The 57,662-nt window shown below is 48.3% G+C and overlaps 1 protein-coding gene across 9 annotated transcripts; it reads right to left on the bottom strand.

Annotated features, from left to right (window-relative positions):
* Positions 1-3,723: 3,723 nt before the first annotated feature.
* On the bottom strand, positions 3,724-40,319 carry DNMT3B (DNA methyltransferase 3 beta). Of its 9 annotated transcripts, XM_036827334.1 has the most exons (23): positions 40,153-40,319; positions 27,215-27,377; positions 26,226-26,287; positions 24,637-24,744; positions 23,598-23,723; positions 22,741-22,950; positions 21,231-21,389; positions 19,026-19,133; positions 17,970-18,114; positions 17,206-17,265; positions 16,020-16,145; positions 15,836-15,880; positions 14,562-14,641; positions 14,147-14,259; positions 13,601-13,784; positions 12,972-13,056; positions 11,907-12,052; positions 11,487-11,577; positions 11,018-11,166; positions 10,103-10,188; positions 7,495-7,564; positions 6,630-6,748; positions 3,724-5,274 (listed from the first exon to the last, which is right to left on the bottom strand). In XM_036827334.1, the coding sequence occupies exons 2-23, from the start codon at positions 27,369-27,371 to the stop codon at positions 5,133-5,135; spliced, it is 2,571 nt and encodes an 856-aa protein (XP_036683229.1). In that variant the 5' UTR covers positions 27,372-27,377; positions 40,153-40,319; the 3' UTR covers positions 3,724-5,132. The 9 variants fall into 9 exon arrangements, 8 of the variants coding, with proteins under 8 accessions (XP_036683229.1, XP_036683224.1, XP_036683223.1 ...); XM_036827329.1 differs by lacking the exon at positions 17,206-17,265; XM_036827328.1 differs by lacking the exon at positions 17,206-17,265 and having other exon boundaries at positions 27,206-27,377.
* Between the last annotated feature and the right edge of the window lie 17,343 nt (positions 40,320-57,662).

A 57,662-nucleotide genomic window follows, 5' to 3' on the forward strand; every position in this document is an offset into this window, starting at 1 on the left:
GCAATATAATGTGTTATCATCTTATACACAAGGACATTAAGTTTCCAACAGTTTCAGTGAATTTCATAAGTAGCAAAGCAAGCAGGCCTGGGTTCAAATCCTGACTCTGCTAGGAGTTAGAATCAAATGATGTGTGTAATGTTCTTCGACCACTCCTAGCACATAGTATGTGTTCAATAAATGTTAGTGATTTCGAAGTCCCTTTCGATTAATGTCAACATTCAATTACTGTCAACTGATTGTTGTCAGCAGTACCTAAAAGCCATTTTGGGTGGGGGAGGAATGGGTGTGGGGAATGAAAACCAAGTCAAGAAGAGCCTCAAGTGCCAGTCTAGAGTTTGAACATGGTTCTAGAGACACAGGACATCACAGGTTTCTGAGCAAGGGCCTCAGAAATAAAACTCATCTACCCTCCCAGGAGACAGCTCGCCAAAGAGGGAGGGCCACGATCGCCTCAGTCTCCACCCTCCTCCCTGAGGAGGTTAGCCAAGGTTGTCTGGGTCAAATTAAGCTTTGACTGAGAAAGGCCAGAGGGTAAACAGAAAAAAAGAACTTCCATCCAGCAGGTGAAAGTTGGGAGACTTTACTATGCGTCTCTAAGCTACCGTTTTAAAGTATGAGGTAATCTCATTTTCCCAGATAGAAATTGTGAGTCTCCTCTCCGAAAACAAAACAAACAAAAAGCTATGACTTCAAGACCCGAGTTTTCCAAATGTATGACAAGATTATTGAACTAAAAAATGGTGTCAGGTCTCATTTGCCTTGAGGACCTCACAAGCTCATGGAGGAGAGGACTGCAAAAGTAAGAAATGATAATACAGAGTGCTTTGTGCTGAGATGGATTCTTCTATCTGTCCACAGGGAAGGAGGGCTCAGATTAGGGGATGTCTCTTAATGCTGCCTAGAATGGAGGCAAAGGAGGCTTCCTGGAAGAGGTGAGAACTGGAGGACCAGTCTGGCAAAGCGGAGAAGGCTGTTCCAGGCAGAGAATAGCACATGCAAAGACAGAGTAAGCAGTCCCAACTCCAGTAATAAAGTTAAACAGAAAGAAGGAAGAAAGGAAAGAAGGCAGAAAGGAGGGAGGGAAGGTAAGCTGGAAAAAAGTAAGAAGGGAAGGAAGCAAGAAAGGTAAATTGTACCATAGGCTGCAAAGGGCAGCAGGTAATTTCAGGATCCAAACACACACACACACACACAGATGTCAGGTGAGACCAATGATTCACAGCACAGATTCTAACTTACACCTCCTTTGCCACTGGCTGTGTGGCCTTGGGTATGTTAGACCTTCTGGCCTCAGTTCTCTTACCTATGATCACAGTAATCACTGCCTCACTTCAGGGTTGCTGGGAGGATTCTCTAACAGTAAACATTAAAGCAGCTGCCGTTTACTCAGCACTCACTACCCGCAAGCACTCTGCATGTGCTTCACATACACTGAATCATTTGATCCACACATCAGCCTTATGAGGTTATTATCTCCGTTTTACACTGGATAAACTGAGGCACAGAGTGGCTATGGAGCACATCCAAGACCACAAATAAGGAGGGGGTGAAGCCAGGAGAGGCATCCAGTCTGGCTGCAGAGAGGAATCAAGGATGAAACACAGGCCTGGAACAGAGAATCACTCAAGAAGCAGTTGGCTGGAAAACCAGAGGGACGGAGGTAGAGTGGGGCACCCTCTCTGTCTAGTGCTGATCCCCCACCAAACAGCCATGGAACTGTCCCAGAGGTCAGTCCCTGCACCCCCAGGAGAGATCCTTCCACAGGTCTCTGGGGTGCCGGTTGCCAAAGCCACCCCATCAACTCTCCCTAACAAGGAGCACGGGGACCCCAACATGATGGGGGGGAGGGGGGTGATGGACACAGTTTCAGCGCCAGATGCTGCTGTTGCTATAGTTAGCATCTGAGCCCAGCTCCTTTGAAACACCTAGGTGATATTACCTGTCCTTCAAGACTTTAATACATTAATATTGGATGTTACCATCACTACCAGCACCGTCATTAACACTGCATTGATTAATGGGTTTCGTTATCACAATGCCATTCAATACATGTGAGGGCTTACTACATGCCAGGCACCAGGCAAAGCAATTTACCCAGATCACAGCCTTGAACATTCACAGCAGCCCTAGGAAGTAGGTAGGATTTATGATCCCCACTTTTATAGAGATGAAAAATTCCAAGGGTCACCTGCCCAAGTGACACAACATGCCAGACCCCAGATACAGCCCCAGGCAACTGGAAGACTTTTTCAGAAAAGGCCTACTTGTGGTACAAACCAACTACTTCCCCAAGATCAGAATTTTCATTACATTCTCCATTTGGCCCCAGACCTGGGATCACTGAAATCCAAACCTGGCCCCCATCTTGAGAAAACACAGAGGACTGCCCCGGCAGCCCCAACAAGGTCTCCCCGCTAGCCTGCCCACAGGTAGGCCAGGACACCCAGGGGCCCCTCACAGGGCGAGCTTGTTCATCTCCTCTCTTGGGGTTTTGAGTCCGAGGCTGTTTATTTTGCTTCATCCTGTCCTGGCATTTGGTGCAGCACTGTATACAAGATGGCTTAATAGGGCAGCCAAGGCCCCTGGGGCCTGAACACCTGAGCAGAGTGCCAGCCTGGCTTGGCTTGCCAATTGACAATCGTCTCACCATGGCAACTTGCACCTGGGCTGTCCTAGCCCAGCAGTGCCTAAAAAAATTGCTGGTTTCTCATTCTCCAACTCTGGGCCAGACCCTTTCTGAACTTGGCCTTATTAAGGCCCACAACTCTAATCATGGAGGTGGCCATGATTATAACCTATCTTATGTGAAGAAACTGAGGTTCAGAGGTGCCAAGTCCAACCGAGGCTCAATTGATACACTATGTGCATCCCATTTACACACCTTTCTCCCTCTGCACGCACCAGCTGACCGATATTAACCTCTGGAGAGCTATTGAAATCAGCTCCTTTGCCCTGACCCATGGTTAGAGATAGTGAGACATGAGGATTATGGCATGATGGGCTCTGGGCTTGGGACACCTGGCTGGGTGGCCCCAGGTGAACTTTAAGATGGAACTACTGAAGGGAGTTGCAATGTTAAGCTGAAGCAAGATACACATTCCACCCAAAGAGCTGGGGCCACTGGCAGCTATGTTAAAATCTCGGACCAAGGGCCACTCCCAACAAGTCCCCTCACTGACTGTGGCTGAACTGTGATATGACAACTTGGGAGCAGTGGAACAAGGTGCAGGGAAAGCCTACAGAGGGACAAGGAGCTGGAGGATCAGCCCTGGGATTCCTGAGTCATCTTCACCAGCTACCCAAGAGCTGTAATAATCTGGAAATGGCTGTTCCAGACATCAAGGCTTTAAATGAACTCAGGCACTCCAGTTGTTTGTTTGGGGAACCAAGGTTTAGAAACCCATTCACTAGCCGAGATTGGTTCTTGGACCAGCAGCATGGAATTCTCAGGCTCCACTCCAGACTTAATGAATCAGACTCTGGGGATGGGGCCGAGAAATCTCCACTGAACAAGTCTTCCAGGGAATGCTGATACATTGGAGTTTGGGGACCATGGCACTAGATTTGGGGGCCACCGTGGTACTTATGTACTGGGCTTGTTGAATGAATGACCTACTGCGACCACCCACCTTTCCACTTTAACCAGGCCCTCAACATACCCCACCCACCTGACCTGCAAAAGAACAAAAGGGACACCAGACTGTTAGAGAAATACTGATTTTAATTCAACATAAGGTAAACTCTAGGCATCTGTCATCTTTCAGCCTAAAAATTAGCAAAACTGTTGAAACAAGGCACAATTTTTCCCCATACTTTGTTACATGGCTCCAGTAACAAAAAAAAAAAAAATATATGAAAATGTTAAAACAAAAATAGATGTCTGAGATTTTTAAAAAAAAAGTGTATAAAAAAACCTCCCACAAAACCTGTCAACATTGTTCCTTAGTCTACAAAATAGCACCAGTAAGAAGAGTAAAAGGTGTTAAAAACCATTACGACAGCATTTCTGAAATGCAGCTTGTCCGACCTCCCATTCTCCCTAAAAACGATTTATCGATTTATCATGGAATAAAAAAGGACTTTAAAATCTCTGGAGGGAGGGTCGAGCTTTTATTGCAGTTTCCCCCTGCAGTCTCTTAGATGAGGGGAAAGTGCGAGGAATGTGCTTCTGCCCCTGGCTGTCACTGCTGAGTTTAGAGAAGCCTAAGGAATTGGGGTGTCTTACTTCTAATCTGGGGACCTGTGCCTGCGGAGTAGTCTGGAGGGTGGGGGGATGGGTGGGGTGGCGTCTTACCTAAGCCTCCTCCTTCTCCCCCCTCACACAGGGAAGGGGAGAAGACAGTGAGAATCCATACCTGTCTACACAATATATGGCAGCTTATAACCCAGCCCACCCCTTCCTGAGCTTCCAGAGGGTTCTATTGCAGTCACTGGGAGGGATTTAGCTAAGGGTAGCCCTGCCCTTGGGTTTATGGGGGAAAAAAATAGCCCTGAAAGTGATGATGATGTCATCCCGGCTGAAATCACCATCCTTGTGGAAAATACTCTAAATGGGCCCCGGATCCCAGCCCTTTATACTGAGGCCAGGGGAACGTGCCGGGGAAAATTCAAGACAGACATGGACATCATGTCCTCTTCTGCTAGCCCTAGAAGAAACCATCCTAGGCCCTTAAAAGGTCCCTTAGCTACATGTCTACTGCCACACACTCCTGGAAACAAGGAGCTGCAGACATTTAAAAAATTAAAGTCTTGCAGTACTGTCTTTGGGTGATTTTTCAGCATTAACCTGAGTATCGGAGAGCTGTCGGCACTGTGGTTTTGGTATCTTAGCCATCGTTTCTCTGAGCAGTAAACCCAGGAGGGAAAAAAAAGCCATCTTACTACCTATTTCAAGTTTTAAAATTTTAGAAGACAAAATAAGCACCGTGTTTGGCCGCTCCGAGCGCCAGGTCTGAAATTGTGCACAAGGAGATGGCACCTCGGGGTCCCCCTGCCAGGAGGGGACAAGGCAGCTCTGCTCCTGACGAGGGTACTCGGCCCGACCCCCACACAGCTGAGCTGGGAAGGGCAGAGCCTGGGTGCACCTCCTGGGTCGTGGCTCTGCCCACACGCCTCTGGTGCCTGGGGTACTATTCACATGCAAAGTAGTCCTTCAGGGGGCGAAGAGGGTGTCGGATGACAGGTACACTCCAGGACCTCCCGAGCAGCTTCTGGCGGGCAACACGGCCCATGTTGGACACATCTGTGTAGTGTACGGGAAAGCCGAAGATCCTGGGGGTGGGGGAGGGGGGCACCAGAGTGAAAACACTGGGAGTCAGATGTGCCCCTCCAGCGTGCTAACGCCTCTGGGAGATCCTCGCCTTGGCAGCCAACGTGGCGCTGCTCTTCCTGACCTTTGACCCATCCCTTCCACCAGGCCCACCAGGCCTTCACATGAGCCCTCTCTTGACCCCCAGAGGTCAGGCCCACCAGTTCTTCAGCACAAAGGACTGTCATGAGGGCATGGTCCCTCTCTGAGGGCACCTGTCTTGTGCATGCCCCTACACTGGCACAATGCTCCTGGCACATAGATGGTGCTCAGTGGACCTTTCTCAAATGAATGAATGCCAAGATGGCCAGCCAGCCAGCAGACAGAAACGTACCTCTCCTCAAACCACACAAGGACAGAAGTTAGGCAATTGCCTTAGTAAAGAATAAGGACACTCACAAAATGGACCTTATTTCCAATCATCAGATGCTCAGATAATTTACCATGAGTAAACTGAAGCATCCTGCATTTTCTTTCTTTCTTCAAAGCAAACTGCTGGATCAAGGGCCAAGCTGGACTTAATGGTAGATGGCAACCAAATATACCAACAGCCTCCTGAATGGAATTCTACCACAGGTCTGGGAAGAGGCTACAGATACACTGGACCTCATTCTTTCCCAGGTTTACAATCTAATACCACAAATTAAACCAAGAAATAAATCCAGTTGTAGAACTAAAATATCTGGAATGTAAATACTCTATCAAATAACCGCAAAACACAACCAAAAATGTAAAGAGGAATAGTCATAGCCCTTACTACATTCTAATCACAATAACAATATAAAACAAAAGGAGTGAGAGAAAAAAATTAAATACAGAACAGGAGAAATGAAATCTAAGAGCTGGTTCTCTGAATCAAAATAGACACACTACCAACTTCGTCAAATAAATGGATAAGGGAGAAGACAGACTGTGGCTAAGGAGGAATCAGCTTTAGAACAAGCAACTTGGCAGGAGGAATCCTGAGAAAGAGCAATGGCATGTCGGCGGGGTTTCCTTTAGCTGGATCCTCACACATCCTAGTGTCCCAGCATGGTGGGGCAGGCAAATGCCAGGGCAGCACAGCCAACATAGACAGATGTGCTGTCTCATGACCTCATGTGTTGGATTCCTCACCACCACAACCCTTTTGCCATTTCTGCTAGGAAATAAACACTAACTGAAAAGGTTACTCCCAGCCCTGCTAACACAGAAGGTCAGTGAGAACATGTGGAATTAAGGCAAGCACTTGCCCATTCGCACTGCTGGCCTTAACCATGTTTTCTTCCCCTTTCTCTCTATCTGCTTGATTCCCCTTTCCACATACAGCCTTGCTCACCTTTCTAGCTCAGTGCACCACAAAACATCTTCTTTGCCATTCATGACAACAGGGAAAAGTTGGTTTTTCCCCTGTCTGATCGAGTTCGACTTGGTGGTTATTGTCTGTACTTTCTTTAACTGGAGAACAAAACGACATCATGGAGTGAGCACAGAATGAAGGGTTCTGGGTCAAGGCTCAGAAGCAGGTAAGGGAAGGAGGAGGGAGGGTGGGTGGGAGAGAGAGAGTGGCAGGGCCGGGCTCCGACAGGGAATGAGAAAAGGAGAGTTGGAAGGACAAGAACACTCTGTGCTTCCCACAAACGCCAAGAAGTTAATGAACAGGAAGGACGAGCCTCAGAGAGAACAAGAGATAAACAACAAATGACCACAAATGAGATCACATGGGGACCAAGAAAACAGAGTTATTGATCAAGCAAGATTAAGCAAAATTAAAAGTCCACCCAGATTGTAGAGGATGGTCAACCAGGGTTTGAATGAATGGAGCTTAGCTTAATGGAAACATTGAAAAGTAAGTTTATGGAGATCTTAATAGAATTATCCATGACTTAACCATAGATTTTTTTTTTTTTTTTTTTTTTTGCAAAAGTGTACTCATTTCTCACTGGGAGGATGAGCTGAGTCTCCGTGGAGTGTGCCTTCACAATCGGAAAGTCTACTTGACTTTTCTCAGTAATTTTTGTTTATCAAGAACCTCTCCTACACTGTACTTGAAGACAGGATAGAACAATTATGTGGGGAAAGAAGCCCAGCACCAGGGAGTCACGTGGGGGGAGGGGCAGGAACAAATTGGACACCAAGGTCAAGTCCCGATTAGAGATCACCAAGTGCATTTCCCAGTGGGCCAGGCACAGAGCACATCTTACCTTTGCTGTCCTATTGAACTCCAGGCAGTCCTGCAGCTCGAGTTTATCATTCTTTGATGCTATCACAGGCCTGAGAACATCCAAAACCCATTACTTTCTACCACCTGGAAAGGGGCCTTGGCTAGGTGCCTCCCAAGGTGGGAGTGAGAGCCCAAGCTGCAAAATGTGCTCTGGCAGTGAACTTTGCTACAAATACATGATAAAAATGGCCCTGGCATGAGCACAAGCCTGTGTGCTGAGCCAAGGACAGACTAGCCCCTTGATGGGGGCCGGGGGTCGGGGAGCCCAATGTCCAGGAGTGAATGCTCCTCCTTCCCAAATGTTAACAGTAGTCAAAGCTCCTTCACTGAGGGGAGCAGGATGGGGAAGCCCATTGTTGGAGGAGTCAGGAGACGCCTCAGTCTCAGCCCCACTGCTCACTGGCTGAGTGAATGACCTTGAGCAAATTCTGCCACCTCTCTGAGCCTCAGGAGCTTGGATTAGGTCTTTGTGGGTCTACTCACTACAACTAGCACATCAAACCCATGATTTGTTGGCTTATTGCTGGAATGCAGCCTCAGGAGGCTTTAATAGTGGGTCCAACTAAAGACAAAAGGTGGTTCACAAGTGGACTAAAATTAATTCCCCCTTGTAACTTTCACCACTGAAACCTGCAAAAGCAGAGAGAGGAAAACAGGTGCTTGAGAAGGAAAATGGATAGAACTTTAGAAACTGAAGTGGTTAAACTGAAGTCCAGACCAGAAAACCAGCGAGAGGTGTGAATGCACAGAGTTGATGAATGCCACAGCATCCCTGTGTAAGGAACTCCAAGGCCAAAAAGAAATCAGACATAAGATTGGATATGGTGCCCACAAGAGGGGCCATCGAACACAGAATAATACCTCACTGACCTCACCCTCTCTCTATTCCCAACTCTTCCATGGACCCAGGGGAGCTAAGGGCTCACAGCCCTGCTCTACCTTCTGTTGATTCTAGGACTGAAATCTTAACAACCAAGATGTTTGGTCTAAAGGCTGGATTTGGGTCTGTGACCCGTGGTTGACGCTGGCTGAGTCATGGATCCTGCAGAGCCCACATGTAGCAGTTCACTTCTCATCCCAACTCAGATAATGCTCAGCAAATCCCATTATCTAGAATCTGATCCCTCCCTGTAATTCCACAGGACACCCTCCTGGAGCCACTGCTCTCATTGTGTTCAGTGCATGTGGATGGCACCTCTTGGGCACAACACAATAATCAAAGTCAGAGCCCCCCTCCTCTGAACAACACCTCAGCTGCCTCCCCACTTCTGCACTCATCACATGATAGTCTATTATTCTTCCACCAGAAACCCTGAGAACCAGAGACACAACTCATCTCATCTGCTTAAAATCTCACGTGAACTCCTGGGTCAAAGTAAATGTGTTGCCATGACTACAAACCTCACATAATTTGGCCCATACTTCGGAGTTCTCAGCCCTCCTCTCACACCCACTCCCCACCCCTGGAACACTGTTCTCCAAGCTGCTCTGCGAATGCCCGTCACTGGCTTCCCTGACCCTCTCCCTTCTGCTCTCAACTGCATGTCTCCACTCCATCACTTTGGGTCCTGCTGGGATGAGAAGCCTCCTCATCAACTCTTCCAGTGCCCCCTCCAACCCTGACCCTGAAATCATTTGTCTTCTCTACGCCTCCCCCACTGGCTCTGTGAGAGCCAAGACTGACATCTAGTCACCACGGAACTAGCAGCAGGAACAGAAGTGCCTGGCAGGGTGAGAGCTCAGGAATGGAGTGAATAAGCCAAGTTCATTCCAGACATGGATGTTGCACCATCTGATGGGCTGATAATAAAAATGTAAGACACCCAACAGAAATCCCAAGCTATTCCAGTACCTTCTCACCTCTGTCCACACTTTGCTAAATGTCTGAAAGTTATGCTTCCAACACTTCCTTTTAAAGAAGATTTTTTTTGAAGCTAACTCATTTGCAAGTTATATTACCATCACATTTGGTATCTTAATTAGCAGGTTGGTCTCCGTGAAGCCACATAAAGGAGATAATTAATCCTCAGCCAAGCCACTTGCCTTGTGGCTTTCAACGTGAAAGGACTAATGAAAAGTTGGGGAAAGATCTCAGTCAAGAAAATCCAAGGGAGACAGGCTTTGGGCTACCAATTGTTGTCTCAGCTCTGCCACCTGATTGGTCACCACAGGCCTGGTCCAGGGATCACTTCATCTCAGGGGCAGGGAGATTAAGTTCATTTCCCAATGGACCGTATCTAGGAGGAGAGGTGGGGTGTAGAAACATCAGCATCCCTTGCTGGGAAGAAGCCTGCTCCAACACATGGCACTTTTAAGCACCAGGTCCCTAGGCAGAGCAGAAATAAATGTACTGAGGAATCCTGGCCTGAGATTCTCAGGTACTTGGTGTACAGTCTAACAGACTTCAACCACAACCCTATGGTTGAAGGGGTTGGTCTGAAGCAGAGGGTGAGGGCTTTTCTCAGCAGAGCCAGCTCTTTCTACAAGGTTCCAATGTGTCTCTTTCCTAAGAGTCGATGGTTAATGGCTCATACCATTAGTTATATTAAACTTGGCTGTTACCTGCCCCACTCGGAGCCCCTTGTTACCTGTTCATCCCAGGCAGGTTGCCCCAGAAGTATCGGGCTCTGTGAGCAGCAGACACTTTGATGGCATCAATCATCACTGGATTACACTGCAGGGAGAGAGAAGGGCAGCTGCTGGGAGCCCATGGCAGAATTCAGGCGGCAGACAGGTGACATGGCAGTCCCTGGCTGTGGAGGAGCATGGTCCTGCCAGGCAAGGGACAGACCAAGTCCTCCTTCAAGAATCTGACTGAAGGACATAGCTAGTGCCCCCGTATTAATGGTGGGGAAAGAGACCAGATCAGACCGGCAGGTTGTAAGAGAAGGTATCCCCTGGGGCACGCCACGTTATTACAGAATGTACTGTGTACAGTGGTAAAAGCAACTCAAAATTGAAATCCAGCAGGTTGAGATCCTGGTTATGGAAATGCAGTGTTGGCAAAATCTGACTTCTGCACTGATTGGTCAGGTTCCACACGGCATGAGGGAACTGAACAGCCGTTCTATAACTCACTAGCAGAACTTTAGCTCTAAAGTTGGGGGGAAATAAGTATGTATATAAAGTATTTACTACAATGCTTGATGCATATTAAACAGTAAATAATTAACTTGCCTGTGGTCCCTAATGCAGAGTTTCTGGGAACAAGGGTGAGAAAAAAAAAACTCTCTAGAGTAAAAAATCTCTTTCATGATGCCTCCAGAAGTAGGTGATGGTTTCATCATCTGACTTCAGTGGGTTTGGGGTGAGGTGAGAGATCAAATGTTTTCCAAGTACTAAAGAGAACCAACCCACTCCATTCCATTACTCTCAGATCTAGCCATGCCCTCCATGGGGAGCCCGGAAATCATTCCCAACACTGGAAATACCCTACACCCCTGTTGCCAGCAGGGCCTTCATGCTCATGTTATCTTGACAATCAAGACCCCGGGTCCCCTCACCTCCAGGAACCGAGAGATGTCCCGCTTGTCGCCAACCTTCATGGCCACCACGTTCTCAAACATCCAGAAGAAAGGCCGGTCTTCACCCTCCTTGGGGCGTGTGTAATTCAGCAGGTGGTAGAACTCAAAGAAGAGCCGGCCTGTGCCCTCTGAGCCCACAAAAGAAAACGGTAGAGCCAGGTTCAAAACGTTCAGCCCACCCCTCCATATTGAGACCAATGGGTTCCCAATGACCAGCTAAGGCTGATGCCTTACTGTCCCTTCTCCCTGCCACCCTCTGCAATGACAGGCATCAGCACTGCAGTACTCATTTGTATCTCTGGGGACTGGGGAGTCACAATGAGGCATGAACAGAGACAACAGGTAAGTTTGGCCAGAAGCTAACAGCTCCTTCTCAGGCCACTCCTCCTGGACCAGCACTCAAGGGACATAGGGTCTCTTGGGGCCATGGGAAAGAAGGGATGCTCACCATACAGGCCTTTCCTGGCAGGGTTCACATTTGAGAGATCATTGCATGGGCTTCCACCAATCACCAAGTCAAAGGGGCCCCATTCTTCAATCTGCAAGAGAAAAACAGTCAGGGATGGGGGTGAGGATGGAGAGGTGAACAGCCTGGGTTCCAGGTAACCAGCTAGAAGAAAACCCACTTCTAGGTCTTGCTTGGTCATTTCAGTCGCCCAACTCCACTTTTGACCCAAGAAAACCAAATGCTCAGGATACGCTGAGATCTAAATCATTCTGAATGATTTCCAAGTTGCGGGTTTAACACTACAGCTTGATGGAACCAAACCTTCTCTTCTGCCACAACCCCGGGCATGGAGAAGGTGGCAACGTGGCTGTGAGGACGTCGGGGGCTCAGGGAGTGGAGGAAGAGGGGGGCTGCCCTCACGTTTTTCTTTGTGATATTCCTGACGTCGTTCACATATTTGATATTGCCCTCATGCTTAACAGTTCCAACGGCGATGGACTCTTCACACACTTCAGAGGCGACATATTTCTCCACTTTGATGCCCAATTCTTTGAGGACCAAGTACCCTGTTTGGGGGAGGGGGGTTGAGGGGGAGAGAAAAGACATCAGGGTTGTCCTGCCAAGGGCCCCTCCTTTCAGTTACTCTAAGCCATCTCCAGAACTCACACCAGACACAGCAAGGCCATGGCAGTCCTCAAGTGTACCCCTGCAGATGGCAGGGTCTAACCCTAACTGCACACTGGGCCCCCCAGGCTCTTTGCGGAGTTTCATGAAGAAAATATGTATGTATAACTGGTATAGCCCACTGGCAGCATTTATTAAAACTGACAGGCACATAGCCAAGGCCCCCCATCTACCGCCCCAGCAGAGTCAGATACATGAATGGGTATCTTCTCCAAAACCATGCTGAGAAAAAAAAGCTTTAAAAGCTGTCAGTGTTTTAAGCAGGTGGACACTGGTGAACAAATAGAAGTACAAGTGAGGCTAAGTGCACAGCAACGCATTCTCACTGCTTCCTGCCCTCCTGAAAGGGAAATGTTCATAACAATTCACCACAGGGCAGTTCTGACAATTAAATGAGTTAAATCAGGCAAAGTGCCCAGGGGCAAACATGCATGTCGGCTATGCTTATTCTATACATGGGAAACCTAGAGGAAACGGGAGGGAACCAAGATTAGAGATGTTAGGAGGAGAGTTGCCCAATTAATAATCTCCAATGTATCTATGCTTATGGAACGGAAAATAATTTTCCAAAATTCCTGTACATAATAAAAAATAAAATGCAGAGGCTAAAATATGCATGCCTTTAAAAATGACCAAAAGAGGACCAGGTGGGTGAAATGGTGGAGAGGTTTGAGGAGAGAAACAAGGAGCCAGTGGATTTCTCAGAACAGGTGACCAACAGGTACTTCCCAGGGGTCTTTCTTGACACTGACAACGGACACGTGGATCAGGTGAGCATCCCCAGGTGAACCCCTAACTCACCTGTCGCAATTCCGTCAAACAGGGACAAGACTCGAATGGGTCGCCTCCGGTTTGCGGGAATCGCAGGGTATAACTTGGGGGCTTCCTGCCAGGTTAAATAAAGAGGTCATGGAGGTCAAGGTGTGGGTGTGGGGAGGGGGACTCAAGCTCTGGAAGAAGGGCTGGCCTTCCTCTGAGGGACACAAGCCCTGAGCTCTGCCCTTTCTTCGCTGGGATGCCCTGGGGAGCTTTGGCACAGATGGCCCTTCCACCCTTAGACACGGAACAGATGAGGCTCTGACACGGGTGCAAAGTCACCCACAAAAAGACATGTGCTCCTCCATGAACTTGCAGCCCAGGAAAAGCCATATATGCCCACTAAGACTTGGGAGTAGGTCCCAGGCTTCCCTCCCCTCTGCAGTTCCACTAAGACTAAGTAAGTCTGGGTCAGTTCCATCCCTATTTCTTCAGCAGGCCCTTGAAAAAGCCAAGCCAAGAGGGAGGGGAGGGAAGAACACTGGAGCCGCCTGGGAAGTGCACACGGGACAATTAATTAGCCGGGGCTCCAGTCTGAGGCTCTCAGACGCTCCTCCGTACAGCGGAGCTTTGTTTCTGTGAACTCCATGCACTGGGGTGGGTGCCAAGCTTACGTAGTCGAGCCCCGGGTCGCTGGTGAAGAAGGCCTGCAGGCGCACACTCCAGTCCTTGCGGCGCCGCAGGACGCCATGGCAGCGCTGGGGCAGGCACATGTAGCAGCTCCAGGGCTCCTGCAGCTTGGCGTCCGCCGCTGTGCCCGGGCCCACCAGCACCTCCAGGCACTCCACACAGAAGCACCTACGCCGGGTGGCGGGGAGGAGGGGTGGCCGTCATCAGGCGGCTCTCCTGCGAGCCCCACCCTCCCCACGGGGCTGGCGTGTGCTGGCTGAAACCCTCTCGGGCCCCCAGTTGCCCCTCCCCATGGGCAGCAAGGCCCTGTGTGCGAGGAACAGCAATCTCTCCCTGGAAACCTGGGCACCCTCGGTCCACAGGCAGCTCTGCAGATCCTTCTCTAGCCCGCTCCCTGCCTTTCTTCAACCCATCCCGACATCCCAGTTCTACTTCAGGGACATAGAACCTTCAAGGACAGGCCCCCACAGATATAATACTGGCTCCGGGCCCCGTCCCCAGGTCAGCGAGGCTCCAGTCCCCGTGCTCACCGGCAGCAGCTGGTGTTGCTGCAAAGGAGCAGCTCGCGGCCCTCGCAGCACACGGTGCAGTAGGACTGGTAGCCGTCGTCGTCGTACATGTAGAACAGCTCAAGGAACCGGTCCTGGCAGCCAGAGAGAAATGCCTGTGAAATCGGAGACCGGGGACCTCCAAGCCCCGCTCGCTTGCTCACTGGCGGAGGCCCTAGGACGCAGCCACAGAACAGGTCATGGGCGGCCTGGTGCTCTTTACAGGGACAGCTAGCTGGGGTCTGCGGGGCACCGCCCCTTGGAGTGAAGGGTGGGGCGATCAGCCCCACTAGAGCCTTCCCGACCGCCTACACGCAGGTGCTTTATTCTAGGGAAGTGCAGGGAAGTTGAGAAGAAGGGAAGGGGCAGGAAAGTCCAGGGCGGGGATTGGTCTTACCCGGCATGTCTGGCAGAGTCCACCCTCAAAGAGAGGGTGGAAGGACACGGGGTTTTTCCTACCACAGGACAAACAGCTATCTGTAAGAAAGACAGGGATGCACCTTGTGGCAATGACAGCCCCAAGATCAGCTGCTGAAGCCTTGTGTCTCGTTGTTCTTATGTACTCCATGTTAGGAATATGCCAAAGATTCTTCACAATTTGTTCCTTTGACTGTGCTTCAAAGTTGCCATCTCTGTTCCACAGATGGAGAGGCTAAATCGACAGCTCCAAGCAGAAGGTCCCACAGGACAGGCAAAGGTCTGACCCAGAAATGGGGGGCAGGGTGGTGCCCACAGAACAGAACAAGGAGCAGCTGTGCCAGCAGAGGAACCAAGCTTGGAGGGTCTGGTATGAAACATCTTTAAAGACTCTTTACAGGCTGGGACTTTTGGAGAATTTGTGGTGATGCCAGTTTGCCTGTTGTCTCATCATGATAGGACTTGCCCGTGACCAATCCTACACACAGCCATGGCTGTAATTTCAGAGCCTGGGTCCTTTTACTATAGGCTATCCTGTCCCTTCACATCAGCAGGTCTTACTGATCTACATCACTGACCAGGTGGACCGGGCCTGCAAAATAAATACCAAGCACTCCCTGCCAGGAAGCAGACAGATGAAGGAGCCTTGGGGGATAGGAGGATCATGGGTCCAGGTTCCCAGAATCAAAAGGGCCTGCTCCAATCAGGGCTCCCTGGGTCAACAGCTCTGTTGTTTTCCTACCCAGCACTGACTATCCACTTAATATTTGTTGACTAAAGGACATCGGGCTGAGGAAGCAATAGACAGCTGTCCTCACACATTCCGAGTTCCGTTAGATGTGTACTGGGCGGTTTCAACTCCAGCAGAATTCCCAGCCAGGGCAAAGAACCAGAGTTGGCTTTGAGAGTGACAGTGGTGAAGTGTGTCTGCCTTTCACCTCAAAGCCAGTTGCAGTGCTTGTTCAGGGGGCTCACGAGGCCACAGATCATGGTTTCAGATTTTGGGCTCTCCTGGCCCAAGCATCCTCATTTCCATTCTGTCCCCAGGCACACCTCCCGCTCACTGACCTTAGGAATCAGCCTCAGTGAAAACCAGGCAACTCATTCTAAGTAGCATCTAAGTAAGATGTCCACGCCTCGACCTGAGGTCAACGCAGAGTAGGGGGTGGACCTCTGCAGGGCAGACCAGCAGGCCTGGAGCACAGGCTGGGAGCACTACCCAGGCAGGGAAGCCAGCCAGGGATAGGGCCTTACCTTCGAGATTGCTCTTGTTGTTGGAAACATCCGAAGCCATTTGCTCTGTTGAGAAAAGAGAAGGTGTGAGATGAGGTCGGGGAGCCTCTTACCGATCATCTACGCCCTTGCTGAGTGGTCCTCACTACCTGCCCACTTCCACTTGAGGATGGACCGTCCCCCAGCCTCCTCGCCCCACAATCACCTCGACTCTGGTCCTCCTCTCCTCGGTCTTTGCCATTGTTATAACAATTTGTCTTGAGGCGCTTGGCTGGGGGGCAGTAGTCAGAGGTGGTGGAGTCCTCAGCTGTGCGTCTTCGCGTCTTGTTCTCTGTGAAAGGTGAGGAGAAGGCAGCCATGGCTGGGTGGGAGGAGGGTGCTGGGAGGACAGGACCCTACTTGCTGTGCCTGGGTGCCAGCTGCATCTGGCCATGACATGAGTCTACCCTGGGTGTCTCAGGTCCCTCCATGGAAAATTTGCATGAGGACGTAATTTAAAACTCCTCACGTAGCTAACCCACGTACAGGGTCTTCAACAGCTGTAGTTGGAAAATACATGCTCTAGACCCAGCACAAAGAGAATTAGGCACAGCTCAGTCTACAGATGAAACCCTGACACTGTCTATGATCCCCAATGAGCTGATAGCCACATGTAGCTACTGAGAACTGGCAATGCCACTTGTATGACTGAGGAACTGCATTTTACATTTAACTTCTACATGAATTTAAAAACTGCAATTGATCCAATTTCTAATGAGAATTTAGCATCCAAATTGAGATGTTCTAAGACACATCAAAAACGAGATATTGAAAATAGGACTAAAAGGTCATGTAAAATATCTTAATTTTTTTTATACTGACTGTGGTAAATGGTAAAATGTTGGAAATAGATTAAGTGTATGATCAATATTAATTTTACTCTTTTTTTAAGCTTCTTAATGTGGCTACTAGAAAACATTTAATTATATTAGGTGGCTACTGTTTATATGTCTATAAATTCCATTGTATTTTTATTCAATCTATATAGTATAATCTATAAGGGACATGGTTAAGTTTGACTCTGACCCTAGGAGAGAAAATTACACAGCCGTTAAAAATCATAAGGACCCTTTAGTGAGAAAATGACATTTAACAGTGCTTATACGATAAATATTGAGAAATAAAGGGAAAGCAGGAATCCAACCAGTGTACAGAAAGAGCTGGAAGGACGTGCACACCCAAAAATATTGCCCTGGAGGGCAGCTGTGAAGGTTGGAGTGAAGGGGCAGGGGTAAGAGTTCAGGTTGACTTTTAACAGATTTGATTCTTTTCCAGTGACCACTGTGTATGCAAAGAAATTGAAAGAAAGTGCAGAGAAAATAGTGCATAGTCAAAAGATGGGGAGGGAATACCGTGTTTCCTTGCTTCTAAGTTCCTACTGCCTGCACGACGAACCTTCGACTTATTAACCACTTTTGGCGGGGAGGGACAAAACAAAACAGAAAACACTGCGTTAAATATAAGGATTATAAGACAAATCCTGGATTTCTGGAGAGTGACAACAAGAAACCACAGATCCCTAATAATGGGGGAAATGCAATATTGGTCAACGTGAGGATAGATGATGCCCCTTTCTGAATGGAGGTGACTTATAGATTTTGGGTGTTTGTGGGGTTTTTTTTAAAACACATTCCAAGTTTTCTCCAATATGCAGAGCTTAATTATTTTTTCCTTTTAAAAAAGGTGCTAGTGAAGATTCCATCTTGACTCTGTTTACTCAAGCTTTAAGAACAGATTCAGGGAGGCGCAAGAGGGAAGCGATATGGAGATATATGTATACAGATAGCTGATTCACTTTGTTATAGAGCAGAAACTAACACAACATTGTAAAGCAATTATACTCCAATAAAGATGTAAAAAAATTTTAAAAATAAATAAAAAACAAAGAACAGATTCAATCCCGGTTATATGTACTTGACCTTTTGGCAGGAAAGTGTCCAGTGAAACTAGAAAAGGCTAGGCTGTTGGAAAAAACTAACTAAACTAAGGAGCCAGCCAGGGCTGACTGGCTACTGTAAAGCCGGGGCGGGATGAGAGGCAGCAGGGGGTGACTGCATCTCGCCAGGATGCTCCCACCAGCGGCAGCAGGGGTGCTGCCACAGGGAGCCATTCCCACCTGGTTGCCTGTTGTTGGGTTTGAGGCCCTCGATCCCGGTGGGTTTAAAGCCCCCGTGGGCCCACTCCAACATGGGCTTCAGCTGATCCTCCAGCGAGTCTCCAGGGCTGCTGGGGAAGGTTTTGCCAGCCCGTATCCTGGCTTTCTGCCGAGATAGAGAGAGAATCTGATGAAGAGGAGGGGCGGGTGCTTGCCTGGCCCCACCCAGGGATGCCCCCTGCTGGGGCCTGCATTCCCCTTTACACTGGGCCCTTTCATAGCCAGACAGCTGTCCTGAGCTGTGGTATGTGACAGCGAGGAATGGCCTGTGCAGGGACAGGCCATGGGGGGAGCCTTAAGTCTCCCCACACAGGCACCAGATATGATCTCTTCCCTGTAGGGAACTGGAGTGGTCAGCTCCCTCTCGAGGGCAGAGGATCAGAATTAGCTGTGTCACTTTTTAGCTATAGGAGAAGCATCAGCCAGCACTGTCTCATGGCCTCTGAGAAAGCTCCAGGTTTCTTGTTTTATTTCCCTAATGAAGGTGTGGAGGTGTTAAGTCCTATTTCAGAAGCACCAGGACTTACGTGTCTAATTAAGCACAGAGCTTGTCTCATAAATGCTGGACAGAGGACACTGATCTTTTCAGTTGCAAGTCAAGGTAGAGGAAGAACAGAGCCTGACGGATCCCACAGACAAGGGGAGGAAGCAGCTGACCCTCAGCAGCTGCCCAGTCTTGGCCCTGAACCACAAGTTCTGGAAAAGCTTGCTCACTGATTCGAATATCGCCTCCTACTTCCCAGGGCTCCTCCTTCCTCATTCAGTGGGCAATTCAGACGGAGACCAGCCGGGAGCTGGGGTAGCACTAGGAAATCATGGGCAGTCTCAAATCCCTTCCTTCCCTTCCCAGCACGGCCTATCAGGCCACTGTCTTTTAACCTCCTTCCTCCCTGCTTGCCCCGGTCCCCTCCAACCCATCCTCGGCCACACCGAGGCCTGAGTTGGCTTTCTGTATGTTTCTTGCTTTAACCCCACCCATTCTTGGGGCCAGGCCCTAGCCACCCACCACCATGTTACCTCCAGAGCGTGGTACATGGCCTTCCTGTAAGAGACCAGCTTATTGAAGGTCGCCAGGTTAAAGTGGTGGCTGAACAACCCCAAGGCCACCAACTTATCTGCTGGTATCTAGAAGAGAAAGCCATCATCAACATTCACCTACAGCCTGTGTCTTGGGTGCCCTGGGTTTCTCATGAGCTTATTCCTGGGGATCAGGTTCACAGATATTTTCAGAGCAAATGACTTTCATGATCCCTGGTGTGACCCCCTTGCAGCTCAGTCTTGAAATTCACCATGGATGCTCCAATTTTAGGGGTTTTGCACATGTTCTTTCCTCCTTCGTGAGCATGACAAATAGCTGTGATTACTATTTACTGTCTACTTACTTTAGCCTTTTATTGAGCTAATGGATGTGTTTAGAGAACAGTGCCTGGCACAGAGTAAGCTCTTTTTAGTAATCGTGAATTGTTAATACAAGAATTCCACTGGGGCTAAAGATCCATATTCTATAAGTCTCATCCCCAAGTCCCCAGGCCATGCATGAAACACTTGGGTTGCCAATTATGAGATGAAACTGGGCGTTCAGGTTTCAGAGCTGACAAGACATGTGATATTTCATTCTCCCCAGTGCTGGCACTCATGCTCCCTCTCAATCTCTAAGCCCAACCACCCATAGGGGTGTTGCCACTACTGGTGAGAAGGAACTGGGATTCAACACAGTTGTGCATGGAAATGCAGGTGCTACCCCAATGCCAAACTGCTTCAATACAGCAAGCGGCCTAAGCACCAGGCCCCATATTGCAATCCCATCCCATAATGCTAACATAACAGCATCTTAAATATTAGCATCAGACGCAGTCTTGCTAAGTCTTGCTAAGCACATTTTATGTCTCACTGGGCCAAAGCAATTACAAACACTCCATGTTTTTTTTCATTTCATTGCACACAAGTCATCGCCCTGCAATTAGATGCTTCAGGGAGAGCACAGGCCCAGGACATTCGTCCTTCAGCTCCCTCTGCTGGCCAAGGAGGACCTCTGTATGCAGACTCTCCCCACCAGGGAGACTCCAGGTCATATTATTCTTGCCCTTTGAGAACTTCAATGTGTTAATGGCAAATGGCCCAATTTATGGGAAAACCAAAATCTCAACTTGAGGCCAAGTCCCACAGATGTACTAGGCTGGTCCTTCACTCCCACACCTGCCTCCACCCCAGCCCACTTGTTCTGCTGTTCCTCACCTAACCTCTGGACACGTTGAGGGATGCGCTAAAGACAACATCACAGGAAAAGTATTGTTTGCCGCATTCTAATCAAAACCTGGAGGTCTACGAAGGTGTCTTCAAAAGGTGTAAGAATCAAAATAGCCTGATTCATCCCCAACATAGACTCTCATCAAGAAAGATGAGTATTACAACAGGACAACTTTCAAAAATCTATGTACATGAAAAGAAGCCAGACACAAAACAGTACATATTATATTATCTACATAAGTTTGTGTATAATCCAAACTAGTCTATAGTGATAGAAATCAGAACAGCGGTCACCTACGGGGGTGGTGTGTACAGGGAACGTACTGCAGAGGTCGAAATGTTCTATATTTGGGTTGAGATATTGTTTACATATGTGCATACATTTTTGAAAATTCATTGAATCATAGATCATTTAAGATCTATGCACTGCACTGTAAGCAAATTTTTGTCTTAATAAAGTATTTTTTTTTAAATATATATATGTATATACAAAAGGTGAGCTTTAAATGGCTAATATCAATAATCAAGAAACACTGAAATCACCACTCAAAGAACTTTTCCATAACTGTCAACAGGTGACCCTGGATCCATCTCTAAGCCCAGCCAGGGATGTCTCTGCCCCTAGGACTAAATGACTGAGTCAGACACCCCTTCTGTCTCTTCCAGGCTTCTCCACTGGAGTATTTTGAGGGTATCTTCCCGGGTGGCCACTCCTGCCCCTCAGAATCCATACTGGTGACTCTTGCACAGAGAAATAGACCAACAGAGCCCAGGTGGCCATGGATCCAGAGCTCTGGGCATGTGTGAGCCAATGAGCAAGGGAAGTTTTTGTCCTCCTTTTGGACACACAGAGTCACAGAGTCTCATCCATCTGCAGAAAGCAGGCCGTTATCTTAAAAGGCAACTGTAAAAGGAAGGGAAGGAAAACACTGTGGGTCTGCAAGCCCATGAAAGCTCGCCCTGCCCTGGACTCACCTCGGAGAACTTGCCATCGCCAAACCACTGAACCCACCGCATGCCAGACATTGCCTGACGCTTGGAGGTGGCCTTCCAGGACACCACCATGGCAGGCCACCAGGAGAAACCCTTGATCTTTCCCCACACGAGATCCCCTATTCCAAACTCTTTCCCGTCCTGCAAGAAAAACCACATGAAGGAATTCAATGAGACAGACCAGTTGGGCCAAGGAAAAACCCTGCCTGTCCCACTGACGCCGATGGCAACTGCCTCGGAGTCCAACACAGGGCTTCCTGCAAGTGCAGGCAGAGTTCCTCAGGAAATTCCCTACCTCCAACACTTCCTGGTTGAAAATTCAGTGAGAATGGCTTGAAAATAAGGGGCAGAGCACGGGCAGGTTTGGTTGTTTGACAGGAACGTGGGGTTTTTTATATTGGATCTATAATATGTAACCTGTAACATGTAACCTAGTATCTGGAAAGATATTAACTGAAAACTCACAGGAAGTAAGATCAGAGTAAAAAACCTGGATATTCCCACCACAGGCCATCAAATGGGATATTACAAAGCCATTAAAATGCAAAAAATTTGGCCACTTGCACATAAAAACTTGCCATAAAAGGTGAGATGCCCATGGAATCATGCAGGTTATTAAAATGTATCTATAAGATCTACTCTGGGACTTCCCTGGTGGCGCAGTGGTTGGGAGTCCGCCTGCCAATGCAGGGGACATGGGTTCGAGCCCTGGTCCAGGATGATCCCACATGCTGCGGAGCAACTGGGACCATGCGCCACAGCTGCTGAGCCTGCACTCTAGAGCCCACGAGCCACAACTACTGACCCCGTATGTCACAATTACTGAAGCCCGCATGCCTCGAGCCCAAGCTCTGCAACGGGAGGGGCCACAACAGTGACAAATCTGTGCACCGCAGCAAAGCATGGCCCCCGCTCGCCACAACTAGAGAAAGCCCCCATGCATCAGTGAAGACTCAATGCAGCCAAAAATAAATAAATTAATTTTAAAAAAAAGATCTACTCTGAAGTCATGTACATGGAAAAAAGGATTTCTACATGATATGTGTACATACATATACACAGGCATATGTAGCAAAGCCTGAGTGAAACCAACAAGCTCAACTGGTTAATTATGAACAACCCTAGACGGATTACACAATACAGTGGATTATAGACATGAAAGTGAGGCAACTCCAGTTCCTAATAAGGGAAAGAAGCAGATCAACAATTGTATATGTAAACATGATGAACAGAATTATGAATTATGTATACAAGGTATATATATTTCTAGGTACAAAGGTGTCATGTTCAGAAAATCAGTAATCCGATGGTAAACTAATCTGGTGCTTGAGTTATGTCTAGGAGATAAGGATATAGCAAGGACCATGTTGCATATGAAAAATGTACTTGGCAAATGAATTCAAATATTATGATAAAAGTGACAAAAACCGTAGTAAGTCACCTCTGGGTAAGTGTTCCCTTTTCCCTGTATTCAGCCCTTCCCCAGTGGTACCTGATACTCAGTGCTGTCGGCATCTCTGCCCTCTGCGTCCACCTGCGGGGACTCCACGCTCTCCTGCTGGCTGTCCTGGGCCAGGCGGGCATAGGGCGTACTGCTGCCCTGGGGCACCACATCATCATCTGTGAGGTCAATGGTGAGGTAGGGGCTGGCAGGGGACAGCCATGGCGTGCCTGCAGATGATCCTGTCCGCCGCCTCAGGGACTGTGGACAAAAGGACACGTAGCTTGGGCCACAGCAGACCAGGTGGGTGACCAGAGACCAGTGGTACCCCCAATGGCTTCCCAAGCAAGCAGAAGTGAAGCAGAGTGAAGACCTAAGTTAATGAAACAGAGACCACCAAGGATGGTTTTCCAGGAACAAGTAAGTGTCCCTTAAGTGGCGAGAGAAAGCAACTTCCTTAAGGACAAGGACAGAATCGTTATCCTCGTCAGGATAACGAGTGATGCTCAGAGAGGGCTCCCTGGTGCCCAGCCTTGCAACAGGAGTCGAGAGTTGCTGTAACCCGTGGGGTTGCCTGAAGAGAGTCACTGAAGATACTAAGGAGACAAGACAGTTCTGGAATCAGTGGTTTGAGCTTTTTCCGAGGAGGAGTAAGAACCCAGTCAACAGGCAATTCTTGCATTCCCACCACGGTTCCATCCAGGGATCAGGCCAGGAGAGAAGTCATCAGGCTTAGGAAGAGCTTACCCAGCACCCGGGAGAGAAAGGAAAGGTAAGACCCTGAAAGGATGATAAGTGTGAAGAAAGGAAGCAGGTTATACAGCGGCCACTTTCCGTGGTGTGGTGGGAGGGGCAGATCTTCCAGTGAGAGACCTGGGGGCAGGGGTCTGGGCGTCCGGGGAACCAACCCTGGTAGCTGAGAATTCCACGGGGGACTCGTCCACGTGGTTGCGGCCCTGCCGGCCTCGGGTGGAACGTGGGGAGGGCCTGTGCCTCTCCCGGCTGGAGGTACTGTTGTTATTTCGGGTTCGGACCTGGAAGCAAGAGAGGATAAGCACGAGGCCTTTGGTGAATGGAGGCTGGGGTCTTAAGACAGGGGGCCCAGAGGACTGGGCTTGAGAGGCAGCCTCAGGCCAACAGAAGTGAACAAGGTGCTCTAGCAGGAAGGGATTCTGGACTGGTCACTTCCCACCCAGAAACTCCCCACTTTGTGGGATAAGGGATCAGGGTGGCCAGCAGGGCTGCCTGACAATCTACAGCAGGTCCCAGTCTGCCTGGCACAGCCGAAACTGGCACCTGCAAATGGAATTGAAAAATAAAATCCAAGTTTACTCTCAATCAAACACTTTTCTTTTCCAAAAGCATTATTACTATTGTTGCATTCCTCCCGAAGGTACTGGATCACCAAGACGGATGAGAAGCCCTTATGCTTCCTTCTCAAAAATGGCATGAACTTGGGTGTTGCAGACCTGTGTTCAAATCCTGCACACAAGAGTTAATGTTTAACCTTGAGTAAACTACCGGCGTCTTCTGTCACCTGTAAAAAAACGGGATGATACACATCACATGGGTGAGATTATCAACTGCACCTGCCATGGTCACCAAGTGTCAGCCTGCTTTCTAACAGGCTGGGTGACCATGAGCAGTAATTGCCTTCCCATTTCCAGATTTTAAGTCACAGAATCCACCTACAGAAGCGACTCCCAAAGGTAACTGGCAGTTGAATCATCCACCTGCAAACTATCACCCTTGGGCACTTCTTAGAGTGCTTCCCAAAAAAGTAGAGAACTGCCACGTGAAAACCTTCACAATGATAATTCATGAGCTTTGCTATCATTTTCCAATTTCAAAACATTTGTTCAAAGTTCCCCCAGGGAGATCCTGGACAAGGTTTTTAATGCAGGCTGATGTGTGGTTGAAGTGTCTTGGCTTAGGGCTGGCACTTACAGCTGGGCTTTCTGGCCGAGTCCTGGTTTCACGGAAGAGTTTTGGCATCACTGGAGTGTCGGAGCCATCTCCATCTTCCCCTTCGCCATCTCCATCGCCCGTCAGATCCTTTACAAATGAAACATTATGAATTTCAGGATGTCATATAACCAAAATAGTTTTAAAATGAAGAGCCAATCATATAGAAAACAATCATAATATTGGTCTGAGTGACTTAAAAAGATTTTCAACCTCATTTTGTTCAAAAAATATTTTGCAATGGCTTACCACATGATCATGAATTCAAGGGAAACCTTGGTGGAATTAGAAAACCAAAGAAATGGTGTCAATGCAAAGTGCATCGTGAAGCCTTCCGTGCCCACACCATGGTTAGTCTAGCTTGCTGTGCGCAGCAGGGAGACCTGGTCAATCTCCACGATTAACAGTGTCTGGGAGAAACCACAGGCTCAAGGAAGATGCTTCTTGATACAGTGACCAAGAAGAAATGGTGCCAATCCTGTGTCAAGTGCATGTCCCATGCTGCACACCAAACCCAACAAAAACTGCGCATGAGAACCAGAGCAGTGGTGAGTGGCTCGAGGTCTGGCCGGAGTGTTAAGAACTTGACTTTCACTTGCCAACTAAGGCCTCGAGTGAGTCCGTTCCTCTCTTTAAAATTGGTACAACGGTTCTTCCCTTATAAGGGAAGAACAGGCTTATAGTGAGAATCAAATAATGCACGCTTGCCCACGGCAGGGCACAGAGGAAGTGCTCAGAGGCTAAAACAGCTGTTCTGAGCCTCTGATCCAGCACTGTCCCTTCCCAATTCCCCACACAGCTCTCACTCCTCATCATCTGGGTGCCCACTTGTTGTCTTCCATGAGGATAAGAGAAGCTGTATGAGGGTAGGTTTTTATTGGTCCACAACTTTTCTCCATGACTTTGTCCCAATGCCTGACACTGGTTCCTTGAAAAAGTAACTGAATTGACAAAACTAATATGATTAATAGGAAAACAGAAGGCGTAAATAATGTCAGGAGTGAAAAAAACATGGAAAAACTATAACTTGGAAAAAACTAATCAAGCAGAAACACTGATATTGCAACAAGTGGTAAAAGATATTTCAGTGATGGTTGAAAATCCACTAAAACAAGCCAGGCAAATTCTTTCCAATGTGAAAAAAAAAAAACCTTTGAGGCCACATGGCCACACAACCTTGCTATCAAACCGGACACAGATATATTACAAGAAATAAATCATATATTCATTTTACTCATGAATAGATGCTAAGGTACATCCAATTTAAAACATACCACGAGCAGGTTGGACTCACTCCAGGAATAAAAGGACAGCTTGCTACAGTAGAAATTTATCAATGTAATTGATCATCCAGATTGAGAAAAAAATAATTTCAAAAACTTGGCAAATAACAGCAGCAAATGGCATCCTAAGTGAGGCTGCTGGAAGTCTTCTGTGTGCCTAGCAATGTTCAAATTCCTCATTCAACAAGTATTTACTGGGTACCAATTTAAGTGGGCCTCAGGTTCCCTATTTGATGCAAACCAAAGAGAATTCCCCTGAATCACAAAAAGTGAGAGTGGAGCGGGTACCTGAGTATAACTTAGCAGGCTGGAGACCTCCCTCTTGGACAGTCGTGAGCTTGATCTGCGGCCTGTGGAGGAAAGAACCAAAGTCTGTTGAGGAAGGAGGAGCCGCCAGGCTGGCCTGGTCTCCTCTCTGGGCTGTGGCCTGGGGTCTCCCTAAACCCAGTGGCATCTTCAGGGGTTAACTCCTAACCCCTCGGGACCCATAGTCCCCTCAATGTATTAGTAAAGCAACAGGACCCAAGGCCTGCATGAAATAGCACCCGAAACACTACTGAAGGTACTCCTGACACGTTCCTTCCAGAACTGTGCTGCCCCAGTCAGTGGTCACTAACTCCACTTAAATGAGCATTCCAGTGCCTGCCATCGCAGCCACATTAAGTGCTCACATGTGGCTCCTGGCTGTTGTAGTGAACAATGCAGAAATAGAACACTTTCACCCTCTGGAAAGTGGTATTGGACAGCACAATTTGAGGAGTTCTCAACAGCAAGATGGGACAATACAGGGGTTTCCAAACCAGCTGGGCCAGAAAATCTCAGTGGGGAGGATCCCAAGGGATCTGATCTGGGAGCAGTAGAGGGGAAGGGAGGAGAGGGTGGGATTGGCAGCAAGCCTTAGACGCTCCCTGCCTGAGTGTATTTCTTCCCATAAAATTCACAGGCCCAGATGCTAGGGGAGAGGGGTGCCCCTGTAAAAGGGCCAAAGACCTCAGTCTATCTATGCCGCGACCACCCCCATGTCTGGAAAAGAACAAGGGTCATCGCCTTGGGGTCACCTGCTCAGAGTCCCAGCTGAGGTGACAGGAAAATAGGGAGGCCAGGGGCTCTGCCTCCATCCTCTTCCCTTCCCTGGAGCTTCCCCAGAGCCGTGGTATGAGGCTCTCGCCCCACAACCTGCCTTGAGCCTGCTCGGAGGCTCGTGTGCCAGCTGTGGTCCCCAGTGCCTGCCCACCCGTCCTCCCCACAGGCCAGGCCACCTCTTCCACCTCTGCCACCTCTGATCTCCGGGGTGCTGATAGCCTCCAGGATTGGGGGCGAGGGCGCGTCCTTGGAGTCGGAAGACTGGTCACTGCAGCCCCCGTTGGTGAGGATGGAGTCTTCCCTCCTGCTGGTGTCCTCCTCTCCGTTGAGTTGTCTGGTGTCTCCCTTCATTGTTTCCTGCGGGAGGGCCAGAATGACGAGGGTAGCAGGGAAGCAAGGGCACAAGGGGGCAGCACGCCCCCAAACCTCCCGCCAATGGCTCCAGGTCCTCAGGCCAAGAGAGGCCCCATGACTTGTCCTCAGGGTGATACTCCCGCCCAAGGACCCCGCCCAGGCTGCCCCCCATAGCCTGCCCCCCTCACCAAACTCGGAGGATCGGGACTTGGTTCCATGTGGCCACTCGACCTGAAGGCTCAGAAGCCAGCACCCAGGACAGAGGAGGGGGCTGGGCCGTGGTATGAGGCTCAGGCTGCTCTGTGCAATTAGCCGGCCACTTCAAACAATGCCATCTAGGGCCCGCCTGCCCCGGCCTGCCTGCCGCCAGCCTGGTCCCCTCTGCCCTGGCCCTCTCTCCCTGCCCAGCCCTCTGCAGGCCTCAGGAAGCCAGTGCATTATTTTCCCTCCTGACCCCTTTGTTTGCTCTCTCCCTTCCCCTCAATCTCCAGGTCCTCTTCCCACCCGCCCCCTCCTCCCCCACAGAACAGCTTCTCTCCTCTCCATGGCAGCACAAGCCCCGCCCCACCCCAACCTCAGGGGCCCATTGGTCTGCTGGCCTGTCGCTCACTCTCCTCCTCCCTTACCAGCTGGGGCTCAGAGTCCCAAGTTCCCAAGAAGGGAAGGGATGGAGGAGACACAGCGGGAAGGACTGGGGCATTTAACAAGGGGCATGCTCCCCATCTGCTCCAGCCACACCCCACCTCTGGGCCTTTGCCTCCCCACTGCTGCCCACCCTGGTAACTGCACCATCACTAAGCTATTCAGCTAAGACCAGCTCGGGCCAGGTCTTCAGGGATGGGCCAGGTCTTCAGTGATGCGTTGGAGGGCTGTGTGACCTTCGACCTGGCCCACTGCCTGTGACATGTTGGCCTCAAGAACCTGCACCTTGCTCTCATTTATTCCTCCTAATGTGACTGTGGGCCCATTTTATAGAAAAGGAAAACTGATACACAGACCTGATTAGTCTCCAAAGTCAAAAAATCATATGTAATAGACCTGAAACATTGTTAATCAACTATACTCCAATATAAAATAAAATTTTTTTAAGAAACCACATGTAATCGGAAGGGTGAGGCCCCCAGGCTCCCATTCCTTTGTTTCCCCCAAGCAGCTCCAGTATTTGGTGCCACACTGTCCCGTCCTGGAACCCTGCTTGGGAAAAGTTTCCCCAGCAAACGGCTGCCTATGGGGGCTGATCACTGCCAGCCCCTATTCCCCATCTTGGAGACTCACCACATGGTGCCTGATGACCAAGCTAGCCTCCAGGGTACCTTCCAGAAGTATCGTCTAGGCTGCAAGCTGCAGTGGTGACACGGGCACCATACCCACCAGGGGGCGCTGTGGGGCTCACTGATGAGGCCTGCAGTGCCCCACCGCGGATTTGCAACGTCACGTGGGTTCTCAATTCCGTCCTCTGCACCGGTCCATCCCTCAGGTGCCCCTCAGGTGCGGGTGTGGGACAACTAGACCTCTGCTAGTCCTCATATGACCCAGGGACCAGGGAATCACCCCGGAGCTGGTTAGAACTACAGAATCTCACGCACCTACTAAATCATGATCAACATTTTCACAGGATCCCTGGGTGATCAATCTGCGCGTTAAAGAAACACTGCCTTGGGAATTCCCTGGCAGTCCAGTGGTTAGGACTCAGCGCTTTCACTGTGGGACCCTGGGTTCGATCCCTGGTGGGGGAACTAAGATCCCACAAGCCACTCGGAGCGGCCAACAAAAAAAAAAAAGAAAAGAAACACTTCCTGGGTCACAAATGTATACACTGATGTAGTTTAACCACCCCATGTGGTCCAGGGTATGTATGCAGGTTCACAGTTCCTGGTGTTTTCTCTCAACACATGTTAAGGACTCTCACCAGCCCCAGGGAAAAGGAGGAGTGTCTGACCCAGCTACTTCTCGGCCCCTTTCACTCTCAAGCCCCGACCCGGAAGAACAGGTTGTCTGACCTATGGCCAGTTCCTGTGAGTCCAAGTGGCCAGTATCCCAGGAAAACTGCTGGAGTGTGGTTCAAAGTAATGATTAATTTCCAGCGTTTCGCCTCAGGCCAAACCAGTGAACTAAATAACTTGGGTGGCCTGGCAGGGGGTGGGAGGCTGGGCCATGGGGTACAAGACACCAGGAGGGTCCAAGGGGAGCTCTGTGGAGGGGGGAGGGGCAGACAGGGCTTCTAGTGAGCAGCTGGTATCAGGTCAGAGGCTGAAATCAAGGGACAAGACTTGCCTCTCATCTGGGACCCAGGATTCCCTCAGACAGCTCCCAACTGGATCAATGGGAGTCTCGCTCCTAGACAGACCCATTTGGGGCCTGCAGCCTGGAGCTGACAATGATTAACTATGACTAACCACCCTCAGGCTTCCCCAGGGCCTCAGCAGTGCTAACTTGTCCACCAGCCTGCCAAGAGGGATGGACAAATGAGCAGAGGTCCTTCCCAAAGCCAGATCTCAACATTCAGGAAAAATCCTGCCCCTAGAACCTAACCCATGGCCACTGGAGGAAGACTCAGGAAAGGAAACCAACCAGCTGTGTCACCAGCTACCTGGGTGCCCTGGGGTGAGCTGGGCATGTAAAATAATTACTTCTAGTGGCATAATTCAATGTGATTTCATTAAAAATTCCTTCCCTGTAGTTTTCATTACCCTGGATTTGCAACGACATTAGCTACACCACACACACCAGCGTCCAGAACCGGCATGATTGAAAGATGCCCAGCTCAGTTTCTCTCCCGTCCAGGTTATACACAAGGCCAAAGAGATCCAGCTCCAGGCGTGTGCTGCTGCTGGTCCTCAGCCTGGAAGCCCTCCCCATCTCCCATCTCCCTGTCACATACTCAGATTTCAAAAACCACAGTTCAAAAGCCAGGAAGGGTTCTCTCCTAGGTCTCTGCTTCAAAAAGTGATAATCTGGCCCTCTCCATGTAGATATACAAATCCTCTCACTTGATCACTTTTTTCAGCGTTTACTACTATATGCCAGGCACCTTTTTGTGTTTCACCTGTATTAATTCATGCAATCCTTACATGAGGTACATATTATTATCCCTGTATAACAGATGGGCAAACTGAGGTTAGGCAACATAATACATACTTGACCGGTGAGATTTGTTTAAAGGTGCTCAAAGAGTCCAGGGAAATTAAATAAGAACACACGAATTTTAACTACATGCTCTTGGCAACAGGAAGAAATTAGCACCAGGCATTGGTTTGTAATGGTAGATACAAATCTCCCTCATGAAGCTGTTTGGCTTGTAATGAGTCAAAATTGGCATTTCCCAGATAACATGGCCAACACAAGCCAGCTGCTTCATCTAGACTGATGGTTCCAGCGCTGGAGGATAAACTGGCCGGATTACCTCCCTGACAGAGGTGGCACCTTCCTAAGGGATTTTTCACCGGGTCTCACATACCAGCTTCAGGACAGCCTTGCCACTTGGCTGTTCTAACAGTTCCCAGGCCCCTATTGTAAGCTATAGGCAGTACAAACCTCTAACCCCTACCCCATCCTGAGGCAAGTCCTCTCATCAACCTGCTGTCAACAGGCTCAGATGAATTAAGTCACCCAGCAAAGTGGCAGCACCAAACTCATGCCCAGGCAGTCCTGGGCATGTGCCTGTAACTGCTGTGCCCGAGACAAGTTATGAACAATGCACCATCTATCCCAGGGGCTACGGGAGCCCTATGGCTGAGGGACATGATACACCAGCTGAGCATTCACCTTCACAGGAGGTAGTGGTCCGTCCTCATGATGCAGGTGAACTCTGACCCTTTCCCAGAGGCTGGGGTCCAGCACGTGACTTGGGGGTGGGCAGCAGTGCCGGGTGGGCTCACCAGCAAGGCTCCTCCTGCAAGGCCCTGCCTCATTAGTGCAGGGTGCTTGTGTCCCGACTGAAACAGGTCAGACGTGTCCAAATGCAATGTGGCAGACAGAAGAGTGGGTGGCACCCCTAATTAGACTCAGGGAGGAGGCCCAGGGACTCCACCCCCCAACCCAGCTATAAAGCTGAGAAGTGATGTCACTCACTTCTTCCAGGCTGGCACCAGCAGCAGAACTATTTCCCTGGCACCTTGTAAATGTTAATTGCATTAATTAAACTCACAGTGCAGGAAGGGGGGAATGGTGGGCATGATGGCGAAGTGGTGGAACGGGGGTGGCCACTTGGGCATCCCTGCCCATGGTTAGTCCACTCAGGGCTTAGAGATTTGGTGAAGTAAAAAGGGAGAGGTTGAAAGATAATCCCACCTCCCCTGTTTAAAAAATTCCTTCTCAGCCTGTGGGAGGGTTATCTTGACTCCTGACTCCTGCCCTTGAACTACTCAAGCCTTTCTTAGCTGTTCCCCAAAAATAGCTGAGATGGAGCAATCAGTATGTACCTCACAAAAAGAGCTACTCTTATGATCCCCATTTTGCAGATGAGTAAACAAGCTCAGAGGAAACAGATCAGCAGATTCCTTGCCGAGGCTTCCAGAGTGACTAAGTGATGGAGATTGAGGCCTTAGTCCAGAAGTCAGATCTTAAAGACATTTTAAAACGATGCAGTAGGCATAGTTATAAAAGGTAAGCCCAGGAGGGGCAGCTCACCCAGGTGAGTGGAGAGGGAGGCAGCCAGGCAGCAGCGACAGTACCAAGTCAAGGAGGCCAGAAATAGGCTGCCCACCTGGCTGCACACAGAGCACAGGGTCCCAGTTCAGTGCCTTTGCCTGATCTGGGATCTCCACTAAATTCCATAAGAGATCAGATTCACAGGAAAGCGGGAAGAAAAAGTCCTCACTGTCTTCCTCAAGCCCCAGTTTTATAGTCTGTGAAATGAAGTGACCCCACCTAATTCCTAGGTGGTTGGTGCTAGAGATCCCAAAGTAGATGACAAAACCTTAAAACCTGGAGATTACGCTTTCTCGTGTGCTGTCTTGGCAGACTTCCCAGTTCTGTCTCACAAAAGGAAGCATCCCTTCATCCACGATGATTCCGAAGTCTGGAGAACTGCTCAGTGCCTCTGGGTCATGGCTACATGCACCACTGTCATTGTACAGTAATAGCCGGTCCTTGGCATATTTATCAGAATCATCATAAGAATTGATCCCAGCAGGGGTCAAATTGGACAAGTAAAAAAGTTGACTATGAGGATGTTCCTTGCAGCATTGCTCATTAATAGCAAAATACTAAAATACCTGGATGTTTGTCAATGGATTGTGGTAAAATCATATATCATTACCTTTTAGATAATTCACAGGAAAACCTAGGAACGTACAGACAGATCTGAAATGATATGGCAGCTTAAACTGGAGTTTGGAGTCAAACTTTTTACCCTATGTAAACAAAATGCAAGCAACCAGCCCCCTTCCCCTACAAGTTATTTGGGAAGCCCTAGGAAGGACGTGCAGATGTGGACAGGGAAGCCACAGGTCACCCAGAATGACAGGTGGGGCATGGTGAGACGCAGAGGATTCTGGGAGCTGCCATGCCCACTCCTGTGGCCTTGTCCTCCTTGGCAAAACCAGAGCCAAAGCACCCTCTGCCCTCTTCCCATGGGGTAAGGGAAGAAAGGAGATCACTATTCAGAAAAGCTACACCCTCAGCTCTGCCCCTCACAGCAGGCTGCATCTGTTGCTTCAGCCAATGTCTTAAATCTCAGCCCATCTACATACCGATGCCATGGGAATATTGATTCAGCCTTGAAAATGGCAATCTGACAGTATGATCTCACATGTCAAGTGTCTGCATCCTGTTACACAGGATTCTACTACGAGGAATTGACTCACCACAAAGCTCTCACCAAAACCTGTGGGCAAGATCGGCACTGTCTTTCTTTGTTGTAGCAAAAGCTGCAAACAAATGATCAATAGGAGACTGGCTAAATTATATGCAGCCACACCGGAGAGACCACTGAGAAGCAAAGAATGGGGCAACTGTTGCTAGATGAAGCCATGTAAAGTGAAAGTCTGCCCAACAATACTATCCCATTTGTTAATTCATTACCATGGGCATTAAGCAAAGTTCCTCCAGCATTTTTCCTCTAAGTTAGGTCTCTCAGGAAGGTAGCTTGTGGGGGAATGGACAACCATATCCCCATGTTACTTTCACAATCAGAAAGTCAACTTTAAAATGTCACTGTCCAAGAAACATTTCTTCCTTTGAAAATGTTCAAGTTTAGTTAACCTGAAGTTATTTGTATATGGTTTGAGGTAGGGATCTCAATTTTCCCTATAAGGAAAGCCAGACACATATAATAACTAGTACGTCCCAACTCCACCTCTTTTATAAAGTTCCTGTATATAAATGGGATGTCTCTGGGTTCACTTCTCTTTTTGGTATTTACCCCTTGCAACTTCTTTTAATTGTGGTAGCTTTATAATAAATGCTCATACCTGCTAGGACAAGCCTGCCAACCTTATTGAGAAGTTTCATTGATTTTCTCCTTAAAGGTCTTGAACATCCCTTAGTTTGGGTTTTCTTGTTTCTAGTTCCCTCTTCTGGCCCTTCGATTTCTTTTCTAGGGAGCTTAGCACTGCACGTTAGACATCATTCCTAGTTGTTTCCATGAGAGGACTTACAGATTAATCAGAAAATTAGTTCTTGAGCATTACTTATTTTTAAAAAATACAAAAAAGAAAAACTAGGTGCAATGTATGAGGGAAGTGGGGAAAGTGATGAAAAGGTATGAACTTCCAGTTATAACTAAGTCCCTATGTTATGTCCCTATGTTTGTTACTATGTATGTAACTAAGTCCCTATGTATGTTACTATGGGATGTAACATACAGCACGGTGGCTGTAGTTAACAAAATTGTATTGTATCTTTGAAAGTTGTTGAGAGTAGATCTTAAAAGTTCCCATCATGGGAATTCCCTGGCGGTCCAGTGGTTAGGACTCCGGGCTTTCACTGTGGGGGCCCGGGTTCAATCCCTGGTCGGGGAACTAAGATCCTGCAAGCCACACAGCACAGCGAGACCAAAAAAAAAAAAAAAGTTCTTTTTTCACAAGAAAAAAAGTTGTAACTATATGAGGTTAAAATGGAATTGCATACTAAATTGGCTTTTTTATAAAAGCCCATGATATCTCACATAAACGGCTTTTTGAAAAACTAGCCACAATTACCTGGCAGGGGTTTGGGCCCGCCCACCTCAACGCAGTGGTGAATCAGGCCTGCAGACAAAGCAGTCAGCAGACAGGTACTCCAGAGCATCTTAACCCAACTGCATCCTGCCAGTTCTGTGGGTCTAAGCCAGGTGGAGGAGGCAAAGGGCTCAGAAATTTCACAGCATTTCAATGCAGATTCCACTCCCTGCTAGCTGTGCGGCCTTAGGTAAGGGTGACAATATTTAATATTGAGCAGTTACTCTGTACTGTGCTTTCAGCCCAACACATAACATCCTAGGACAGATCAGGACCCTGGAAAAGGCCACTCTTATCCATTCAGATAGGAGTTCCTGCTATGCTTCAGGAACCATGTTCAGCAGAAGCATCAAAGGCAGGCAAGGGCCAGCCAGCCCCTGCCCTCATGGGGTTGAGGTTAGGAATTGGGGGGTAGGGAGGGCCAGGGGACAGTGGAGATAACAACAAGGTAGGCTCACCCCCAAAACCTGTTCTGCTCTTCTTACACTACAGAGGACAAGATTTCACCCACACCTCTATGCACTTTTGCTCAGAATTTTCCAAATCCTATCATCCTGCCTCCCATATAACCCAGAACAACCCAGAAAATCCCTGCAGACAGCACCTGCCTGTTCAGGCATCTCGCCTACCACTGTATTTCTCACCGTGTCCCAGGTGAGGTCTCCTGCTCACCTGCGGTGTCCCCTCTGGGTTTCAGTGCCGCAGCTACAGGACATTCAGGCTTGACTGAGCCCTGCTTTTGCTGCTTTACTCAAGTTACACAGCACACATTCATGGAGCCAGGATGTCAGGGGCCCCAGCACTGTGCTGAAGAATGGGAACACTGACCAAGAAGGCATCATCCCTTCTCCAGGAGCTGAAGTGCAGTGGAAGGCCCTAGCTCTGGCCCCAGCATGCCACCATTTGCTACAGGAAGCAAACGCAACGGGAAATAAATGCTGCTTAGGAAGCGCAGTTAACCTCAGAAGGTGGGGCTGCAGGGAGGGATGGAAAAGAAACAGGTAGGCAACCACTTCTCCACCCGGGCTGCAACACAGGAGACCTGATCAGGGGGAGAGATTAACACCAAACTGAGAACTCCCCGGTACCTTTTTCCCACAGCCAGGCCTGTACATCTCTCTGGGCAAGGCACTAAAGATTCCTCTGCTACGGGGAATAAGACAAACCAGTATCAGAGAACTTCCTTCAGATTTTGGGAGACCCAAAGACAAGTTCAAGTCCCTATCCCACAAAGAAACCCTCCAGTTTAAGTCCCACAGATAATTTCGGTCTCTCTCAAATATGGAGATAAGTTTCAAAACTTAAATATGAGAAATGAAAACAGTAAAAACAAACAAACAAAAAGACATACTCAGAAACATTGTACGGAGCACTAAACGCTAAATGAAGAGTCTCAGGGAGATACGGGATGTGTCCAAAAAATAAGATGAAGACATCATTACAAATGGCATTTGTAGGACAAGAACCCTTCAAAACATAAAAGCTGAGGACACCAGAAAGCAGAACTTAAGGACAAATGGCCAAAATTCTACCAGGCCAGGAGGCACCACATCTGATAAAGAGTAGAAAAAAACAAGGGATGCAATGGCTCAAGGAAATTTATTCCCTCAACTTCAGGAGAGGAGTCCCCAACGATGTTGGGCCCACTCCCCCCGTTATCTCCTCCTCCCACACACCTGGTCAGCATCAACCTGTCCCCAAAAGGAAATTTGTTGGTCAAGAACATTTCCCCCCGGATCCCTCCCACCCATCAATTATCAGTCATTTCTGAAAATGCACTTCTAACTTCCTGCTCATCATAATCTTTCAATGGCTAATTCCATCTGCTTGGGAAGCCGGCCCCAAAGGTGACCACAGTGCCCTCGGGCACCTTCCCCAATTGAGCACCTTTCCTCACCACTCTGTACTTTCCTTGCGTTCTCATCCCTTCATTTAGGAAGGGCTGCTGGTCCTCTCTACGCTTTTCTCCACTTCTAGAAGAAATTGGGAAGACCCCCTCCCCCAGTGAAAGCAAAACATTCATTACGTTGGGACTGTGAGATTATAGGCCATGACCCGTTTTTTTTCTTGGCATCTGAAGATGGTAAATTTGATTTTCATTTGTATCTAACACAATAAAAGTCATTTTCTGAAATATTGCAATTGCCTACACAAAACAGGTCCTCCTCACTTTTTGCTTATTCCCTGAGGAAAATCTCAGGAATGCTAAGCAGGATTGTTTCTCTCAAGACGTAAATAATGACCACTTGCTAATATTTCAGTATTTACCACATAATGCGACATTTATTGAATCCTCAGTATGTGCACTTTTTAATCTATGGCGTCTCAACTGACTTCAACATCCCCTGGAATTGGCCAACAACGCATCCCTATTTTACAGATGGAGCAACTGAGGCTCACCACCAGCTTATAAACTGAGTGAACAGGAATACAAATCCAGATTTTGATTCCAAAGCCCAGGCCCCGTGAGTGTACTGACTCCAATGACTAACATGACCTAGAGCATAACAGGCTTTTTTCAATACTTAGGGCCCCCACCTAACTCATTTTGTGAAAGTGCACCCTAAGGCTTGCTAAGCTAAAAGGCCCCTGGATTCCATTTCGTCCTCCTACCAACTCTACTGGGTGTGTGTGTACTTGTACCCACTTCACAGAAAGGTAATCCAGCACACCAGCCCCACGTGTGGGCTCCCTCTGCGTTTACCAGGCCACTTCCCTCCAGCCACAGCCAGACACATCTGAACACCTGGACTGGGCTTGTTCCCTTCTGGAAGGACAAACTCTTGGTCCTGGGATACTGGCAGATATGAAAGTTCTGAAAAGCACTAACCACCAAGCTGCCGAAGTACCTGGATCTCCCCGAGTTCCATCAGCTGCAAATTTTTCGGCCCAGTGAGAACATCAGCCAATCACTTTACAAAGAGCATGCCGACGACACGAGGAATTCTGTAGTCCTCCAGCCCTGGTCCACCATGAAACTGAAAAATCACCCTAAATTCATGATTTTAAAACTCACTCAACACCAAGAGGGTGCCTAACCCGAGATCCTGTACCTCTCAGAGGCTGAGGTGGAGGCACTTGCCATGCTGTTGGACCAAGAGGAGTTTCAGATTCAGTGAGGACCATCTCAGGTGAAATCGGAAAGTATCTGAGCCTGGAGGCGGGACAGCTGGCAGGAGAGCTGGTCTGAGACAAAGGAGTCAGTCCCACGGCAAGCCTTCTGGGAAGGAGAACTTGCCCAAAACCGGCCCCCACCCCTCAGTCAGGAAGCTTGGGGCTGCAGTAAGAAAGTGCGACAGGCCCCTCTGGGTTGCAGGCCCCACGTGGCTGGAGGAAAGGAAGGAGGGGAAGCAGTCTCTCCCAGCCCCACCTCCCTTGCTCCTCCCCTTCGCCCCCTGCAGCTCCCAGATACCCTCCTCCCCTCCTAGCCAACATTGCAAGGGGTGGAGGTATTGCTTATGGCTCTAAGGAGCGGGATGCAGCCAGCCCCAGCCCTGGGCCCTTTGTCTCAGGCTTCTCCACCCTACTGGGGAAAGGGAAAGGATCTCACTTAGCGCTGCGCCTTCAAGGTAGGCCCCAAATTTGGGCGGAGGTGTAAAAATGGCCCCAACCCATAAAACAAAAACATGTTCCTTTCAAAAAGGAACAAAGGCACTCCTTCCTGCCAACTCCCAAATTGAGGACAATGATTTGGAAAAGCTTTCATAGCTCAGAGGAATACCTTGGTGGAGGAAGGCAGGAAAGGAGGGGCCAGCAGAGGTGCCTCCCTTCATCCCCAATTCTCATTAATGGCCACCCTAAAAAGAGGGGCTAGCGGTTAATTAGTACAATGTCAACATTCACCACCTGCTGTGCCAAGCACTATCGCATTGAGTCCTAACCCAAGCCTAATGTGATAGAGGCTATTACCTCTGTCAGACATCTGAGGAAACACTGAGGGTTAGAGGTTAAATCACGTAAAAACTAGTTTCGTTCTTACACAACTTGGGGTTATCAGTACGATTGTTCCTATTTCACAGATGTAATAACTAAGGAACAGAGGGCAACAGATTTACAGGGACAGATTTAAACACATGCCAAAGACCTATGCATTCCCCTAAAAGAGGGCAGCCTGCTTCTTAGACCACACTAGATAATGATGCCAAGAGTGGCAAGCCTTTATTGAGGGATTACTGTACGCCAGCCCTATAAAGTAGGTAGCATCATCTCAACGCTGGAAGAATTAAGTCTGCACCTGGGGATTCCAACGGCTGGGGTGCAAGAAGTCACAGTAGTCCTGGTGGCGGAGGGCAGAGGCAGGTCGGCGTCCTGGGCCCTGGAAGCGAGGGCCCCACCAGGGATCCCAAAAACAGTTACCACCAGTTCACCAAAACTCACAGCATCCAGAAATCAGGAGGCGGAAAGTCAGAAATCATAGTCTTGTCCTTAATTCTCTTTAATTCATACACATCTCAGCTTGAGGGGATGGGGAAGCACAACGGCCCAGCCAGCCTCTTTCAGCCCAGATGATAAGGGAAGGAGGCCAAGTGGAGGCCCAGGCCTGGGGCTGGGCCCAGAACTCCTGCAGCCCTTCCCTGCCACAGGTGAGTGACTCCAGCGAGGAAAACCCAGGCCCAAAAGCAACTCTCCGTTGCTAACTTGCTAAATCGGCCGGCTCTTTCCCAATTTCCACTTTCTCCCCTGTGAAGTGGGACTCAACACCCACCCTCCCTCGCCGAACAATCACACGGGCACGGAGGTACTGCTGGATGTTTTCAGACCTCAGTTTGCAAGTTTGGGAAGTGGGACCAGCCTGACTCTGGAAGAGGGGAAAATGGAAAGTGAGCCCCCAGGGCAGGCAGCGTGGCCGGGGCAGGGAAGCGCCGCCCCGGACCGGCTCCTCCCGGGCCAGGTGTGCACAGGGAGAAGGTAGCCTCTCCCGAGGGCATCCCGGCAGCCCCGCAGCGCCTCGCTCTCCGTAGCTCATCTAGGGAGGACCCCGCGAGCCCGCTCCTCTGGCACACGCCCCCGAGAAGCGCGCACACCCCGGCCCACCCGTTCGCCCGCACCCATCCACAAGCTCTCTCCTAGCCCTGGGACGGAAAAGGAAAAAAAAAAAAAAAAGTCCCTCGGATGAACCCCCAGGTACAAGTCATAAAGGACGGACGCTCACCTCCTTGGCCGAACTCTCTTCTATTCCTTCCCCCTCCCCAAGGAGGCTCCCTCTCAAGCCGAGGCCAGGTAAGAATACCCCTCCCCATTAACTCCACTTCTCTCCAGTGGGAGACTTCCTCCCCTCGGCTCTAGACCCCAGGAAGGCCGCCCATCGCCCTCCCTGGGGACGAACCTCTTTCCTCCGCTGCGTCTCAGGAACACAGCAAGTATCCCTTCCACTCGTATCGCTGTAAGACACATGCTCCCCGCCCATTTTATCCTCCTTGCCCGTTTCCCCCAAGTAGGATCAGGGACTTCTCCTCCCCAAGCATGCCTGGTCTCCAGCCGGATGGGAGCCGCCTCCCCAGGAGGTCCCGGAACGGGATTCCCTCCCTGCAGTCCCGGGACCCCGCCGCTATGCCCTCCCCCACCAGCCCACGGAATCCTCGGGCTGGCGAGCCTCCCCGGGGCCACGGGGCGCTCACCTGCCGAGAGCCTGGCTCGGGCGCGGCTCCGCGGTCGAGCCGCGGATCCGGACAGGCTGGCGGGAGGCCGGCGGGCGGCCGCGCAGGGCGCTCGGCTAGCGAATCTCCGGCGCCGATCGCCGAGCTACGTTTACTTGGCCACTTAACCCCCGCGCTGCCGGCCGGGCGCGGCGGCCGCCCGCTTGCCCGCCTGCCGGTGGGCCGGTGGCGTCCGTCGGGGGGCGCTCGGGGCGTCCACGCGGGCTGCAGCCGCCGGGCCGGGGGGGGGGGGGCAGCTGCTGCGAGGAAGCGGCGCGGGCAGGACCGGGCAGCTGTAGTGGGTGGGGAGGGGGCGGTGCCGAGTCCCCTTGTAACCCCGGCCCGACACTCGCCCCGCCCCCGCCCGGGGGCGCCCCCGCCGCAGCCACTCAGAGCCGGACCTCGGGCGCGGGGGGCGGGGGGCGGGGACGAGGGAAATTTGAAATCACTCCGGAGCCACCCCTCCGCTCCTCCTCCACAGGCGCCGCCTCCCGGCCCCCCCGGCAGATTAAGTCACCACTGGGATAACAGACAGGCCTTCAAGGGGACCCCGCCGACGTCCCCCAACCCTCGAGACTCCTCCCAGGGCCCGTCTTCCCCGCCCCCCACCCCGACCACGGACACAGACGCGGAGGTCTGGATGCGGGGGCCCAGAAGAGGAAGAGCCCCCACCGGAGTCACACAGCAGCCGGGTCTCCCCTTTACCCCCACTCCAGGCGCAGTGCCACCTGGGCCCTGCGGTGTCCCCGCGGGTCAGTCACCCCGCTCTGGACCCTCGGACTAGTCCTTCCTCCCTCCCTCCTACCCTGCTGTCCCTTTGTCGGCCATCTTGAGGGGAGGGGAGGGAGAGCAGAGGAGCGAAGACAGTCAGGTCCCTGGCTGGGTTCTGGGGTACAGCTGGCATCACCCGAAGGAGAAGCCCCAGTCTGTTAGAGGTCTCGACGGCCTCTGCCCTTAAAGGGGCATTGAACTATTGGAAAACAGCACTTTCTGTTATTTCTCATACCTGGTATTTACGCTGACGGTATTTATTTATTTACCTGCTTATTGTGTGTCTCCAGGTATGAGACTGTGAGGGCAGGGTCTCAGTGTGTCTCAGCACACAGTTAGATGCTGAATAAATGTTGAATGAATGAAAGAACAAATGAATGATGACAAGATGGCCCACAAAGGCCCTAGGTGAGCAGGCTCCAGCCTGCCTTCCCAGGCGTCTCCTAGCCTCGCCCCTCCCTCACTTCATCTAATCTTCTCACCTCCTTGCTCTTCCTCAAATACATCTAGCATGTTTCTGGATGTGCTTTGCCCAGATCTCTGCACCATTCAGTTTTCTCCCAAAATGTCACCTTCTGGAAAGATTTTTCTGACCACCCCGCCTGAGCAGTCTCCCCTCCTTCACTCCTATTTCATTCACTTTGTAGCATGTATAGCCATTTGAAATTGCTTTGCATATTTCCTTGTTTACATCTTTCTTATTCTTGTTTTACACACACACACACACACACACACACACACACACACACACACTGTGAACTCTACTTTATGAGGGCAGAAACCACATCTGTCTGTCCTGTTCCAATCTCTGTTTCTAGTGCCTACAAGGAGGAGTTCAATACAAGTTTGTTGAATGAATGAACACGGGTTTCCTGACTCCTGGGCTCCGAAACCACAGCTTTTTCCCTTCATCTCTTACCAGGTATTTGCAAATGAGTAAATGGTAAATTCTCTGGAAGCCGCAAACGTTTCTAAACTTACTGGATCTTGTTCTACCTAGGAACCCAGAGAGAGACTAAGGAGATACGAAAGTGAAATGGGCTCAGCAGCCAGGAAAGCCTCATGTGAATGAGTGGCAGGAACTCCTTGACCTTCTGGCACAAACATTCAAAATTGGGTTCCAGTCAGTTGGTGCAGGAAGAAGATCTCTCAAGAGGGCCTGTGGCTTGTCCCCACCATCTGTGGTAAGTCTTCAGAGGAAAGAAATTGTATGAAGCTCATGGGCCTGTGGAGAGGGCTGCTGGGTCTCTGTTTTCTGATCCATAAGCTAAGACCTGCCACATGGCAAAGGATGTCTGTGTACCACCAGGAATGCCTGGGAGGTGTAGTTAAGATGCCAAAGAGTAGGGTTTTGGGGGACATGGCAGGCATTTCTAGGGACAGCAGACCACCTAACTCCAGGAAGAAAAACATATAAGGTCTGAATAAGCAAATGGTCTCTGTCCTGTCATTTGGAAAGGAGGTGAAAGAAAAATGGCATGTTTCCCCATGGCACAGGACTTTATAGTTTGCAGAGTTCCTTGGTCATATTTACCACTTCATTTGAGCCTCTCAGCCACTCCGCGAGGAGCCAGGGCAAGGAGAATTGGGGACCCCATTTCAGATGAGGGGACTGAGGCCCACAGAAGAGAAGGGCTTGTGCAAAGTGAGTCAGCCATGCAGCCTGACCTTGATTGAGCATCTGCTATGTGGCAGCTACCTGGCTAGGAATTCAGACAGGAAGGTTCAGAGCTTACATGCTGGTTAGGGAGTGTCAGGCAAGAAACACAAATAAACAAACAAGAGAAAGTCGGGTGTGGATAAATCTGGGAAGAAGATATTGTAAAATGGAGACTGGAAAGACATAGCCAGGGGAAGACCCAGGTCAGGATCCAGCCTGGCATGTGGGAGGGACAGCCAGGGGGCCAGTGTGGCCAGAGCACAGGAAGTAAGGAGGGAAAAAATAACAGGGGTGCCATGTCCTATGAGACCTGGCAAGCCATGGTGGGGATGTCACCATCTGAGCCATGTTCTGACTCAGATGTTTAAAACAGACCTGAGTAGGGAGGTGGATGGGGAGAAGTCTGGTGCCTGATCTGGAAGACTACGGATGGTGGTGGGAGCAGAGGAGGTGGAGAGAAGTGACTGGATTTGGGATAGATTGTAGAGGATGAGCCAAGTGGTATTGCTGGCTCCAGTGGGTAAAGGGAAGAGTGACATCAAGGATGACGCCTGGGGTTTTAGCCTGAGCACCAGGGCGAAGGGTGGTATATTTACCTAAATGAGGAAGGCTTGCAGACTGTGGATTTGGAGGGGAGCACAGTGGGTCTGCCTTGGCCGTGTGAATGTGGAGTCACAGCATGGGCTGGGTTGGCACCCAGGTCCCCCAACTCTCTGTCCAGTGCTCTTCACACTGTCTGGGTGGTAGGGTGTGCCATATACATCTCCCACACCACACCCTCACCCCCAGCATCCATTCTCAGAGGGACTGACCCCATTTCCAAGAGGGGGACCTTTCATCAGATACTGTGATTTGAATCCGGCCTCTAAGATCATGTGAACCTGATAAATCAGTCACTTGGTCTCTCCGAACCTCAGTTTTCCTCAGCCACAGAGAGAGAAGACTTCAGGGGATTGCTGCTGGGACCATTGAATGCATTTAAATGAACACATTGATACTGGATTACCCAGTTAGGCAGACAAGGCTTTGGCCCCCAGTGAAATATTTTTAAGAAAGATTTTGCTTTTTATTCTCCCAGACCCCCAAGATTTTGCTTTTTGATATTTAAAAAAAATATATAGATGTTACTACATGCACACAAACTTTTTTTTCTAGATTGATTTCAGATTTTCCTCTGGTTGCGTACAGGTACAACAGTGCTTACTTAAAAATTTATTGTAACAGATCACAATCATTATGATGTGATGGCAATCAATATTTATTAAGGAAACAACAAAAATTCTGTGCTTAAAGGACATTTGCTTTGTCATCAAAAAAACATAGATAAGAGCATGTTCTTGCTCTTAGAAAATAAACACGAAAGTATTGAGGCATAAAGGGGCACAGTGTCACCAATTTGCCCTTCTATGGTTCAGAAACAATAATATGCATATATATGGGAGAGGGAGAATGGAAAGCAAGTGGCGCAAAAATGTAAGCAAATGGAGAATCTGGTTAAAAAGACATTCATGAGTTCCTTGTGCTAGTCTTACAACTCCTCTATAAATTAGAGATTATCTCAAATAAAAAGATTATCTCCCCCCAAAAGATTAACATTAAAAAGAAAAAACACACATACATACGTACATCCTTGATGCCCTCATGCTAATAAATCAACACATTGATGGACTTTTACCTATGTTGTGATTAAATATTATATTTGTATAGAATTATGCCATCATCTTTTCAGCTTTTAGAGCAGCTACAGGTTTTTAATAACATTGAAAAGTGCCTGATGAGCAGTTAACTTCTCCATATATGGTCAGTATTTTTATGAGCAAGTGACTTCACCTCTCTGTGCCTCAATTTCTTCACCTGTAAAACGAAGGTAGTAATAGTACCACGTTGTAGGGTTGTTGTGAGAATTATACGAGTTAATACATGTGAGGCCAACTGCTGAGCCCGCGTGCCACAACTACTGAGCCCGCGCGCCTAGAGCCCGTGCTCCGCAACAGCAGAAGCCACCGCAATGAGAAGCCCGCGCGCCGCAACGAAGAGTAGCCCCCGCTCCTCGCAACTAAAGAAAGCCCGCGAGCAGCAGTGAAGACCCAATGCAGCCAAAAATCTTTTTAAAAAAAGAAAAAATACATGTGAGGCATTTTGAACAGTGCCTGGCACATGGAAACCACCATAAAACTGCTTGTTAAATTTAAAAAATACATTGTTATTGGTAATGAGTACTTATTTCACCGCGCTCCTGTCTGTCCCCCCTCACGGCAGGTGCAGAGATGATCATTCTCCCTGCCGTCTCAGGGACATAACCCTGTCCCGTGGGTTCCCAGCTGCTGAGGCCAGCCCAGTTCACCTCCACAAGCCGCGTCTAGCATGATGAGCTCCACTTTACAGTCGAGGAGACTGAGGCTCTGCACGGTGAGGCGGTTTGTCTGAGCCACAGCTGGTTGGTGGCAGCTCAGGGACTAGACTCCTGGCTCGACCCCCACTACCTGTGACTCCCCCCACTCCACGTGTGCTATGCTAAGGAGTTTGAGCCTCAGTCTTCTTCCCCTTCTAATTGGAATAATAATAATAATAGTGATGCCTACTTCCCGGAGTGACTGCGGGGATTCGCAGAGCCCATGTATGTGAAAGAACCCCATTGTAAGGTACTCAGTCTTAACTGCAGTGTCATTATAGGCCACGTTCATTTGCAAAGTGGGTTCCTCACCTTTCATTTTCAACAGGAACACCCAGACTCCTTTCTGCCCCGGTTGACCATGGAAGGAATTCTTTTCTGTTTTTTTAAATCCCCAAATGGGCCATTGAAATAGTTGCTTTAAATATACCTGCCTAGATGAGTACACAGCATCTGGCCAGGTATTATTCTTTATAATAATTATTATTAAATAAGCGTCTTAGGGGGAGTTCCCTAGCAGTTCAGTGGTTAGGGCTCCGCGCTTTCACTGCCAAGGGCCTGGACTCAATCCCTGGTCGAGGAACTAAGATCCCACAAGCCGTGTGGTGTGGCCAAAAAGATAATAAATAAATAAATAATCACATTAACAGTAGCTATTGTATCGAGAAAATACGGTGTGCCAGACACTGAGCTGGGGGTTTTACATGTATTACACATGGACTTTCATAGCAGCCTTATGAAGTAGGAAGGAGTGGTATCTGCATTTTACACATGGGGAAACAGGTTCACAGGTAGAGTGATTGTCCAAAGTCATACTTCCAGGAAGTGTGTCGCAAAGTTGTATTAAATGCCAAGCTATGGTCTTAACCACTTTGCTACCCCATAAAAGGCTTAGCACGGTGCCTGGTAAGTGCTCCTTAAATATTAGCTGTTGTTAGTATTCTTATTACTGAGTAGGAGGCCCTGTACTTAGGAAAATGAGGCTCAGAAAGAAGCAGTAACTTGCCCAAGGTTACACAGCAAGTCACTGGTGGGCAGGAGGTTGGATCCTGAGTCTCCTTAGGTCCTAGAGCCCTTTGCTCAATGCACAGTTCCACGACTTTCCTTTGCCTGGGGAGGTGAATCTGCCCCATCTTCTGAGCCAGGAAAACTATCCTGAGGCTTTGCTCCTGGCATCTCCCTTCTCTTCCTCCTTGTCCTCCTCCAAAAAAGGGAAGTGCCCTGGAGTGGGGATGGGGGTTGGGATAGGAAGTGGGGTATACCCCGCCTCCTTGTCCTGACAGCCCACCCTCTCCATCCCCTGCAAAGCCAGCTTAGAAATTCTTTCCTTGTTACCCTCACTGAATGGGATGGCTTGGAGGAGGAGGGGTGTGGATATTTACTGACTCTATTGTAGTGGGACTGGGGATAAAACAGAGAACAAAAACAGACTCCTTCCTGGTCCTGCCCTCCTGGAGCTTACAATTGAGTGAGTAAGAGAAACAGACATTAATTAAATTTATCTCATGAGAAATTATGAGATTACAGTTGTGTTAAATGCTAAGAAGACAATCACAGGGTATATAATAAGAGGAAGGATTTTCAGTGAGGGAGCCTGAGAAAACCGCCCTGGGAAAGTGGTGGCCAAGCAGCGATCTGAGGGAACACAGCAGTTAGGAGGCTACAGGAGAGGAAAGTGTTTGGGGGAGTGAGACCAGCGCTTGCTAATGTCCTAGAGCACAAGGAACCCGGTCCATACAAGGAACTGAGGGGATGCCCATGTGGCTGGAGCCGTGGAGAGGAGGCTGGAATCTGGTGAAGAAAGCAGGGCCAGGGCATGCGGAGTCATTGGAAGGTTTTCAGCAGGCAGGTTAGTAATGTGATCATATATGAATGAAGCATTTTGCATGGTGTCTGGCACAGTGGGAGCTAGCAGAAAGCAAGAAAGCCCTCCCTTGGTAGGGGAGGGATAAATTGGGAGATTGGGACTGACATATACACACTACTATATGTAAAATAGATAACTTAATAAGAACCTGCTGTATAGCACAGGGAACTCTATCTCAATACTCTGTAATGGCCTATATGGGAAAAGAATCTAAAAAAAAAAAAAAGAGTGGTTATATGTATATGTATAACTGACTCACTTTGCTGTACACCTAAAACTAATAGAACATTGTAAATCAACTATACTTCAATAAAAATTTTTTAAAAAGAAAGAAAGAAAGCCCTCCCTTCATTCTGCAATAGTCTCTGGATCCAGATAAGATTTTATCCCCATTTCGCCAGACATCAAATGAATGAATATTCAAGTTATTCATTAGTAGTAGTAGTAGCAATGATAACATTACTCCTAACTTGCCTCCCCTGAATTACCCAAGACGATCTTTTTTATTTTTATTTTTTTATTTTATTTTTTTAACACTTTTCTTTTTTTTTTTTTTTTTATTTATTGGCTGTGTTGGGTCTTCGTTTCTGTGCGAGGGCTTTCTCTAGTTGTGGCAAGCGGGGGCCACTCTCTTCATCGCGGTGCGCGGGTCTCTCACTATCGCGGCCTCTCTTGTTGCGGAGCATAGGCTTCAGACGCGCAGGCTCAGTAGTTGTGGCTCACGGGCCTAGTTGCCCCGCGGCACGTGGGATCTTCCCAGACCAGGGCTCGAACCCGTGTCCCCTGCATTGGCAGGCAGATTCTCAACCACTGCGCCACCAGGGAAGCCCATGGACGATCTTTTTTAAAAGGTATAAGATGTGATTTAGGAAACGTAGCCCTACTGTCCGCTGCCCTGAAACACACCCCTCATAGTGGCCCTTGTGAGAAGAAACTCCCGCAGAATTGTCCGTAATTGGCCTTTGTGGCTTTTGACTGGGAGCCCAGGCCCAAACCACTGATGCTTGCTCCATCCTGAGCCTTAAAACAGATCGGGGGACTTCCCTGGTGGTCCAGTGGTAAAGAATCCGCCTTACAATGCAGGGACGCGGTTTCAATCCCTGGTCGGGGAACTAGGATCCCACATGCCGCGGGGCAACTAAGCCCACGCGCAACGACCAGAGGGCCTGTAAGCCGCAACTAAGACCTGACGCAGCCAAAAATAAAAATGAAATAAATAAATAAATAAATCTTTAAAAAAAAGAAAAACAGATCCGATGCCTTACCCTTTAGAGAGTGCCCCACGGCCCCTCCAAATTTTGTGATGATCATGAAACGAGGTAACATTGATTTTGATTCATCCGCAGTTGATAGGTTTCTAGTGTTAGGAAGCTCTTTGTAAAAAGTCTTGCTTCTGCCGCTTGTTACCTGGCCTGACGAGCTTACCTGTCTGAGCTTCACTCCCTCCGTCTATAAAACAGGGGCTGGTGAGGATTGAAGGCGATGATGCACAGCCTCACATATGTCCTCACGCACAGCAGCGCAGACTTCAGCCTCGAGCCCTCCCTGAAGGAACGTCAACTGAGACGGTAGTGGTGATGGGGACAGGGAATACAGGTGCCAAGGAACAAGGCCATGTTCACCGTTTGCAAGTTCCAGGCCCTAGTGCCCATTCCAGCTGCATTCTGGGGCCTCCAGGAAACGTCTGTCCTCCCCCGTCTGCTGTCCAGGTTCCAGGGTTGCCACCTGAAGTTCCCGTTTGTTTGCTACTACCAGACAGATGCCTAGGGGTCCTGTTGAATTATAAAGCGTTAGTCCCCCTACCCCACTACCCTCAAGCCTCTGCTTAGAACTCGTACACAGGTTGCCCTCAGAGCAAAAACCGAAGTCCTGGAGGTAGGGTGAAGGCCACGTTATGTTGTGTGTGTATCACATTTTGCCCTTTCCTTGGTCAACCCAAGGGAAAATGGCCGTGTCAGCATTTATGACTCTTTGTCATTCTTTTGAAACTGCTTCACAGAATTCCACAGTATGAATGAACTGCAAGTTATTTAACAGTTTATCCTGTTAATGGACAATGAGTGTGTTTGCAACTTTTCCCGATTACAATCCATTACAATTTTTTTTTTTTTGGCTGAGCTGCACTGCTTGCAGGATCTCAGTTCTTCAACCAGGGACTGAACCTGGGCCCTGGCAGTGAAAGCCCCAAATCCTAACTGCTAGGGCACCAGGGAACTCCCAGATATTTTCAGTTTTAAGAGTTACTGTTAAATTGTCCCAGATGACTATATAACAATTAATTAATTATTTTTATAATTTTCCAACATTTTATTATGAAAACATTCAAGCATTCAGTAAAGTTGAAAGAAATTATGAGGAATACTCTTATACCCACCACCCAACTTACACATCTATCCATTTATTCATCCATCCATCCATCTTATTTTTTGAAACATTTCAAAGTAAATTGCAGACATCAATACACTTCCCTTTAAACATTTCAACATGCATATCACTAACTAGAGTTTAATGTTTGTTTACAGTTTTTTTGTCTTCAAGGTAAATTTTACATACAAAGGTACACACAAATCTTAGGTGTACATTTGTTAAACCTTCACACGCACACACACACACCTGTGTAACCCAAACCCCTGTCAAGATACAGAACATCACCATCACCCTAGAAAGTTCTCTGGTGTCCCTTCCCAGGCAATCCCTGCCCCCACTCCTACAGAGACAATCAGTGTTCTAATACTTTCCATCATGGACTGCCTGTTTTAGAGCTTTATATTTTTTTAAAGAGAAGGAAAAAAAAATACTCCCTGTATACTCATATATTTTTTTTCTCCGTATTTTAGTGAGAGAAAAAAATATCCTACCTCCTCTCCAATCCCTAAAGGAATTTATTTCTTCCTGTACAGATGAGTTCCATTCCTTCTCTGAGTTCCAATAAGCAATTAACTGCTCGTTCTCTGGGATACACATATTTAGGCCTTGAGCTACCTGAGAGCAAGGACCCCATTTACCCACAGTAGGTGCTCTGACTCATTATTATCTTTCTCCCACTCTCAGACAGACCAGCAAGTACCGGGGGCCTTCCCTTATGTTTGGAAGCTCAGGCTTGACTCCTGAGGTGGGGTAAGAAGGTCGGCAGCCTGGGGCTGTGGTCTTAGTCTCCCTTTAACCCACTGAGTGACTTCGTGCAAGGGTCTTCCCCTCTCTGGGCACTTGCTTCCTCCACTGAAAGCAGATGTTAGAGCGTGCAATGGGGCCAAAAACTTTAGTGTCATTCTTGACTCCTTTGTCTCATGCTTCCACACTGGATCTAGCAGGAAATCTGACAGTTCTTCCCTCAAATCAGATCCAAAACCTGACCCTCACCATCCTTCCATTGCCACCACCTTGGTACAAGCTAGCAAGCTACCGTCCTCCTCACTAGAAGACTACACCAGCTTCCTTCCTAGGCTCCTGGCTTCCAACTTGCACCCTGTGTTCTCCTCTGAAGCAGCCAGAAGGGTCTCTGCAACACTTAGGTCAGACCACCCTCTGTCTCTGTTCAAAGCCCTCCCATGACTCCCCATCTCAGGGCAAAAGCCAAAGTGCTTCTGATGGCCCACAAGGGCCCCCATGATCTTGACCCAATCCGACCTTGACTTCACCTTCCATCGTCCTTGCAGCTCTTACTACACTGGCCTCATGGCTTTCCTGGAACACACCAAGCATACTCTGATCTCAGGGCCTTTGCAGTTTCTCTCCCCGTGCCTGGAATTCTTCCCCCAGATAGTTGTGTGGCTTATTTTTTCACTTTTATTCAGGTCTTTGCTCAAATGTCACTTTATTAAAGATGCCTTCCTTCACCTCCACCATTAACAGAGCAAACCTCCACCTTCCTCCACAAGCACTCCCCACCTCCCTTCCACCTGCCATCATCCAATCTGCTATGTATTCACCTACTTATTATTGTCTGTCTACCCAACTAGGATGTAAGCTCCATGAGGGACAGCTTATTTGTCTGCTTGACTACTGCTATATTTTGTTCCTGATGTAACTAGAACAGGGCCTAGGTCCTAGTAGGTGCTCAGGAAATATTTCTTGATAAGTCAGGAACAGGGGTTTGGGACTTACCTCTAGCACATCTTCTCTAAGGCTTGGATTCCTCCCTTTAAAGGGGTCCCGGGACTTCCCTGGTGGCGCAGTGGTTAAGAATCCGCCTGCCAATGCAGGGGACATGGGTTCGAACCCTGGTCCGGGAAGATCCCACATGCCACGGAGCAACTAAGCCCGTGCGCCACAACTACTGAGCCCGCGCTCCAGAGCCTGCATGCCACAACTACTGAGCCAGCGAGCCACAACTACTGAAGCTCGCTCACCTAGAGCCCGTGCTCCACAACAAGAGAAACCACCGCAATGTGAAGCCCACGCACCGCAACTAGAGAAAGCCCGCGTGCAGCAATGAAGACCCAACGCAGCCAAAAATAAATAAATAAATTTATTTATTTATTTATTTTTTAAAAAGCGGGGGGTCCCAATGTTTTCCTCATTGTGAAAGTGAGATGGCACATGGATGCCTGTTATAGAGTGCTGCCCACAGGTTGAAGGGGGAGAGGTCCTGTGGCTTAGGGCACTGGCTTCAGACACCTCTGTGACCTCGGGCAGGCCACTCAAGTTCCCTAGCCCTGCTGATCTCTGCTTCAGAAGTTTATTGAGGGTGAAACAAGAAGCCATGTGGAAAGTGTTTAACACAGTGCCTGATATGTAGTAATAATAACAACTGTTATTGTTGCTGAGGGACTGGAAAGGAAGGATTCTACTTCCTGAGTTTGCTCTGCATCTGGACTCCGCCTCCTCTTTTGTTTCAGGATAAACATAGAGGGGATGGATTCCCCCTTGTCCAGACCTTCCCTGATCTCTTCTGGGCAGGCCCTCTCCCTCCAAGCTGCAGGAAGTCCATATACACAGCATGCCGATAACCCTGCCTGCAGGCTGGGCTTTGGAAAGTGACTGTGAGTTGTGCTGACCTGCGGAGTAGTGGGAGAAGGCTGGGTGACATGCTTAGGACCCCAGGGCTTTCCCCCTGGGTTGTTTAGTTCATATGTTCAAGGCCTGACGACTCGGCTTAACCTCCATTCGTCTCTCAGGTCTACTCATGCCTGGTTTCCTCTACCCCTACCCCCACTGAACCTGCTCACAAGCCCTCACTCTCTTCCTAGCATTTATCCCTTTGTAATGTCTTTGAGTGACTCTTCAGATACGGTGTATCTCCTCCATCAGATTGGGAGCTGCACAGGGGCGGAACAGTAGTCTGTCTTGTTCACTCTTGTGTCCCCAGCACCTAGCACAGGGCCTGGCACATAGTAGGTGCTCAATAAGTATCTGCTGTCTGAAGGAGTCAATGGACTCCTCCAGCCTTCAGATAATCAAAATGGTCTAGAAGAGAAAGTTCCCCCGGGGAACTCCTCTAAGGTTACACCCAGGTTGTGTTCACAACACCCAGCAGCAATTTGCATTGCAGTCCTAAATCAGGGCCCAGTGCAGGCATTCACTTTATAATCGTCCTGAGGAGAAAAACAAAGCAGACAATAGGGATCCAAGCCCTCATTTTCTCAGGCAAAGTGAATCCCACCTTGAATTTGAAATAAGGGGTGAGATTCCCAAAAGGTGGCGGCATTATCACCCCCACCCTCAAAACTAGGAACTGCCAAAGGGCCCTTTAAAAAGCAAATTTCTAGAGGGGACGGTGTAAATGTCCATTGGAGCTTAGGCCAAGGATCTTAAACAGGCTTAAACTTTACCCCAGGAATTCCACTTCTCAAATTTGTCTCAAGGAAAAATCTTGAGATTTGGAGAAATATTTTTGAACAGACAAGCAAGTACATCACCACATCCCATACAAAAATCAGAGAATAGGAACTGTCCTAGGAGTCTAACAATAGAGGTTTGTTTACATTCATTTACATGTATAAGGATTAAAAACTAAAAGTGGAATTGACTCCTCTCCCCTGGCTGCAAACAAGCTCAGAGCCAATTTGAAAACTAATCAGTAATCTCTCCACTGCCCCATGTGTTGGTGAATTTGCTTCCGACCTAGTCCTGATTTACTATCTTTCTTTTTTTTAAATCTTCCTATTTTAAGCATCTCATTTCCTCTGCCCTTAACAGCCTCCCAACAGGGGAGTTTCTGTCTCTAGTTCACTGCTCTGTACCAGCATCTAGCACGATGATGGGTGCATAATAAGTGTTCAATAAAGACGTGTCCCATGAATGGACAGATGTCTCCACAAAGCTGACTTCAAATCTTCTTGGGCGTTAGGCAAATCCTCCCCAGATGAAAGGTACTGACCCAGGGAGAATTCCCTGGCGGTCCAGTGGATTAGGATTCGGCGCTTTCACTGCCAGGGTCCGAGTTTGATCCCTGGTCAGGGATCTAAGATCCCGCAAGCCCCGTGGCGTGGCCCAAAAAAAAAAAAGAAAAAAAAAGGTACTGACCCAGCAATTCCATTCTAAGGCCCAGCAACTCCATTCATAAGAGTGCAAGTGTCTGTATATGGAGGAATGTTTCCTCTAACATTGTCTGTAACAGTGCAAACATGGGAAAACCCTCAGTGTCCATCAATAGGGGCCTGGTTAAATCAGATAGGATTCATCCAGACTATACAGCTATTGAAAAGGAAATAGCAAGTCTATAACTGCTGATGTGGAGAGAGCTACAAGACATGCTTCTAAGTGAAAAGGCAAGATGCTAAATAGTGTAAACAGTGTATATATGAGTCCATGGTTCAAAAAAATAATAATAACATGGAGAAAGAAGTCTAATAGACCATTCCAGATTGATCCTGAGAGCACATTTGGGAGGTTCCAACCTCAGTCCTGCCCCTAACCAGCAAGTGACCTTGATTAGCACCTTTCCTCTCTAAGCCCATCCCCCCTTCTATAAAAACAAGGATGAGTTATGACCTCCTGGCGGGGTTACTGAGAGGATTAAGGAAGAAAATGCATATAAATGCCAGGAACCTCTCTCAGAGTGAGTACTCAAAGATATATTAGTTAAAATAGAAAATCATTTCTCTCGTCACAGGATGGGAATGAAGATCATTTAACTTTTTTAAAAAAATCCTTTAAAATGTATTCTGCAAATAAATCGAAATTTACAAAAGAGTTGCAAGAATAATACAAAGAATCCCTGTATATTCTTTACCCAGAGTCACCAATTGTTAACATTTGCCATATTTGCACTACCCCCTCCTCATTTTTTTTCTTGAACCATTTTATTCCTCTTTACCTTATACGTTCAGCATATATTTCTTAAGAAAAAAGACATTCTCTTACATAAATCAAGTACAATGATCAAATTCAGGAAATTAAACATTGATACAATATTATATCCAATCTAAAGTCATGTTCAAATTTCATCAGTTGTCCCAGTAATGTCTTTTTTAAAAATTGTGGTAAAAAAAAAAAAATCACATAAAATTTACCATCTTAGCCCTTTCTTTCTTCCTTTCTTTCTTTCGTTCTTGCTTTCTTTCTTTCTTTCATTTTTTTTGGCCACGCTGTACAGCTTGTGGGATCTTATTTCCCCAACCAGGGATTGAATCCGGGCCCTAAGCAGTGAAAGTGCGGAGTCCTAACCACTAGACAGCCAGGGAATTCCCTGAGGCATTTCTAAGTGTACAGTTCAGTAGCATTAAGGATATTCACATTGTTGTGCCAATAGTATCTTTCATAGCAACTGTTTGCCTCCATCTAGGATCACACATTGCATTTATGTAGTCATCTTATATTTTCGGTTTCTTTTAATCTGGAAAAATTCCTTAGCCTTCCTTTGTTAATGACTTTCATGACATAGGTGTTTTGAAGAGTCTAGGCTAACTGTAATTTTGTGGCTTTTGTTATCTGCTTTTATAATAAAGGAGATAATATTGAAGGTATGATGAGGATAATCACAAATGGAAACATAAAGGTATCCACAGTACTTTTTCCCCTAGTTTTTGGTAGAAAGAGCATCTGGAGTTTGTCCCTCCTGCTAAAATGCAGGATCCCAGCGGTGATGGAGATGTTCTGCATCTCTGTATCAATGTCAATATCCTGGTTGGGAGATTGCACTCTAGCTTTGCAAGATAGGATCTGTGCACAGAGAGAAACTGGGAAAAGGGTACAGTCGTCTCTCTGTATGATTTCTTAAAAGTGTAAGTGTGAATCTACAATTATCTCAGAATAAAAAGTTTAATTTTTTAAAAGATGCCCTTTGGCATTTCAGAGCCTGAAGTGTCAACAATTCTCCCAGGGAGAACCTAGCCCCTTGGTGAAATTCCCAGTGGGAATCCTCCAGCCTGAGAAAGGACTTCTTAATGAACTCCTTTCACTTGCAGGGGTGGGGGGAGGGGGCCTCCTTTGCCCTCTGCAGGGACATTTTAAAGTGAATGAAGGGAGCAAGGTCCCTCATTAAGGCTGAAATGGGAGCTGCTGGGGGCGGGGGTTCTCTAGGAGGCCTGGCCCCAGGTCTGCATTTCCTGCTACAAAGTTATCTCATTAACAGTAATCACCACTCCTTTCTATCTGAGAGTGGATTGTGAAGGACAACATTGGAAAGATAATTTTTATCTACTGTCCTTGTTAGTTGCCAACTTCTTAATAATAAAATTGAAAAATTGTAAAGACCTGAATAGGCAACCAATGGGGATTCACCGTAAGCATTATTATATTCTTGCTCAGTAGAATATTATGCCGCATTTTATGATGAGGCTTTTGTAGCATTTATAATTGAAACCAAGAATGTTGTTGTGTGAAATTTTGAGGTTTCTCTTAGAGGACTTGGAATTCTTCTCAGGGCTGAGGAATGTGGGTTAGGAGAGCAGGGTCCTCATCAGGGAAATGAACCTGCCACCGGGTTCTTGTTCAGGCTGAAATGCTAATTTCTGGGTGTTCTCAGATCAATCACGGTCTAGTCTCTCCCTAACTTGGAAGTTTGTCATCCTAGCGCTATTTTGAACCCTGAAAGTCAGACCATGATATCCCTTGACCCTTCTAGGAATTTCTCCTAAAGAAATAATCAGATGTGGAAAATGAATTGTGTACCAGGGTTCTTATTGCCATCTTCTTTTTATAAGATTGAAAAATTGGAATACTATTAATAACAAGCATTTATTGAGCACTTACCGTGGGCCAGTTGCTGTGCTAAGTGTTTTACAAGCATTATCTGATTTCATCTTTTCTAGTAGGTTGTATTATTGTCTCCATTTTTACAAATGAAAAAAGAAATGGAAGCACAGAAAGGTTAGTAATTTGCCCAAGACAACATAATTAGTAAGCAGAGGAGACACGTGTAAATGACAGCAAAAAACACAATGTGATAAACATTAAAATAGAAATAATATGAGGGACAAGAGGTAGACAATGCAAAGTACTAACATTATACACAGGGTGTGTTTGGGTGCATAAAATAAAGCCCATCATGTGGTAGGCATTTTAAAACGGTGATTATTTGCACCTCAAACTTGAATGTGATCATGAATCACCCGGGGATCTTGTTTAAAATGCTGGTTTAGGGTAAGTCTAGGAGTCTGCATTTCCACCAAGTTCCTGGGTAATGTCCAAGCTGCTGCTCCAAGGACCACACTTTGAGTACCAGAGATTAAATAGCTTGGCAAAGTGGGAGAGCCCCGAATATGTAAAAACCAAACAAATCTCAGCAGCCCCAATGACCTGTGATGTGGAAAAAGACTGGAAAACAATACAGTTACTGTCCTACTGTGGTGCTGGGCTGCAGTTTCAAGTGAATTTCTTTCCCTTCCTCTATTTTCTGTCACATTCAATTCCACACACATCTATTGAGTGCCTCAGCACCAGTCACTGTGGGAGCAGAAATGAAGGAAATCTAGTGGTTTCCTCAAGGTTATTTTTTTTTAAGTTAAAAATAAAGAAACACACTTAAAATGGGTGCATTTCATTGTATATAATTTATACCTGAACAAAGCTGATTTAATACTTAAAGATATGAAGAAATATAAGTCCCTGACAGGGATCTTTTTTAATAGGTTAAAACTATTTTAAAATTAAATTCCTGGACAGTGAGTCAGGGGTTCTGAGTTCAGTCCCTCTCTGTTAGTCACCCGAAGGTTTACTTTCTTCCAGGTACCTTGGACTTGGACAGTTGCCCTGTATACATTCTCAAAGCACTTTGTACTTTTTGGCATCATTTCATAATTTCACCCACACGTGATTTTTCACATGTGTGTGTCTACCTCCCTGACTAAACTCTGACTTCTCCCAGGCCAGGCACTACATCTGGTTTTGTTACTGTGATGTCCCAGCACCTGTCAGGGCAACTGCCCCACAGATGGTACTCAGGATTATCTGTTGAATGAATGTGTGAAGGAATTTGTTCATACCCTTTCCGAAGGGATTTTTAGGAAAGGGTAGAGAAAAAAGCCTGGTGGAGAAAGCCAGCCAATCCTCCCCACACTCCCCCACCCCAGGTATCTAGGAACCCTCTCCCTACCCTCAAGGCTGGGCTCAGGGGTAGGTGAAGATGCTTTGGGGCTTGCAGGGCTCAGGTCTTAGATTCCAAGGAGCATGTCTTGGTTTTCTCATCTGTCCAGTGGGGATCAGGGTAATTAATACTTATTTCGGGCTGCAAGGGGTCCTTGGGAAGAGAGCATGGGGGTTAAAAATGTTTCCAGGGGCTGCAGTGATTATCACTGTCTCAATAATCTCCCCCACCCAACCTGACCACCTTCCTGCCTGGCACTATCACAGTCCTTGCCATCTTTGGGTCAGTGTTTCCTCCACTCCAGAGTTTCTTCCCAAATGTGGTCTTTGGGAGT

Source organism: Balaenoptera musculus, chromosome 15 (assembly GCF_009873245.2).
Source record: "Balaenoptera musculus isolate JJ_BM4_2016_0621 chromosome 15, mBalMus1.pri.v3, whole genome shotgun sequence".
Taxonomy (NCBI): domain Eukaryota; kingdom Metazoa; phylum Chordata; class Mammalia; order Artiodactyla; family Balaenopteridae; genus Balaenoptera; species Balaenoptera musculus.

Bases quoted from the DNA above. Each gene is read 5' to 3' on its own strand.
- DNMT3B (XM_036827334.1), bottom strand. From the start codon at position 27,371: ATGAAGGGAGACACCAGACAACTCAACGGAGAGGAGGACACCAGCAGG. The intron at 22,951-23,597 runs GTTGGTTCCCCG...TTTTGTCCACAG, and splicing joins TGGAATTCTCAGCTACCAGG to TCCCTGAGGCGGCGGACAGG. The intron at 13,057-13,600 runs GTAAGCTTGGCA...TTAACCTGGCAG, and splicing joins GCGACCCGGGGCTCGACTAC to GAAGCCCCCAAGTTATACCC.